We start from the raw sequence: 71,049 nt of genomic DNA on the forward strand, positions 1-71,049 counted from the left end.
TTGATGTGTTATCTTGATTCATTAACTTTGCACTACACAATAATAACAGAATATAATTAATTTAGTTGATAACAATGTTAACACATCATGATACAGCATATCAATGGTGTATAGAAACATAAGACAACATTTTTATACATAAACTAAGTCTATTATGTTGAAATACAGCATATCAATGATGTATAGAAACATAATACAACACTTTTATATATAAGCTAAGTCTATTATGTTGAAATACAGCATACCAATGGTGTATAGAAATATAATACAGCATGAACCATGGGAAAGTAGACCGATTTCAGTCTTTATTTCATCACCTGCCTTTGAACCAAAAAGATTGCAAAGCTGTCTCACTAAAATCTACAAGTGATGTTGAAATTTGATGGTCCGACAGTGTCGAGAAAGCCCCTGACTGAGTCAATGACAGCTCTGCTGCTCTGGGACAGTAGGGAAGAGAATTTAAGGCCAAATATGTGAACCTAGAGCACAAACATCAAGACATCAGGAAAAAAAAACAGGACAGTTTTAACTTTGCCATCACAATGACGTCAGCCAAATTAAAATCATCCAACTGTATTATAAGTAGACATCAACTTGTCAACCCCTGTTTTTCAAAGGGAAAAAAATAAATAAATACATTACATCCACTTTTGGTTTGACCCTAATGTGAGCTCAACACTTTTGTCATAAGTGTTTCAGCACTCATTTACAACATTCAGCCTGGTAAACACTTTTTATGCAAGTGATGATAAATAGGCATCGCAGAAAATGCAAGTGAGAATAATGTGACTTTCATAATATAGGCTATCAACTTGAATTTTGCCCAAAACATAGTTATTAGTTTGCCATTTGTCCTATCACACTATTTGAGTTCCTAGATTTCTTTAACATATGCTCCAAAGAGGAATGAAATATCCTCATCTTTAAGGGCTAAACAAACAAGAAACTAGCTTTGACTTCTAAAGCCAATTGATATTTCTTCATTTTCACTAACAGTTAACGAAAATGAGCAATCAGTTTTCAAAAAGGAGATTCTTCCTCGGCAACCCAACCTGCAAAGAGAAAAAGAAATCTATCAATTCAGATGTCCGTCTAATTCTAATTAAGTTGTTTCTCTGATGTCCTACAAGGACTATAATAGGCTTAACCAATCTACTCTCCAACTTCTATGACACCAACCCCCCCTCCCCAAAAAAATCACCTAAGACAGAGATTGGCTCGGCAAATTACCCAACCCATGCAAAATAGTCCACGATATATAAATTTTCCAATAAACCATGAGTCAATGAGATATATCATTTCAAATTAACTACATAAGCATGAAAAGACAGTCACTTTGGCATGTGCTCCACTATGCAAACGTGAAATTGGTAAAGTAACGAGTGCATAATGTTGCTAGACGGGCAAATCTCCACTTACTCAAAAATCAAGCGACGGTGTCCCGAGCGACGGTGGTGTTGAGGGCGATCGGCGAGCCGAGGTCGGCGGTGGCGTCGAGGGCGAGAGGAGGTGGCCTCGAGCAAGGGTCGGCGAGCGCTGTGTGGTGGCGTCAGGCGAGCGACGGTGGCGTCGAGGGTGTTCGGCGAGCCAGAGGTCAGCGGCGGTGGCGTCGAGGGCGAGGAGGTGGCCTTGAGCAGGGGTTAGCGAGCAGTGGCGTCGAGGGCAAACGGTGAGCCAGGGCCCAGGGGTCAGCCGCGGTGCTGTCGAGGGCGAGCGAAGGTGGCCTCGACCCTCGAGTAGAGATCAACGGCGGTGGCGTCGAGGGCGACCGGCGGTGGCGTCAAGGGCAAGCAGCGGTGGCGTCGACTCGAGCAGAGGTGGAGAACGGACGAGCGAAGAGAGAGAACTGTGAGTCTGTGAGTGAAACGAAGTGAAAGTGTCATGTGGAAGAGAGATAACGACTTTTAGGGTTTCTGTAGACCTAACTCGACTGATTTGGGGCTTTTTAGTTTTTAGCCCTAACCGGACCGGTTCCGGTACTAGCCTCTTCAGAACCAGGAACCGAACCGGACCCTCTGCCGGTGCGGTTCCGGTTCCCGGTTCTACCCGGAACCAGGCTCACCCCTAGCTGATAGGGTGTGGGGAGATTCTAATACTGGTAATGTCTTATTGATATGGTTGTTTAATCAATAACATTGTGAGCAAATGTTTGCTCGATTCATCATAGTCAATGAACAACCTTTTTTCTTGGTTGAGTGTGTTGGATTCCGTGAATTTGTCAGTGAATTACAAACTCCCTTCAAATAGTTATCACTTTTTACAGTGACTAGAGATTGTATGAAATTGTATTTCTGTGAAAGAACTTGTTTAAAAACTCACTTTGGAAAAATTAATTCTAGGATTACATTCACAACTAATACATGGCGTTTCATTCAAAACCTTAATTATTTATGTCTCATTGCATATTTATCTATAAAAATTAGATGTTGCATAAAAGATAATCAATTTTATGGTGATACATACATAGAGGTAAGGAGATTGAGAAAATGGTGGAGAAATGCATCTATGAGTGAGGAATGGAAAAAGAAGAAAAAAGGTGTCACAATCACCATGAACAATGCTAATTCGAATGGTGTTGCAATTGGTTATTTGAAGGAAACACTTTAGGAGAAATATTATAATATTAGATGGTGGTGTTTTACACATGATGTGCACTGCTCACATATTAAAATTGATTATGAGAGATGGCTTGACTACAGTACGTGGCTTTATTGCACATATCCAAAATGCAGTTAGGTATGTAAGGAGTTTTTCCATGAGATCCAAAACATTTCAATCTTACATTAAGAGTTAAAGGATCGCTTATAAGGGTTTGGTTATTCTTGACATCGCCACTTGATGAAACTCCACTTACCTCATATTAGACATCACCGTAAAGTTCATAAAAGCTTTTAAAAGGATGGAAGAAGACAATCTATCTTTTACAAGCGAGCTTAACTAGATCTTCTTAAAGATAATGATTGGGAAAATGCCATTATTATTTCAGAATTTCTAAAAATTTTCTATGATGCCGCCAATTGGATGTCGGAGAGTTCATATGTCACTTCAAACGATTGTTTTGAGGGCATAACTCTTTTGTATAAATATTTGAAAGATGTGGTGAATGCTTAGGATCATAAATTTCAAGCTATTGTTATGAAAATGAAAGAGCAATTTGACAAATTTTATGAGAGTTTGGATAAAGTGAATATGATGGTGTTGATTGTGGTTGTGCCGGATACTAGAACTAAATTGAATTATGTGAATTTCTTGTGTGGAAAAATTTATGATGATGAATCAAAAACTAATGAGATGCATTATAAGATGAAGGACACATTGGAATGTTTGTATGAATTTTAAGAGTAATCTTCTATTGCTTCAAGTGATCAAAATCTTAGTGTCCAAAGTTTGAGTGCAAGTGTAGTAGTGGTTCCAATACCGATGTCAATGGTGATGAAGGTAACAAGAAGTATGACATCCAAGATTGGTGGAGAACCTTTATGCACTTGAATAAACAGTGTGTGGAGATAACAAATTTGAGCTTGATCGATATCTTGAAAAGAAAATGAAAAAATATTCTTGATCTTGACATTTTGATGTGGTGGAAGAGTAGTGGCTCAAAATATAAAATCATATGTTTGATGGTTGGGGATGTTTTGTTTATTCCCAGAACTATTGTTGCTTCAAAGTCAACTTTTAGTACATCAGGTTGTGTCCTTGAAAGTTTTCAAAGTTCTTTGATTCCTAAAGTAATGGAAGCTTTGATTTACACTTAAGATTAGTTGAAAGCTGTACATGTGCCAAAAATGCTAAAAAAGTTCGATTTATGTAAGTGATGTTTATATCTTTATATATTGTGATTCCTTTTATATATCTAATAAGTGAATGTTTTATTTATTCTCTTCTTCTTCTTCTTCTTCTTTTAGATATTGATTTGCTTAATGAGGAGATTATCGTCTCCTCATCGGTAAATAAAGTTTACTAGTTGAAGTGGAATGATATGTGGTGGGGCTTTCTAATAATTATTTAGTTTGGTTAATAGTAATTTTATTTTTTAAACTATTATTGAGTGATTAACTATGATTGTTGTTTCTTTTGATTTAAGGTGGTCAGAATTTGGAACAAATTCTCATGGATGATTGAGGATTGAAGTTCTAATATGGTTTTTGCTAGCAAGATTTATTCCCTAGCATCCAAAGTATTTTTGTTGTTCATGGCATCCGAACTATTGGCATTGGATTAGGATATCACTCCACTTAATGGGTGCTTGTTGGAAGGTGCCCCAAAAGCTATTTAGTTCTCTTCCAGGCTTACTTCTTGATGTCGTCTTTCTTTCCTTTTTCCTACTACCCATTTTGTTTGTGGTCTTGGATATTGACTTGATCAACATGCTAGTTGCTCATGAATTTTGTTTTGTAAGTTTAATCTATAACATCAGAACACTTGGTTGATGATACTAAGGCTGCGTTTGTTTGTATTCTTTTTTTTTTTTTGTTTTTAAACACTTTTTCTGTTTTTGTTCAGGAACAAAAAAGGAGCAAACGCGTTTGGAGTGCGTTTTTGTTCCTTTTTTGTTCTTTGTTCCAAAGGAACAAAAAAACGAAACAAGAAACACAAATTTTGTGTTTCTTGTTTTTCAAACACTTTTGAGAAACACTTTTTTTTCTTTTCTTTTTTCTCTTATTTTCTTGTTCTTTTTCTTTTGGCCGGTCGCCGGCCTCGGCCATGGCCGGCGACGGCCGACGAGGGCCGGCGGCCTCGCCCAGCCACGGCGAGGCCGAGGCTCGCCGTAGCTGGGCGAGGGTCGGCCTCGCCATGGCTGGGCGAGCTCGAGCTCGCCCAGATCCGATCCGGCGAGGCCGAGCTCGCCCGGCGGCCGGCGAGCCTCGGCCTCGGCGGTGGCCCGGCGAGGCCGCGCCTGCCCGCCGCTGGCGAGCTCGGCCTCGCCGGATCAAGGCGAGGCCGACCTCGCGGCCCGGGCGAGCTCAATCTCACCCAGATCCGGCGAGGCCGAGCTCGCCGGCGGCCGACGAGCCTCGGCCTCGCCAGCGGTGGCCCGGCGAGGCCGCGCCGCCCGCCGCTGGGCAAGCTCGTCCTCGCCGGATCAAGGCGAGGCCGACCCTCGCCGGTCGGTCGCCGGCCAAGGCCTTGGCCGGCGACCGGCCAAAAGAAGAAAAAAAAATGAAAAAGAAAAAAGAAAAAAGGAAAAAAATAGAAAAAAAAATAGAAAAAATAAAAGAAATAAAAAAATTATCCAAATTTACCAAACATGTTTCTGTTTATTTTTTATTCCCGGAACAAGTTTACCAAACGCGTCTTTTTGTTCAAAAATTGTTCCTCGGAATGTAAATACTTTTTCTATTTCGTTCCTCGGAACAATTTTTAAACGAAACACAAACAAACGCGCCCTAAGTTTCTATGACACAGGACTTACCATGGCTTTGGCAATGTTTTGTTTGTTATACTTTATCTTGTTATCTTATCCTCATCAACCGGTACTTTCGTTTTTATAATCTTATAGGCAAAAATTAACAACTTTTTTCAAGAATGTCATGACTTCTAATTTTAATTGTATTTATTTGAATCATAATGCAAAGAAAGTTAGTCTTTTGTATTCTTTATGATGAATGACAAGCTTGCTCAGTACTCAATAGACTAAGAAAGGTCTGGAGGTTCCTTATTTGGTTGACTGAATCAATGAGAAGCTTTCATTTTTATTGTTGCGTTCATTTTCTTTTTGCTTAACTAAAAAAGAAAAAAAAAGAACTTGTTAGACTTTGGAACCGACCCTAAAACCTGTAATAGGGTAGGTTCTAGATTCTAGGTGAAACCTATAAGGAACCTAGAATTGTTTATCTCTACCAATTTCTTTACACTGATAACCAAGCTGCCCTCCACATTGTTGCCAACCTAGTTTTTCACGAGCGAATGAAACACATTGAAATTGATTGCCATCTCATTCGTGAAAAAATACAAGCTGACCTTATTCCTCTATTAAAGATTGGTACAAAGTCAAAACTAGCCGAAGTGTTTACCAAACCACAAGGCCGAGATCAGCACATGCGACTACTTTCCAAGTTGGGCGTTCGTAACCTACACGCACTAACTTGAGGGGGAGTCTCAACGTGATCATGTGAAATCTTAGCATGATCATATACCTTATCCCATGAGTTGTTTTATTCAATCTTTTGATTGTACTTGCCATATCTAAAGGAGTAGATTTAGGAAATATAGTTGTGAATGGTGTATAAATATGTACATTTAGAATACAAGAAAAATTGAATTGATTCACATTGGGATCTTCCATTTGTGTCCTATCTTAATACCCATGGATCAAGAGGAGAGAGTGGGTGAATGCTTAGTACTTGTAAATGAAGAAAGATAGAAAGATAAAAAAGCAAAACCCTAAGGCTACATTTAATAGTTATGATAAAATTCAGGATATGATAAAATTTGTTATATCATGTATTTGGTGTCTATTTAAGATAGGATAAAGTTGAATATAATAGAGATATAGGTCGGATAAAATTTTCCCGCTAGATGTGGGATAAAGATGGATATGAATTTTAATATTCATAATAGGAAATTTATTTTTCTTGAATAAGGAACTTATTAAATTAACAAAATTGAAATTATATTTCAATATAAATTATATTTGAATTCTATAATAAGAAATTCAAAATTCAAAATCAACATTTTATTTTTAATTAAATCTTTTTATTTATAAATTCAATTTTGATTCTATCTTACAATTTAAATTCAATATGTATTTTTGTAAATTGTAAATTTTTGTATTTTATTAAATATTATATATTTTTTTTTGTATTTTAGGTATATTAGTACAGTTTACTATTTACAAAAATTTTACCATAAAATGATGGAAGAGGAAAAAGATAATATAAAAAGAAAGGAAAAATAAAATAATAAAAGTATATAAAAAATTAGTGAATAGTATTGTGAGAGATTTTTACCATCTTCATTTGTAAACTTTTAGGTTTATTTACACCGATATGCTATTTATACCGAAAAATGTACATGATATGATGTAATTATATTCGATTTTAGGCAATTCACCAAACAATAAATATGATATAACAAAATCACTGAATTTCATATTCATCCTATCAAGTTCTATCATAATTAGAAATCCAAACGACCAAATGTAGCGGATGAAACTGGTATATTCTATAAGAATGGGATTGCAAACGAAAGAAGAAGAAAGAATATAAGAAAAAGTATAACGAGAAGAAATCTTTCAATAGGCAAAGAGGAGAAAAATATCGAAATTAAGCTTGTGAAGATTGCCCAAATGAAAAAAAGGTATTGCCCCAAAGGAAAGAAAGCTTGCAGATATTGGACATGTGGAGAAATAAGTATAAGTATACTAGGTGAGGTTGACCTCGTCAAGGGTGGGCAGGACTTGCCCTTGTTAGACCTCCTAGTGGTTGGGTGACACTCAACCTCATGAGACCTAGTGAATTAAAGCCTCGCCTGCTGTGGCAAGGCTAACCTTGTCACTGTTGCTAAGTGAGGGAGAGCCTCGCCCACCCCTAGCGAGGCTCGACCTCGTCGGCCCTTGCCTTTGGCTGGGCACCAAGATCTAGCGACCGGCTAGAGGAAGACGGGAAAAATGAAAGAAAGAAAAGAAAGAGAAAAGAAAAACAAAGGAAAAATATTTTAAAAAATATTAACATATTATTGAAAATTATCCATGTTAGCGTTGATTGTGTCACATTGGACGGCTGGTGTTTATATCAATGATTTTTTTTTATCAAATTTGGCTAGATGGATGAGTGGCACAAATGTAAAAAGTTTAGGACTTAATTAGTAAAAAAAGTTTGGGACTAAATTAACACAATTATAATAGATACATGACTTTTTAGTAATTCTTCCAATTCTAATTCTGTTAATGATTGTATATAGATTTGTCTTAGGAGTATCAGTATATGAGAAGTAGATGTGAAGATGAGGATAAATTTGTTCCGACTGCCAATAGTATCACAATCCAGGTCGGCTGAGGTATCACAATCTATCCCGATCCATTGGATCAGTCGATTCACACCCAGATCCAAAAAGGAGCCTCTCGCCTCGCCTTTTCGGCCGTCATTTGCAACTTGCGAGGCTCTCCATCCACACTGCCCCAGTCAACTGCCAAACGCGTCATGCGCAGCTCTCGAGCACCATCTGTCTGTGGTCTTGTTTTCGCAGTGCAAATGGTTGACTGTCCTTTTGTGCCCCCCGCTCTGTCCACCCAACTTGCCTATTCGAAAAGAATCTTTCATCACCGTCGCAATGAGAACTGTCCCACGTAAATTCCATTAAGCTTCGCCGTGCCATGTCAATGGTCCAATATATACAACGGATTTGGTCGACAAGCATCGAAAAATTTAATAGTTTTCGAGGTGGTTTTTTTTTTTTGTGCATTAGGTGCGATCATATAGCTTTTCTAGAATAAAAAGGGAAGACATTCTCTTGGGATGTTTATCTTCGCACCTAGATAGTCCTAGGTAGAGCAAAAGCATGCAACATTTTTCTTAGGAAAATATGGAAAATGAGAAGTTCCTATTGCAGTTAGGTGGGTAGGCCAGGTTCTATATTTTATTCTTTTTTTAAGATTGGAGAAATCTGATTGATGGGCATGCTTATCTTCATCTCCAGCTAGTGGCCAATGGAGTTTTATCACAACGTTCGAGAGATCTGGTCAAACTCTGGTACTCATCTCAGTGTCCTAGAACATCCATTTTTGTCTTCTTAGCATTGATCTAGGTTTGACCATATGTAGAGAGAAGATGACTTCAGTCCCGTGATTTCAAGGCCTCTTTGATTCTCGCGTTTTCTAATATAAAAGGTCTTCACTGAGTGTTTCAGCTCACTCACTTTCAAAGGAGTTCAGGGAAAAATGAAAATCGTTGGTCTTGATTTTGTGATATTCATAGCGTTTTTCCTTCTAGTTCTTCCTTCTCTTTCCCAAGAAACAAACACACAGATTGAGGTTCAAGCACTTCAAGCCTTCAAGAACTCTATCACCAGTGACCCATTGGGAACTCTTGATGATTGGGATGAAGTGAGTCATTCTCACTGCAACTGGTCGGGGATCACCTGTGACCTGGTGTCGAAACAGGTCGTGTCCATTTCTTTGGTGGATAAGCAGCTCACAGGAGGCATATCTCCATTCCTAGGAAACCTCTCGGCCCTGCAGGTTCTTGATCTTACTTTGAATAATTTCACAGGGAAAATTCCGCCAGATCTTGGGAGATGCTCACAACTCCTGGAATTGATTCTATATGCAAACTCTCTATCTGGTCCGATTCCCCGAGAGTTAGGGAATCTCAGAAGTTTGCAGTCGATTGATTTCGGCGACAATTTCCTGAGTGGAAGTATCCCCGAAAGTATCTGCAACTGCACATCGCTTTTGGCCCTTGGTCTCATTGGCAACAATCTCACCGGCACAATTCCTGCTGAAATAGGAAGATTGACCAATCTTCAGCTCTTTGCAGCTTTCGCAAACAATTTGGTTGGTCCTATACCTAGTTCTGTCGGTTTACTGGAATCTCTCCAAGAGTTAGACTTGAGTCAAAACCAATTATCAGGAGTCATTCCTAGAGAAATTGGCAACTTGTCCAATTTAGGATACCTCCACTTATTTGAGAATGCCCTTGCTGGAGAAATCCCGAAGGAACTAGGCCATTGTACTAACCTTGTCGCTCTTGAATTGTACATCAACTCCTTCACGGGCTCCATCCCTCCGGAGCTTGGGAATTTGATTCAAATGAAAAGCTTGCATTTGTATAAGAATAGGTTCAATTCCACCATTCCACCTTCTCTATTCCAACTCGAGTCGCTGACCAGACTAGGACTCTCAGAGAATGATTTGACTGGTAGTATACCTCCTGAGATAGGTTCATTGAGATCTTTACAGGTTCTGACCCTTCATTCCAACAGGTTCGCTGGAGCAATTCCTTCATCCTTAACAAAATTGACAAATTTAACGTATTTGTCTATGAGCTCCAATCTTCTCACAGGTCAGATTCCGAAAGATATCGGATTGCTTTACAACTTGAAGAACTTGACCCTTTATGACAACCTTCTCGAGGGATCGATACCAGCTAGCATTACCAACTGCACCGGTATTTTAGTCATAAGTCTCAGCATGAACTATCTGAGTGGAGAAATTCCGCTAGGCTTAGGGAATTTGTCAAATCTGACATTTTTATCTATCTCTGCCAATAATATATCTGGTCAAATCCCTGATGATCTCTTCAACTGTTCCAGACTTGTTACTGTTGATTTAAGCAACAACAAGTTAAGCGGATTCGTAAAACCCAGCATTGGCAATCTGTTCAATCTCCGCATTCTTAAAATCGTTAACAATTCTTTTGGGGGTGAAATTCCACCAGAGATAGGCAATTTGACCCAGTTACTCACTCTGTCGATGGCTGAAAACAACTTTTCCGGGCTGATTCCTCCAGAAATTTCGAGACTCTCTCTCCTCCAAGGCCTCTCTCTCCATGACAATGCCCTGAATGGCACGTTACCTGATGGAATATTTGAACTGAAACAGTTGACAAACTTGCAGTTGCAGCGAAACAGGCTGATGGGTCCGATTCCAGCTTCATTCTCAAGACTCCAGTCACTTTCTCTGTTAAGCCTCAGTGGAAACATGCTTAGCGGGTCGATTCCAAGAGAGATGAAGATGCTGGTACGGCTTATGGCATTAGATCTCTCTGACAACAGTCTTACTGGCTCAATTCCTAGATCTGTGATTGGAAGCATGAAAAGAATGCAGATATACCTGAATCTTTCATGCAACTCATTGACGGGTGTTGTGCCAGATGAGCTTGGTGAAATGGAAATGATACAGGCTATTGATATCTCGAACAATAAACTCTCAGGAATCATCCCTAGAACACTCGGAGGCTGCAAAAACTTGCTTTCTCTTGATATTTCGGGAAATAGACTTTCTGGCCCACTCGCGGTTGAAGCTTTTACAGGAATGGATTTCTTAACAAGCCTGAATCTTTCAAAAAATGAGATAAATGGGTCACTCCCCAGTGATTTGGCAAAGATGAAGCGTTTGAGTTTGCTTGATCTTTCTAATAACCATTTGACGGGCAAGATCCCTGGAAGCTTCGGTAACTTTTCTAGCTTGAAGCACCTCAACCTTTCCTTCAATCATCTTGAAGGCCACGTGCCAGAGAAAGGCATATTTGTGAACATCGATTCATCGAGCTTAATGGGTAATGAAGCTCTTTGTGGAATTGCATTTCTCGGCTCTTGTGACAAGAAGGGTTCAAAGAAATTGTCGAAGAGAACCAAACAAATTTTATTGGCACTGGGCTCTGTCGGTGTACTTTTTGCACTAGTTTTGATACTTTTGATCATCAAGTACAAACCAGGCAGAAAAAAGTCAGAAGGGCTCGAGAATACAGAACCACCCTATGCATCTGCAATGAACCTCAAGAGGTTTGAGCAGAAAGACCTCGAGACTGCAACTGAATTTTTCAGCGAGGACAATATCATCGGTGCTAGCAGTTTGAGCACTGTGTACAAAGGCCTCTTGGAAGAAGGGAAGGTTATCGCTGTGAAGAAATTGAATTTACATCAATTTTCCGCGGAATCCGACAAATGCTTCAACAGAGAAGTGAAGATCCTTAGCCGGCTGAGGCACCGAAATCTGGTTAAGGTGATCGGCTATGCTTGGGAGAGCAGGAAATTGAAAGCTTTGGTCCTTGAGTACATGGAGAATGGAAACTTGGACAGCATAATACATGACGCTCAGATGGATGGGTCACGGTGGATGCTGTCTAAAAGAATTGAGATCTGTATTTCCATTGCAAGCGGGTTGAGTTACTTGCACTCTGGATATGGTTTCCCCATAATCCACTGCGACCTGAAACCTTCCAACATCCTTTTGGATGGAGATTGGGAGGCTCATGTGAGCGACTTTGGAACTGCCCGGATGCTTGGGGTTCATCAGAATGGGACTGGCATGACTGCTTCATCAGATTTCCAGGGCACGATCGGCTACATGGCACCAGGTAATCTCTTGCCCATACAAGCCAATGACCATGTGATTTAGCCGAAACATCGCAAGTAAACATTTCATTTCGGTTGAGTTCTGAACATTTCTTGAGCATAATAAGCCCAAAGACTTCACTCTCCTTTTGACATTTCACAAGGTAAAAGTATCAAAGCCAACAATCTGCTTCTGCAAGCATATAAGCTGAAATCATGACTGTAGTGTAGCACACAAAACAATATCAGCTGGTATTTAGCTCATTTATTTTAACTCCGACTATGAAAAATTTATACATGAAATGAAAGGTATACTTTCCCGAGTGATAACTATTAAATTCTCAGGTTATTTCTCACTCAATCGGCACTGGAGATTCACAAGGTAAAAGAGATTATATAAATAAGCAAACCAGACGGGAATATATTTATGGATGAATATATACTGGAGTATCAAGGGTGGCATCAACATGTTCATTCCAATTAGCATGATAATGAATTGCATAAGAACTAAACAATGTCCTATGATTCCTCCTCTGTCTGAACTCTTCTTCCTGATCTGTTCTGATGCAATATCTGAGCCATAAATAACAACTCTGGCTATCTCTTGCTTAATCAGTATCTTATTTTCTCCCCTTTGGCCAGAGTTTGCCTACATGAGAAAAGTCACAACTAAGGTGGATATTTTTAGCTTTGGAACGATAATGCTGGAGCTGCTAACAAGAAGGAGACCAACTGCGCTCGCTCAGGAGAACGAATACCCAATCAGTTTGCATCAACTGGCAGAGACAGCTCTTGCAAACGGGACCAATGGGATTTTCCAAATCTTGGATCCTCTTCTAGCTGCGAACATTTCCAAGGAGCAGCAGGAAACCATAGAAAAGCTCTTCCAACTGGCTCATCAGTGTACTTCTCCAGATCCAGCAAACCGACCGGATATAGATGAGGTCCTGGCTGCCCTTTTAAAACTTAAGGGCAAGGCAAGCTAGAACTGAAAACTTTCAATGCTATGAGATACAGAGCATTGTAAAGAGTGCGTTAGTTGACTCCTGCTAGTTCTTGCACTAGCAGAACCAATTTTAAAGCAGGATCGCGCTCACTCGCTCTTTTTGTACCCTTTCTTTGCAAATTTTGTCATGTTCCGCACAACGAAATAAAAGATCTCAATCCAGTCTTGAAGAACTTCAACGATCTAGTTACTTGCATTGGATATCCTAATCACATTAAAGAATCCTGCTGCTTGTCCCAAGCTTCCTTCATCACAATTTAAGATCGAACTGAAGATAAGATAGCAATGACAAGAAGAACAAAGCTTGATCAGAGAGGGGAAAAAAAGGCCCAGAAACAAGAACCGCACAAACATATCTTCTCGTTGCATTAAACTCGAGCTCACTCTACAGAGTAATATCACATTCCGATAAACAAGAACTCGACATAAACCATAAAAGAAACCGAGGTTTCCTCGCAAAAAACTAAAATATGATCACGAGGATCAACCTCAGACAATTACAAAATCCGGTAAAGATGGCTCAAATGTCTGGCTCAAATGTCATATTTTTTATACATTTTTGGGCTTAATCCTCGGGACCAGGAGGATCGTTACGAAGAAACTCATCCACAGTGGAAGGAAACACCAACCCGCCAGAACCGCAACCGCTACCGCCCACGCAAGCGGACGCAGCTCTACCCAGAAGCAAATGCACCAGCCTCAACGGCTCAGCCCTCTCATCCTCATCGCCACCGCCGCTGCCGCCGTTCGAGAAGTACTCAATCCATCCATCCAACCTCTCCGCCTCCTTCCGGCACTTCGGGCCCTCCACGCCGGCGACGCGCTCGTAGAACCCGCCCGCGCACTCGCAAGCCCCGGCGCCACCTGCTCCGCAGCCCGCTCCTTCTCCGCGGGGTTTCGGCTCGCCGTTGCCCAGACCCAGCATCCGCATCAACCGGTCGATGTCGTCGGCCGAGTCGGCGTCGGTCCCCGTCGCCGGCGGCGGCGGCGGCGGCGGCGGAGGACGGAACTGGGGAGAGCAAGAGAGGAACGCTTCCGGTGCTTCGCTGCTATCTTGAAGAGGTGGAGGGGGAGGAGGAGGAACGAGGGCTTGGCGGTGGCGGTGGTGGTGGGGTTGGGAGGAGAGGAGGTAAAGAGGGGAGATCGGAGAATCGTCGAGCGACGATGAGGCGGCGGTGGCGGCGGTTTGAGGTGGTGGTCGGCGGCAGCCGCCGTCGTGGCGGTCGATTTTGAGCCGTTTCTCGACCCGCTCGAGGGAAGAGAAGAAGCTGGAGTGCATCGTTCGGGCGCCGAATGCTGGCTCGGCAATTTGACAGCAGAGATGGAGGGAAAATGGTTGCGCGGTCGGGATTCAGAATTTTGGGGCTAGAACGATGAAAATCTGGAACATATACCACAAATTTATGCAAAATTAGTTTTTTTTTATCACAATAAATCTCAAATTTGTATAAATATGATAAATTTATTTTTAATTTATTTTTAATCACTAAAAACCCCAAATTGATACACTTGCGATAAGTTTACTCTCTGTCAACTTCTGTTAAATTTAATTAATACCACAAAAAATCACAAACTGGTATACTTAGTAAATTTGTTGGGACTTTATTGGTTAAAAAATTTGTTTGGAGCAAATTTATCATAGACATATCGGTTTAGGGTTTTTAACAATGTTATTCGCATAACATCTTATTTCAATTGACTTTGTATTTTATTATTGAATATACCAATTTGTTGCCTTAACTTATGCTGATTTTTGAAATTTTGATTTTGCGCAATCCCATCTTTCGACTTAGCGGGTGATTTTTGCAGTTAAAATTCGTTTTTTTAAGCACGTTTATTTATGCTGAGAAAGTGGTTGACGTGCCAATTTTTATGTCAAAAACTAGAAAAAGTATTTTGAAGTTCTAAAAGTATCTTGAAGAAGGAGTAAAAGATTTCAGAATAAGGCAAAAGTAATGGGAGAGAGATAGAGTCATAGGCGTGTGTCACGGCTAAGAGGTTTTTGTAACTAAAGAGTCGTGCCTTTCTGAGGAGGACTTCTTGCGATCGCTAGGATTCCCAACAAGAGCGCTTCTGGAATGTTCCAAGGGCGGGCGATACGGTAATTAAGCCAAAGTTTAGAACTCTTTTGTTATAAGTGTCGATAGTTGGTAGGTTGGGTAATGTGATCTCGTCTGTCGGATGAATTCTTGATCAATGAATGTAATATAAGGGTCTCAAGTATAAGAAATGGTATCCTCCCCATCATCTGTAATAATCCAATCATTCAATAATACAAAGGCTCATTTCTCTAGAAAATTACTCTCTCTATGATCCGGGTGAGTGAGCGAGTGAGCGATCGATCCGAGCAAGGCTTAGCTTAGGCGTCCCGACGATCCGAGTCGATCCAAAAGAGCCTGAGTCGCCACACGGTCACAATCTCAATCAATTGGCCCGTGACACGTGTTTGAATCGGCATATAATGCAAATATTGAAAATCAAAACTATTTGGGGAAATGCAACTTGTGTTTGATAAAAACTCTTTGCAAATGGATTTTGAGTTCTAGTTGTATTTGGCAAAAAAAAAACATTTATATGGTTTTGAATTTTTTTTATTTTATATTTTTTTTTTATTAAAAAGGACCCAAATCCTTCACCAAAATCAAGAAATGGCTACAATTGTCAGCAAGCCAGATTTGGGACCGGCGGCTATCGATTGAAGTTGCCACTGCTCAAGCAACCTCAAGCAAGGGTTGTGTAAACCTCGCAAGACCCAGGCAACGATCGCTTAGGTCAAGTGACCCTTGTCAAAGGTCACCTAGGTTGTGTCACCCTTGTCAGAGATCGCGTAAGGTTGGGCCACCTCAACCAATGCCTGCCCGAACTAGATTTGGCTTGCCGACAACTATAGCCCTTCATCGGTCCGACCAAGGGATAACATTGAAAATTTGAAGAATTGGTGAGGGTAGTTTTGAAAGAAAAAAAATTGTTCAGCGTTTAGCCAAAAATCCAAAGCTCAATGCTGGTAGGGATTAGTATTGGGCTTTTAGCTTTTTCAATTAGCTTTTTCAAGGCCAGCATTTGGCCAAAAGCTCATTGGGAAAACTTGCCGAACACCCCAACAATTTTCTAAGAGGCTTTACAAGCCAAAAGCTCTTCAGGAAAACTGTACCAAATGCACTAGTGATGCAACCATAACCATCAATGTCTATACTCCAATGTGAAGGACAAAAGATTTAGGGACAATTAGTTGGTATATTGATAGTGAAAGACAAATAAAGTGAAAGGTTTTTCATATTTCACTAAAATACCATATGCAAGCGATGATGATCCTTCGCATAGACCCCAAACTAATATTGAAAGATATATACAAGATGCGCACAATAACACAAATGGCAACATCTCCTTATCGAAGCAAACATGCTTCATCTAGCATGCCCCCAAACTTATGACGGTTGTAGAGGAACCAACTGAAATTTGGAAGCTACATTATTTGTGGAAGAAATATGGAGTAAAGAAAGAGTGTCACGTCTAGGCTATCAAAATGGGTCACAAACCCACATGTCAACCTACATTTAGTTAAATGGGCATATATAAGTTACCTTAAATAATGGATCATAATGGGTATTGAAAATAAGGCCCAAAAAAGGTTGGTGTTAGTGGGTCAATTAAAAGCCTATTCCAATCCAAGTTAAGACTAGACCTATCAAAATTGGTTACAAACCTATTTCTTAACCCATATTTAATAGACCCAGTTATTATATGAGTTACGTGTAAATGAGTTATAAATGGGTTTATAATGATAAAACCAAATAATATATGGGCGTTAGATGGGTTTATAGTATGGCGTGACTCCATCTTCATCCTTTATGAGAAAATAGTGGAATCCTTGTATTGTTCTAAGTTCAGAATAGTTTGGTAGGCTTCAAGATGGTCCAGCTTCACCCTTATTAAAAATATCAAGACAACTTCTTTTTTCCCCATTATTTATTTTGTTTTGTTTTTATTAATCTTACAAGTTTCGTCCGTCAGTTATTGGAGTACATATTTCTTTGATTGCATTTGGCATTGTTATTTTTATGTAATATTCTTTTTTTTTTTTTTATCATTGCAATCCATGGTTAGCATAAATCATCTTTTCAATATATTATATTTCATTTAGTTGAAATTTCAATTTCTCCATGTTTTCTCTTATTCTTCATTGTTAAAAGTCAATTCTTCAGCGTCTTATATCCAAGCAGCAGTTTTATCCAAATAACATATACGCACAAAGAACTTAGAGTGGGTTAACTAGGTGTATTCGGATTTTCATAAATTAGATTAAATATGAAAGCATTTTAGTAAATGAGTCCGAGTTGAGTGTTGATTGGGTATAGGTCGGGTTGGGTATGAGTTACAAAATTTGTATTGCATATAAATCGGCAAATTTGGATCGAACCATTTTTGACCCGACTTATCCATTCGACGGCCCTAGTCACATCTAACGTGTTAGTCAATACAATGGCACTGATTTTTAACTTGCTTTCTTTGCTCATGGAAGACGCCAACGTGAACAATCTCAATAGCGCTCTTACTGTTGCAAAAACTAAGGATCGTTTAGTTTCGACAGCGTACCTCGGCCAGCAAATCCTTCCTCCTTGCAACCAGGATATAATTTGGAGAGAAGCAGACATAGCTCCGTCTGGTTGAGGTCACGACTCGCAACTCAAAAAGTGATTCGAAACTGGGCAAGATCAAGATCGCTTGGACCATAGAAAGCTTTGGAGGACAAGGTTTGCAGATAAATCTATGAAGGTTAAGTGGCAAATAATGAAGGAAAACTAGGGAACAAACGTGGGAGTCGAGTCGAAAAAGGAAGGAAGATGATTGAAGATGTCACTCAAGAGTCAAGCCAGCGGCAATACATGTAATTTACACTTCTGAAAGTATCGTTTCCAACCGAACTGTATATCACCCTCACGCTCACTTTCCAGGGACGAAGTTGGTGGCATAGGCCCAAGCATTGTTGTTAACTGGATCAGCAAGGTGGTCAGCCAAGTTCTCCAATGGACCCTTTCCTGTCACAATGGCCTGCACGAAGAACCCAAACATGGAGAACATGGCAAGCCTGCCGTTCTTGATCTCCTTCACCTTGAGCTCGGCAAAGGCCTCAGGGTCATCGGCCAGGCCCAAGGGGTCGAAGCTCCCCCCGGGGTAGAGCGGGTCGGTGACCTCACCGAGCGGGCCACCAGCAATACGGTAACCCTCGACGGCTCCCATCAGGATGACTTGGCAGGCCCAGATGGCCAAGATGCTTTGGGCGTGGATCAGGTTGGGGTTGCCCAGGTAGTCGAGCCCTCCTCGCTAAAGATCTGGGCGCCAGCCTTGAACCACACGGCCTCACCGAACTTGATGCCGTTGCGGGCCAGGAGCTCGGGGAAGACGCACCCCAGGGCACCGAGCATGGCCCACCTGCAGTGGATGACTTCAAGCTCGCGGTTCTTGGCGAAGGTCTCGGGGTCGGCCGAGAGTCCGGCGGTGTCCCAGCCGTAGTCACCGGGGAACTCGCCAGTGAGGTAGCTTGGGGCTCGCCGGAGAATGGGCCTAGGTACTTGGCGCGGTCCGGGCCGTACCATGGGCTCCCGGATGAGACAGGCTTGCCGACGGTCTTCCTCATGGAGACTCTCCCATTGCCGAGGAGCTCGGGAGTGGAGGAGAGCTTCACCGCCTGTCCGGCGAGGGATGGGGAGGAGAGAGCCATGGTGGAAGCTGCCATTGTTGAGTGGATTTGAGAGCTTGACTTCTGTCTAGTGTTGAAAGAGAGAGTTGAGATGGATTGGTGATAGTTGTTGGGCCTTGGTTGGGCTATAAATACACGATTCAATAAGAGAAAGTCCTTATCTGAGATCTCCATCTGAATTCCTATTGGTTTGTTTGTCTTTGGAATTTCGATTTTGTCTATCTACTTGGCGCTCTCTACTCCACATACCATATTTCCTGATCCTTTCATTTTATTTCGATTTTGTCTATCCACTTGGCGCTCTCTACTCTACGGAGTAGTATCACATTCCGACAAACAAGAACTCAACATAAACCATAAAACAAACCGTGAAATCCGCGCAAATAACTAAAATGATCGCGACGATTAACCTCAGACCATTACTTAGTCTTGTAACATGGCTCAAATGTCATCTCTTCTTTTATACCTTCTTTGGGCTTAATCATCAAGACCAGGAGGATCATTACGAAGAAACTCATCCACAGTGGAAGGAAACACCAACCCACCAGAACCACAACCGCTACCACCCATGAAAGCGGACGCAGCTCTACTCAGAAGTTGTTGGAGGTTTGTTTGTAAAAATAAACTAAGTGTGTTTTCCTTGTCCCACATAGGAAAAGTAGGAGAAAGTAGGCCAATTAATAAGTGTGAAATTTCCTTTGTGTAGATAAAAGAATGATTGGGTGGGGTCTAACCATACGGTGTGCGATGTTGACGCTCGCGGTTTAATTAGCACTAACTCATTATTATTATTATTATTATTTTCAATTCAAAGGTTGCCTTTTGTTTTTGAGAATTTTCGGAATAAAATATTAAAATGAAAATTCGAAGTTTTATTTATTAAAAAAATTATTATTATTCCGAATTTTGTTTGTATTTTTTCATGACAACCTTTGGAAAAAGATGCTTATTCAGTTTGCAACCTTTCCCGAAGGGTTGCAATTGTTCAGTTTTTTCAACTTCTTCCAAACGGATGTATTTGTTCACCGGACAATTTTCGAAATGACACATTTATTCAATTTTGCAATTTCACGAAGAGTTGCCTGTGTTTTAAGAGTGTTTATGTGTGTGTGTGTGTGTGTTTTCGGAAAAACGAAAGTGATTATTGTTTATCTTTTTTTAGTGTTCTTTCTGAAAACTACAGCCATCCTTTTAATTGTTTCCTAGAGAGTCCTTGGAAAAATACTAGAATTGTTATCTAGTTTGGTTATGTTGTTGTTATTATTATTATTATTATTATTATTATCAATTCAAAGGTTGCCTTTTGTTTTTGAGAATTTTCGAATAAAATGTTAAAATGAAAATTCGAAATTTTATTTATTAAAAAAATTATTATTATTCTGAATTTTGTTTGTATCTTTTCATGACAACCTTTGGAAAAAGATACTTATTCAGTTTGCAACCTTTTTCGAAGGGTTGCAATTGTTTGGTTTTTTCAACTTCTTCCGAATGGATGTATTTGTTCACTGGACAATTTTCGAAAGGGCACATTTATTCAATTTTGCAATTTCACGAAGAGTTGCCTATGTTTTAAGAGTGTTTATGTGTGTGTGTGTGTGTGTTTTCGAAAAAACGAAAGTGATTATTGTTTATCTTTTTCGAGCGTTCTTTCTGAAAACTACAGCCATCCTTTCAATTGTTTCCAAGAGAGACCCTGGAAAAATACTAGAATTGCTATCTAGTATTCTCATGTGAGAGTTTGTTGTATTATGGAGAATTTTTTCTAGTGATCATTAGCAACGTTATGGGGCAAATAAATTTTAAAAAAAAATGATATCATGCTTCAAAGTCCGACTTGAGTATTCTAAAGATCCGTCTTTATTGTTTTATCCAATTTGAAGTCGTATTTTCCCAACAGAAGCAAATGCACCAGCCTCAACGGCTCAGCCCTCTCATTCTCACCACCGCTGCCGCCACCGTTTGAGAAGTACCCAATCCATGCATCCAACCTCTCCGCCTCCTTTTGGCACTTCGGGCCCTTCACGCCGGCAACGCGCACGTAGAACCCACCTGCACACTCACAAGCCCCGAAACCCGCTTGCTCTGCAACTCGCTCCTTCTCCACGGTGTTTCAGCTCGCCGTTGCCCAAATCCAGCATCTGCATCAACCGGTCAGTGTCGTTGGCCAAGTCGGCGTCGGTCCCCATCACTGGCAGCAGCGGCGGCGGTGGAGGAGATTCGGGTGGAGGACGGAACTGGGGAGAGAAAGAGAGGAACGCTTCCAGTGCTTCGTTGCTATCTTGAAGAGGTGGAGGGGGAGGAGGAGGAGGATCGAGGGCTTGGCAGTGGTGGTGGCGGCGGTGGTGGGGTTGGGAGGAGAGGAGGTAAAGAGGGGAGATTGGCGAATGGTAGAGCGACGGTGAGGTGGCAGCGGCGGTGGCGGCGGCGGCGGCGGTTTGAGGTGGTGGTCGCCGTTGTGGCGGTCGAGTTTGAGCTGTTTCTCGACCCGCTCGAGGGAAGAGAAGAAGCAGGAGCGCATCCTTCGGGCGCCGAATGCTGTCTCAGCAATTTGACAGCAGAGATGGAGGGAAAATGGTTGCGTGGTCGGGATTAATAATTTTTGGCGTTAGAACGACGAAAATCTAGAACATATATGATAAATTTATGGAAAATTAGTTTTTTTTTTCACAACAAATCTCAAATTTATATAATTATGATAAATTTACTTTAAATTAAATTTTTAATAACTAAAAACCATAAAGTGATACACTTGGGATAAATTAACTTTCTGTTAGATTCCGTTAAATTGGATTAATACCACAAAAAATCACAAATTGATATACATAGTAAAATTGTTGGGATTTTATGGTTAAAAAATTCGTTTGAGGTAAATTTATCATAAGTGAACCGGTTTAAGGTTTTTAGCAATGAAATTTGCATAATACCTTATTTCAATTGACTTTGTATTTTAATATCGAATATAAATTTGTCGCCTTAATTTATGCTGATTTTTGAAATTTTGATTTTGTCCAATCCCATCTTTCGACTTAGCAGGTGATTTCTGCAGTTAAAATTCGTTCTGTTTAAGCATGTTTGCTTATACCGAGAAAGTGGCTGACATGTCAATTTTTATGTCAAAAACTAGAAAAAGTATTTTTGAAGTTCTAAAAGTATCTTAAAGGAGGAGTAAAAGATTTCAGAAAAAATGCAAAAGTAATTTGCATATTCTCAAGGAGAGAGAGATAGAGTCACAGGCGTGTTTGATTCAACATATAATGCAAATGCTGAAAATCAAAACTATATGGGAAAATGCAATTCGTGTTTGGTAAAAATTCTTGGCAAATGGATTTTGAGTTCGTTTGGCAAAAAAAAAAAACACACACACACACACATTTATAATGGGTTTTGTATTTTTTTTTTAAAATTTAAAAGGACTCAGACCCTTTACTAGAATCAAGAAAGGGTTATGATTCTTGGCAAGCCAAATTTGGCGTCGACAACCGTCGGTTGAGGTTGCCAGATCTCAGGCAACCTCCGACGAGGGTTGCGCAACCCTCGCAAGACCCAAACAACGTTCACTTGCATCAAGCAGCCCTCGTCGAAGGTCACTTGGGTCATGCAACCCTCGTCAGAAGTTGCGTAAGGTCAGGCCACCTCAATCGACGCTTGCCGGCGCCAAATTTGGCTTGTCAGTGGCTATAGCCCTGCGTTAGTCCAACCAAGGATTTGGTCCTTTTTAATTAAAAAAAAAAATGTAACAAGGGATAAAATAGAAAATTTGAAGAATTGGTGAGGGCAGTTTATAACAAAAAAATTTATTTCAGCATTTGACCAAATGCTGAAATCTCAATGCCGATAGGGACTAGTATTGGATTTTCAGCTTTTTCAAAGCCAACATTTAGTCGAAAGTCCATTGAGAAAACTTGTCAAATATCCTAACATTTTCTCAAGAGACTTTGAAGGCCAAAAGCTCTTTAGGAAAATTGTACCAAATACACCAGTGATGCAACCATAACTGACATAGTATCAATGTCTATACTCCAATGTGGAGGATGAACGATACAGGGATGATTAGTTGGTATTGATAGAGAAAGACAAATAAAGTAAAAGGTTTTTCATATTTCACTCAAATATAAAATGCAAGCGATGATGATCCTTCACATAGACCCCAAACTAATATGGAAAGATATATACAAGATACACACAATAATACAAATGGCAACATGTCCTTATTGAAGCAAACATACTTCATCTAGCATGCCCTCAAACTTATGACGGTTGTAGAGGAACCAACTGAAATTTGGAAGTTACATTATTTGCGGAAGAAATATGGAGTAAAGAAAGAGTGTCGCATCAAGGGCTATCAAAATGGGTCACTAACCCACATGTCAACCTACATTTAGTTAAATCGGTCATATATAAGTTACCTCAAACTTAAATAATAGATCATAATGGGTTTTGAAAGTAAGGCCCAAAAAAGGTTGGTGTTAGTGGGTCAATCAAAAGCCTATTTCAATCCAGGTTTGGACTAGATCTGTCAAAATTGATTACAAACCTATTTCTTAACCCATATTTAATAGACTTGGTTATTATAAAAATTAGTTATGTGTAAATGAGTTATAAATGGGTTTATAATAATAAAACCAAATAATATATGGGCGTTAGATTGGTTTATAGTTTACCCAAACTCAATCAATGCCGTGACTCCATCTTCATCCTTTATGAGAAAATAGTGGAATCCTTGTATTGTTCTAAGTTCAGAATAGTTTGGTAGGCTTCAAGATGGTCCAGCTCCACCCTTATTAAAAATATCAAGACAACTTCTTTTTTCCCCATTATTTATTTTGTTTTGTTTTTATTAATCTTACCAGTTTCGTCCGTCAGTTATTGGAGTAAATATTTCTTTGATTGCATTTGGCATTGTTATTTTTATGTAATATTCTTTTTTTTTTTATCATTGCAATCCATGGTTAGCATAAATCATCTTTTCAATATATTATATTTCATTTAGTTGAAATTTCAATTTCTCCATGTTTTATCTTATTCTTCATTGTTAAAAGTCAATTCTTCAGCGTCTTATATCCAAGCAGCAGTTTTATCCAAATAACATATACGCACGAAGAACTTAGAGTGGGTTAACTAGGTGTATTCGGATTTTCATAAATTAGATTAAATATGAAAGCATTTTAGTAAATGAGTCCGAGTTGAGTGTTGATTGGGTATGGGTCGGGTTGGGTATGAGTTACAAAATTTGTATTGCATATAAATTGGCAAATTTGGATCGGACCATTTTCGACCCGACTTATCCATTCGACGGCCCTAGTCACATCTAACGTGTTAGTCAATACAATGGCACTGATTTTTAACATGCTTTGTTTGCTCATGGAAGACGCCAACGTGAAAAATCTCAATAGTGCTCTTACTGTTGCAAAAACTAAGGATCGTTTAGTTTCGACAGCGTACCTCGGCCAGCAAATCCTTCCTCCTTGCAACCAGGATATAATTTGGAGAGAAGCAGACATAGCTCCGTCTGGTTGAGGTCACGACTCGCAACTCAAAAAGTGATTCGAAATTGGGCAAGATCAAGATCGCTTGGACCATAGAAAGCTTTGGAGGACAAGGTTTGCAGATAAATCTATGAAGGTTAAGTGGCAAATAATGAAGGAAAACTAGGGAACAAACGTGGGAGTCGAGTCGAAAAAGGAAGGAAGATGATTGAAGATGTCACTCAAGAGTCAAGCCAGCGGCAATACATGTAATTTACACTTCTGAAAGTATCGTTTCCAACCGAACTGTATATCACCCCTCACGCTCACTTTCCAGGGACGAAGTTGGTGGCATAGGCCCAAGCATTGTTGTTAACTGGATCAGCAAGGTGGTCAGCCAAGTTCTCCAATGGACCCTTTCCTGTCACAATGGCCTGCACGAAGAACCCAAACATGGAGAACATGGCAAGCCTGCCGTTCTTGATCTCCTTCACCTTGAGCTCGGCAAAGGCCTCAGGGTCATCGGCCAGGCCCAAGGGTCGAAGCTCCCCGGGGTAGAGCGGGTCGGTGACCTCACCGAGCGGGCCACCAGCAATACGGTAACCCTCGACGGCTCCCATCAGGATGACTTGGCAGGCCCAGATGGCCAAGATGCTTTGGGCGTGGATCAGGTTGGGGTTGCCCAGGTAGTCGAGCCCTCCCTCGCTAAAGATCTGGGCGCCAGCCTTGAACCACACGGCCTCACCGAACTTGATGCCGTTGCAGGCCAGGAGCTCGGGGAAGACGCACCCCAGGGCACCGAGCATGGCCCACCTGCAGTGGATGACTTCAAGCTCGCGGTTCTTGGCGAAGGTCTCGGGGTCGGCCGAGAGTCCGGCGGTGTCCCAGCCGTAGTCACCGGGGAACTTGCCAGTGAGGTAGCTTGGGGGCTCGCCGGAGAATGGGCCTAGGTACTTGGCGCGGTCCGGGCCGTACCATGGGCTCCCGGATGAGACGGGCTTGCCGACGGTCTTCCTCATGGAGACTCTCCCATTGCCGAGGAGCTCGGGAGTGGAGGGGGAGAGCTTCACCGCCTGTCCGGCGAGGGATGGGGAGGAGAGAGCCATGGTGGAAGCTGCCATTGTTGAGTGGATTTGAGAGCTTGACTTCTGTCTAGTGTTGAAAGAGAGAGTTGAGATGGGTTGGTGATAGTTGTTGGGCCTGGTTGGGCTATAAATACACGATTCAATAAGAAAAGTCATTATCTTGAGATCTCCATCTGAATTCCTATTGGCTTGTTTGTCTTTGGAATTTCGATTTTGTCTGTCTACTTGGCGCTCTCTACTCCACATACCATATTTCCGATCCTTTCATTTTATTTCGATTTTGTCTATCTATTTGGCGCTCTCTACTATACCGAGTAGTATCACATTCCGACAAACAAGAACTCAACATAAATCATAAGGCTACGTTTGGTCGTCCGGATTTATAATCGGGATATGATTGGATAGGATAGGATATAAAATCCTGAGATTTTTTTATATCTCGTCCAGTATTTGGTGAATCGTAGTATTAAAGTCGGATATGTTCACATCATGTATATTTTTTTTTTATATATATAAATGACATATCATTATAAATGAACCTAAATCTTCATAAATGAAGACGGTGAAAATATCTCGTAACATTATTCTTTAATTTATTTATTATTTATTATTTATTATATTTTTCCTCTTTTTTATATTATTTTCATTATTATTTCTTTTTTTCCCTTTCATCATTTTTTAATAAAAAAATTATCAAATAGTAAACTGTACTAACATATTTAAAATACAAAAATACCTAAAATATATAATAAATATAAATATTTAATTTATAGATTGAATGTTTATTATAAAATAGAATTAAAATTGAATATAGAAATTAAAATAAGATTAATTAAAATAAATTTTTATTTTTTATTTTTATTTTCTTAAATTAGAATTCAAATATTATTTATATTGAAATATAATTTCAATTTTGTTAATTTAATAAGTTTTTATTCAAGAAAAATAACTTTCCTATTATGGACATTAGAAATCCTATTCACCTTTATCCCACCTCCCTCATGGGATAATTTTATCCTATCTATATCCCCATTATATCCGACTTTATCCTATCCTAAGTGAACACCAAACATAGGATAGGATAAATTATTTCCTATCCCGAATTTTATCCCGACTGCCAAACGCAGCCTAAAGGAAACCGTGGAATCTGTGCAAATAACTAAATTGATCACGAGGATCAACCTCAGACCATTACTTAGTCTTGTAACGATGGCTCAATTGTCATCTTTTTTTTTTTTTTATACCTTCTTTAGGCTTAATCGTCAGGACCAGGAGGATCATTACGAAGAAACTCATCCACAGTGGAAGGAAACACCAACCCGCCAGAACCGCAACCGCCACTACCCACGCAAGCAGATGCAGCTCGACCCAGAAGCAAATGCACCAGCGTCAACGGCTCAGCCCTCTCATCCTCATTGCCGCTGCTGCCGCCATTTGAGAAGGAGGATGGAAGGCTCGGTGGCGGCGGCGGTGGAGTCGGGAGGAGAGGAGGTAAAGAGGGGAGATAAGAGAACGGTCGAGCAATGATGAGGTGATGGTGGTTTGAGGTGGTGGTCGGTGGTGGCGGAGGTTGTGGCGGTCGAGCTCGAGCCATCTCTCGACCCGCTTGAGGGAAGAGAAGAAGCTGGAGTGCATCCTTCAGGCATTGAATGCCGGCTCAGCGATTTGACGGCAGAGATGGAGGAAAAATGGTTTTGCGGTTGGGATTAATAATTTTTTTTAACGAGAGTGATCGATCAATCACATTATTCGTATGATATTTAATTTTATCAATTTTGTATTTTCAATTCGAACATACCGATTTATCACTTTAATTTATGCAATTTTTTGAAATCTTGATTTTGTGCAATCAAGTCTTTCGAGTAAGTTGGTTTTTGCAATTAAAACCCATTATGTTTACGTGTATTTAATTATATAGAGAAGGTGACTGACGTGCATATTTTTTTTTGTCAAAAAACTAGAAAAATATATAGTTTTAAATTTCTAAAAGTATATTACTTTAAAAATATATTAAAGAAAGAGTAAAAGATTTTAGAAAAAATCAATTGTAGCCATATTGATGCAACCATAACCAACCTGATATCCATGTCTATACTCCAATACGGAGGACGAAAGATTTAGGGACGATTAGTTGGTATATTGATAGTGAAAGAGAAGAAAGGCGAAAGGCTTTTCATTTTTCACTCAAATACCAAATGGAGGCAATGGTGATCCTTCATATAAACCCCAAACTAATATGAAAGGACATACAAGATAAACACAACAATACAAATGGCAAGATGTCATTATTGAAGCAAATATTCATCATCTAGCATCTCCTCAAACTCAAGAAGGTTGTAGAGAAACCAACTAAAGTTTCGAAGTTAGATCTCGATTTGATTTGTGGAAGAAATATGGAGCAAACAAGAGTGTCCCATAAATTTTGGGATTTGCTAGTCTAAATCCATTTATAATTCATTTACTAAATATGGCTAACTCTTATATAGGACTATCAAAATATGTTGTAAACTCATATATTAACCCACATGTAATTGAACGGGTTATATATGAGTAACTTTAATTTAAAGCATGGATTGTGATAGGTTTGAGAGTAAAGCCCCAAAAAGATTGTTGTTAGTGGGTCAATTAGAATCATTTTCTACCCAAGGTACGATTGGACCTGTCAAAATAAGTTATAAACTCATTTCTTAAACCATATTTAATGGGTTGAATCATTATATCAATATGGGTGTTAAACGGGTTTATAGTTTATTCAAATTCAGTCCATCTTTATGACTCTTTTCATCGTTTACAAGAAAATAATCAACTCTTTAGATTGTTTTAAGTTTAGAGAAGTCTCAGTGGGCTTGCAAGATGGCCCCACTTCACCTTTATTAAAAATATCAAGACAGCTTCTCTTTTTCCCAATTATTTATTTTATTTTTATTAATATTGTAAATTACTTATGTTAGTTATTGGAGTTACTTATGTTAGTTATTGGAGTATATCTTTCATTGGTTGCATTTGACATTTTTATTTTTATGTTATATTCTAATCTCAGTTCTTATCATTCCAATCCATGGTCAATATAAATCATATTCTTCAATTTCTTACCTTTCATTTGATCAAAATTTCAATTTCTCCACGTTATTTGTTGCCGCAATCATGTAAATTCACTTCTAAGTACTATGTCTTTTTGTATTTATTTATTGGCAATTTTATCCCAATAACATTTACACATAAAGACTTAAAGTGAGTTAACTAGGAGGATACGGATTTTCATAGATTAGATTAAATATGAAAGTATTTTTACAAATCAGTCGGGCGGGTCGAGTTGGGTGTTGATTAAGTATGGGTTGCTAAATTTGTTTTGCATATAAATTAGTCAATTTAAGTCAAGCCATTCTCGACTCGACTTACCTATTTGATGGCCCTAGTCACATCTAACATGTTAGTCAATAGAACAATAGTCATTTTTAACATGTTTTGTTTGGTCATGGAGGATGCATCGTGAGCAATCTCAATAGCACTCTTATAGTTGGAAAAAATAAGGGATTGTTTTGTTTCGACAGCAGGCCTCGTGCCAGCAAATCCTTCCTCCTAGCTTCGTTTGGTTGAGGTCACAACTTGCACTCAAAAAGTCATTTGAAACTGGGCAAGCCGAAGATCACTTGTACAATAGGAAGCTTTGGAGGACATCGTTTACTGATAAATTTATGAATCTTAAGCGGTAGATAATGAAAGAAAACTAAGAAGAAACGTGAGACTCGAGTCAAAAAGGGAAGGAAGATGATTGAAGATGTCATTCAAGGTAGCACCAATACATGTAATTTACACTTCTGAAAGTATCGTTTCCAACCAATTCAAAATCACATCAGTGAAATGCCAATCCCACTCAGGACTCTCAACTGAAACCAAACTGTATATCACCCGCACACTCACTTTCCAGGGACGAAGTTGGTGGCGTAGGCCCAAGCATTGTTGCTGACTGGATCAGCAAGGTGGTCAGCCAAGTTCTCCAATGGGCCCTTTCCTGTCACAATAGCCTGCACGAAGAACCCGAACATGGAGAACATGGCAAGCCTGCCGTTCTTGATCTCCTTCACCTTGAGCTCGGCAAAGGCCTCGGGGTCATCGGCTAGGCCCAACGGGTCGAAGCTCCCGCCGGGGTAGAGTGGGTCGGTGACCTCACCGAGCGGGCCACCAGCAATACGGTAGCCCTCAACGGCTCCCATCAGGATGACCTGGCAGGCCCATATGGCCAAGATGCTTTGGGCGTGGATCAGGTTGGGGTTGCCCAGGTAGTCGAGCCCTCCCTCGCTGAAGATCTGGGCGCCAGCCTTGAACCACACGGCCTCACCGAACTTGATGCCGTTGCGGGCCAGGAGCTCGGGGAAGACGCACCCCAGGGCACCGAGCATGGCCCACCTGCAGTGGATGACTTCAAGCTCGCGGTTCTTGGCAAAGGTCTCGGGGTCGGCCGAGAGTCCGGCGGTGTCCCAGCCATAGTCACCGGGGAACTCGCCAGTGAGGTAGCTCGGGGGCTCGCCGGAGAATGGGCCTAGGTACTTGGCGCGGTCCGGGCCGTACCATGGGCTCCCGGATGAGACGGGCTTGCCGACGGTCTTCCTCATGGAGACTCTCCCATTGCCGAGGAGCTCGGGAGTGGAGGGGGAGAGCTTCACCGCCTGTCCGGCGAGGGATGGGGAGGAGAGAGCCATGGTGGAAGCTGCCATTGTTGAGTGGATTTGAGAGCTTGACTTCTGTCTAGTGTTGAAAGAGAGAGTTGAGATGGGTTGGTGATAGTTGTTGGGCCTGGTTGGGCTATAAATACACGATTCAATAAGAAAAAGTCATTATCTTAGAGATCTCTTATCTGAATTCCTATTGGCTTGTTTGTCTTTGGAATTTCGATTTTGTCTATCTGCTTGGCGCTCTCTACTCCACATACCATATTTCCTGATCCTTTCATTTTATTTCGATTTTGTCTATCTACTTGGCTCTCTCTACTCTACGGAGTAATATCACATTCCGACAAACAAGAACTGAACATAAACCATAAAAGAAACCATGGAATCCATGCAAATAACTAAAATGATCACGAGGATCAACCTCAGACCATTACTTAGTCTTGTAAAGATGGCTCAATTGTCATCTTTTCTTTTATACCTTCTTTGGGCTTAATCGTCAGGACCAGGAGGATCGTTACGAAGAAACTCATCCATAGTGGAAGGAAACACCAACCCACCAAAACCGCAACCGCCACCACCCATGCAAGTAGACGCAGCTCCACCCAAAAGCAAATGCACCAGCGTCAACGGCTCAGCCCTCTCATCCTCATCGCCGCCGCTGCCACTGTTTGAGAAGGAGGATGGAAGGCTCGGCGGTGGTGGTGGTGAAGTCGGGAGGAGAGGGAGGTAAAGAGGGGAGATCAAAGAATGGTCGACCGACAATGAGGCGATGGTGGTTTAAGGTGGTGGTCGGTGGTGGCAGTGGTTGTGGCGGTCAAGCTCGAGCCGTCTCTTGACCCGCTCGAGGGAAGAGAAGAAGCAGGAGTGCATCCTTCAAGCGCTGAATGCTGGCTCAGTGATTTGACGGCGGAGATGGAGGAATATGGTTTTGCGGTTGGGATTAATAATTTTTTTTTTAACGAGGATGACCGATCAATCACATTATTCATATGATATTTAATTTTATTAATTTTGTATTTTCAATTCGAACATACCAATTTATCACTTTAATTTATGCGATTTTTTGAAATCTTGATTTTGTGCAATCTAGTCTTTTGAGTAGGTTTTTGCAATTAAAGCTTATTATGTTTAAGCGTATTTAATTATATAGAGAAGGTGTCTGACGTGCCAATTCTTATATTAAAAAACTAGGAAAAAAATATTTTTAAAGTTCTAAAATTATATTACTTTAAAAATATATTAAAGGAAGAGTAAAAGATTTCAGAAAAATTCAACGGTAGCCATAGTGATGCAACCATAACCAACCAATATCAATGTCTATACTCCAATATGGAGGATGAAAGATTTAGGGACGATTAATTGGTATATTGATAGTGAAAGACAAGTAAGGTGAAAGGCTTTTCATTTTTTCACTCAAATACCAAATGCAGGCGATGGCGATCCTTCGTATAGACCCCAAACTAATATGAAAAGACATATACAAAATACACACAACAATACAAATGGCAACATGTCATTAATGAAGCAAATATTCATCATCTAGCATCTCATCAAACTCAAGACGGTTGTAGAGAAACCAACTAAAGTTTGGAAGTTAGATTGCAATTTGATTTGTGGAAGAAATATGGAGCAAAACAAAGAGTGTCTCATAAATTTTGGGATTTGCCAGTCTAAATCCATTCATAATGCATTTACTAAATAAAGCTAACTCTTATATAGGACTATCAAAATATGTTGTAAACTCATACCTTAACCCACATGTAATTGAACCAGTTATATATGAGTAACTTTAATTTAAAGCATGGATCATAATAGCTTTGAAAGTGAAGCCCAAAAAAGATTGTTGTTAGTGGGTCAATTAGAATCATTTTCTACCTAGGTACGATTGGACCTATCAAAATAGATTGTAAACTCATTTCTTAACCCATATTTAATTGATTGAATCATTATATGAGTATAGGTGTTGAATGAGTTTATAGTTTATCCAAATTCAATCCATCTTTATGATTCTCTTTTCATCGTTTACGAAAAAATAATCAACTCTTTAGATTGTTTTAAGTTTAGAGAAGTCTCAGTGGGCTCGCAAGATGGCCCCACTTCACCTTTATTAAAAATATCAAGATAGCTTCTCTTTTTCCAAATTATTTATTGTATTTTTATTAATATTGCAAGTTACTTATGTTAGTTATTGGAGTATATCTTTCATTGGTTGCATTTGACATTTTTATTTTTATTTTTATTTTATATTCTAATCTTAGTTCTTATCATTACAATCCATGGTCAGTATAAATCATCTTCTTCAATTTCTTACATTTAATTTGATCAAAATTTCAATTTCTCCACATTATTTGTTGCCGCAATAATGTAAATTCACTTCTAAGTACTAACTTTGTCTTTATTTATTATTTATTTATTGGCAATTTTATACCAATAACATCTTCACATGAAGACGCTAGAATGATACGGATTTTCATAGATTGGATTAAATATGAAAGTAATTTTACAAATGAGTCAGGTCGGGTCGAGTTGGGTGTTGATTGAGTATGGGTCGCTAAATTTGTTTGCATATAAATTAGTCAATTTAAGTCGAGCCATTCTCAACTTGACTTACCTATTTGATGGCTCTAGTCACATCTAACATGTTAGTCAATAGAACAATTGTCATTTTTAACATGTTTTTTTTGGTCATGGAGGACGCATTGTGAGCAATCTCGATAGTGCTCTTATCATTGGAAAAAAAATAAAGGATCGTTTTATTTTGACAGCAGGTCCTGTGCCAGCAAATCCTTCCTCCTTGCAACCAGAAATATAATTTGGATAGAAGCTGATAAGCTCCGTTTGGTTAGGTCACGACTTGCAACTCAAAAAGTCATTTGAAACGGGGTAAGCCGAAGATCGCTTGTACGATAGGAAGCTTTGGAGGACATTATTTGCTGATAAATCTATGAATCTTAAGTGGTAGACAATGAAGGAAAACTAAGAAGAAATGTGAGACTCGAGTCGAAAAAGGAAGGAAGATGATTGAAGATGTCATTCAAGATAGCAGCAATACATGTAATTCACACTTCTGAAAGTATCGTTTCCAACCAATTCAAAATCACATCAGTGAAATGCCAATCCCACTCAGGACTCTCAACTGAAACCAAACTGTATATCACCCGCACACTCACTTTCCAGGGACGAAGTTGGTGGCGTAGGCCCAAGCATTGTTGCTGACTGGATCAGCAAGGTGGTCAGCCAAGTTCTCCAATGGGCCCTTTCCTGTCACAATGGCCTGCACGAAGAACCCGAACATGGAGAACATGGCAAGCCTGCCGTTCTTGATCTCCTTCACCTTGAGCTCAGCAAAGGCCTCGGGGTCATCGGCCAGGCCCAAGGGGTCGAAGCTCCCGCCGGGGTAGAGCGGGTCGGTGACCTCACCGAGCGGGCCACCAGCAATACGGTAGCCCTCGACGGCTCCCATCAGGATGACCTGGCAGGCCCAGATGGCCAAGATGCTTTGGGCGTGGATCAGGTTGGGGTTGCCCAGGTAGTCGAGTCCCCCCTCGCTGAAGATCTGGGCGCCGGCCTTGAACCACACAGCCTCACCGAACTTGACGCCGTTGCGGGCCAGGAGCTCAGGGAAGACGCACCCTAGGGCGCCGAGCATGGCCCACCTGCAGTGGATGACCTCGAGCTCGCGGTTCTTGGCGAAGGTCTCAGGGTCGGCCGAGAGCCCAGCAGTGTCCCAACCGTAGTCACCGGGGAACTCACCAGTGAGGTAGCTCGGGGGCTCACCGGAGAATGGGCCTAGGTACTTGGCGCGGTCTGGACCATACCATGGGCTCCCAGAGGAGACTGGCTTGCGGACGGCCTTCCTCATGGAGATTCTCCCATTGCCGAGAAGCTCGGGAGTGGAGGGGGAGAGCTTCACCGCCTGTCCAGCCAGGGATGGAGAGGAGAGAGCCATGGTGGAAGCCGCCATTGTTGAGTGGATTTGAGAGCTTGACCTCTGTCTAGTGTTGAAATAGAGAGTTGAGATGGATTGGCGATGGTTGTTGGGACTTGTTGGGCTATTAATACATAATTCAATAAGAGAAAGTCCTTATCTTAGAGATTTCTATCTGAATTCCTATTGGCTTGCCAGTCTTGGAATTTCGATTTTGCCTATCTTGGCGCACTGTACCCCACTTACCATATCTTCAGATCCTTTTCATTTAATTTCAATTTTTTTATTTTTTATTTTGGGGGTGTTCCAAGTAGAGGAGAAATTTCAGAGACAATCTTTTTTGTAGATTTTTCCTACCAATGGGAGGATGCCACTTGGGCAACTTGGATAACCCTATCTCTGCATGAAATCCGATGTTCATCAATTGGGACCGCCCAGCTTCTTGGTTATAGAATTCTCGTACCTTCACGAATATCCCCCACCAAAACGATCAAGGAAGGACGTCGATATCCTTAGAAACATTGATGGGCGAATTTGACGCTATAGATTGAATTGATATAATTGATTGCTTCTATATGTCATTGATTCTATGTACTTAATCTGGTTTAACTCGGTCTAAATTTACGGTATTATTCAATGCCATGCATACATATGTTCATGAAAGATATGGACATCCAGATAAGGTTACAATGAACTAAGTCATTACTAGTCTTATTCAAGCGCTAAATCCTATAAGAAACGATTTAGAAGAAAACGGAGAAGTAGATTGCGGGCTGTACATGGAACACGAACTTCCTTACTACTGAGTTCTGAAAAAGGTGAACAACTTCCGCTATATATGCATGAATTTTTTTTTTTTTTTTTTTTTTTTTTTTTTTTTTTTTTTTTATCGATTTTCGACTAAAGCAAAGGGGTTTATTGGAACTCTACCAAAAGTTATGCTTCACTCGTTCCCAAGAAAAATGGGTTAGACTAAAAAAAATGAATGATTATGAAAATATTTACTTAAAATTGATCACTTGTAATCAATGAGAATTATTTTAATTATTGATAACGATATATATCCAAACATTTTGTGAAAATATTTACATTCATTTTGGTAAGTGAGGTAAACAATTATTTTTAAGAAAATATTTTTCAAATCATTTATGTTTCATGAAATAAATGAAGTTTAAGAATTATGAAGAAATATGAAACACTAAAATTGCAAAAAAGAATTTGTTAAAAAACTAAATTTTTTTAAAACAAAAATTTTCAACTGTAGAGATGAGATTTAAAGTATCTCTAGAATGATAGATATTGGGGAAATCGGCCGGTCATGATATATTCTGATTTTGGTCGCTTAAACGAGCACATTTCTCTTAGCGATCCTTCTCTACTTTCTCTTTCTTCTTGTTCATGTAATCCTTTTATTTTTATTTATTTATTTTGTCTCCTTTTTATTCCGTTGGCTAGGAGGAGGCACAGGGGCAAGGCTTAGTTCAATCGGTAATCTTGACTCACCATGTAAAATTTGCAACAATAAAAAAAAAAAAATTCTTTTATAATTCAGGTGCACGAGTGGAAAACACAAGTTCCCTGAAAATTTATTGAATACCATCCCATAAATCGGTTAAGTCTAGATTTTTTGGCCATCACAAATGGTGTTGACCTAAGACAGAACATTGTGGAATTGGAACGGAATAATCTCTTATTACTGAGGTGTGATGGGTTTGATATCTTTTCAGCATATCTAATATCTTAAGAAACCCTCAACTTTATATTAAGTCCCAATTTTACCGTAATTTTTTTTTTCGTTTCATAAAAAATTCTCAACTTTTAGTCTAGTCTCATATCTATCATAATTTTTTTTTTTGTCTCATAAAAAACCACAAACTTTAGGTGCGGTCCTAGTTTTATCATGAACTTTTTTTGACTCATAAAAACATCATTTTTACTTAAGTCTCATATCTACCCCGTTAATATTCCATCCAAAACCCTTAATTAAGTGGCATTGTCATGTCATTACTCTAGTTTTTGTCCAAATTTCAGATCCAAAACACTGAAATTTGGACAAAAACTAGAGCAATTATAGTTAGTCTTCTTCGATTGCTTTTACTTTTAAGAAAGTCTTCATTTCATCTCGCTTTGGGAAAGATTTTTTTATTTTTGCTAAGTATTCAATCTCTCATGCTAGAGAGTCTTTCATTTCTCATGATCGAAGAGCTCGTGCTTGGGATGCTCGAATAGCTTATAATCGGGAGTTTTTCATCCTCAATTGTTAAGAGAAATTTTGGTAGAGGATTAACGAAGGTAGATTTGAACTCAAGTAAAAGTTGGCGATTTCTTTCTAAAAAAAAATCAGGGTAGATTAATATCGGACTGAAAGTTGAAGATTTTATATGGGACAAAGAAAAAGTAAGATTGAATTGAGACCGAACTTAAAATTGCAGACTTCTTAAGGGACAAAAAAATTTATAGCAAAATTGAGATTGAATTTAAAATTTGAGATTTTTAGGGCGTTAAGTCTTTTTTCGCAGGTCATATTTCATTGATAAGACTCGCTGAAATTTCAAACTGCCACTTTGCTTGATTTAGTAATTGATGTGATGCAAGAAACCATTTCAGCCAACCACGTCACACTCTTATTTTCGCTCTTTCTTGCAATATATAATTGTAAATCATGGAGCAAGGTGTAGCCGTTGAGAAGTCTGCGTGTCCAAAGAGCCATTGGGATTTATTTATTTATTTATATTTCCTGATTTTGATGAATCATACATAAGACGATGACTAATATATAGTGATGAATATTTATGTGTCAGATGGAAATCCAAAAACAATATTTTATAGTTAATATAGTGTCCCTGGTCTTCTCATTACAAATTTCTATTCTCGTTCAAATTTACACTGAAATATGTTATTCATCATATACAAGTGGAAGCCCTCACCTCTTTTTTTCTTCCCCCCAATTTTTAAAGCCCAAAAATTCTTGGGTGGATCAGGGACTACCAAAAGGACACAAGAAACCAAAGCTAGAATCTTCAACTCCCAATGGAAAGATAGATATAGATATCCTGAGATAAGAGACTTGGATCAAGCCCTGCATATAAATACCCCTCTAAACTCACCACCCTCTCACAACATTTCAACATCTAAGAGTTCTAAGCACTTAGGCAAAAACAGCCCACTTGGAACCATGGCTGCTTCCACAATGGCTCTCTCCTCCCCCTCCTTCGCCGGCAAGGCGGTGAAACTCTCTCCTGCCACCCCCGATCTCCTCGGCAACGGAAGAGTCACCATGAGGAAAGCCGTCAAGCCGGCCTCATCCGGAAGCCCGTGGTACGGCCCGGACCGTGCCAAGTACTTGGGCCCATTCTCTGGTGAGCCCCCATCCTACCTCACTGGCGAGTTCCCCGGCGACTACGGGTGGGACACCGCTGGGCTCTCAGCTGACCCCGAGACCTTCGCCAAGAACCGCGAGCTCGAGGTCATCCACTGCAGGTGGGCCATGCTCGGCGCCCTGGGGTGCGTCTTCCCCGAGCTCTTGGCCCGTAACGGCGTCAAGTTTGGCGAGGCCGTTTGGTTCAAGGCCGGTGCCCAGATCTTCAGCGAGGGTGGGCTCGACTACCTGGGCAACCCCAGCTTGATCCACGCCCAGAGCATCCTGGCCATCTGGGCCTGCCAAGTGATCTTGATGGGAGCTGTCGAGGGCTACCGTGTTGCCGGCGGGCCACTCGGTGAGGTCACCGACCCGCTCTACCCCGGTGGGAGCTTCGACCCGTTGGGCCTGGCCGATGACCCGGAAGCCTTCGCTGAGCTCAAGGTGAAGGAGATCAAGAACGGCAGGCTCGCCATGTTCTCCATGTTTGGGTTCTTTGTGCAGGCCATCGTGACAGGAAAGGGTCCATTGGAGAACTTGGCTGACCACCTTGCTGACCCCGTCAACAACAACGCTTGGGCTTACGCCACCAACTTCGTCCCCGGCAAATGAGCTTTAGCAAGCGACATGTTTTTGCTTCAAGTGTGCTCTTGATGGTGTGACGTAAATTTGTGCAAATTATATTGAAAGATTAATGTGAGCTTTGTTGTTAAGTCAAGTGATCATTGTGATTTTATCATGATTTCTTGCCGACTGGTGCTTGCTTCGACACAGCGAAAGTTCGGAAATAATTATTCATAATATAATTGATGTAGCGAAAAAGCAACACGAGAAAGTTCAATTGCAACTGCATCAGAAGGAAAAAGGGAAGATGCATCATTGTCGTAAGAATAAATTAGCATAATTAAGCGAGATTTTGTCAAATCCTGGATTTAGAGTCGATGACACGACAAGCATCAAAGCATTTTCAATGCCGATTATGATCTTATCAATGAAAGGAGCGAAAGCTCAAAACACCAAATGGACTCGCCTAGTTCACCGCACAAGTAACAATTCCAGAAATGATAGATGCAGTATAAAGCTTATAACCAGGACTGTTTGAAAAACAATTTTTCTGCTGAACCGCGACTGGTCATCTTGCTTTACAACTCAAATCTTTTCCAGGATCTTTGAGTACTTCGTCGAAACTTGATGTGCATGAAATGTTGCGTGTTCTAAAAATCACACCGAATATCCAGAATACAGCCACGACAGAAGTAGAACCAATGAAAATAACATGGTCATGCTCATATCTGAAATGTCACGACACTTTATACAGTTAAATATGTATACAACTGTTGATTACTATACAATCATCTCTTCTGGGCCAGTCTCAAAGCTTAAAAGAAGTGGCACAGGCATCGGTTGCACTGCTGTATAGTGAGTGAAAGAATAATTTAATGCATATGAACCTTATTCGAATAGGCTACAATGTGCTGCAAGTATATACCAACGAATGCCGCTATTTTATCAAAAATGATGAGAGAACATTATAGGCACAAAGAAGAGCTCCCCAAATGACAACATCGAGGATGAACTATCCATTGGGCTCTGTGCAAGACTGCTATCTAGGTCTCTCTGAATGCCCACCTATTAACTGAAATTCATCCTGCACTTGACGTGTAGAGCACCATGCATCAAGGAATCCCATGGTTGACAGAACAAGCAATTGTTCCATCACAAACCATCGTCGAGCAATCTTAATTTAGCCGTGCTGCCCTTGCTCTTGCCACAGATTTTGAGTAGAGTTCCTCGTACTGTGACGCTGAAGGATCCCAACCAAACTCAATGTTCATGACCTTGTGAACTAGCTGCTGCCAGCTTTGCGGGTCATTGTTGTAGTGGCTAAATGCCCGTTCCAAAGCATTGTTCAATCCCTGAAAATTGTATATCTTTGTATCACCACAAAGACGAGATAATACAAAAGGTTTTCATGGAAAGAGAGAGATTATGGCTATCTGATGATTCCAGTGCCATAAGTCCCCCTGCTTGTAGCTTATATGCTGTTACCCAAACGAGGACTCTACATGGAATCAGGGTTAAGACTTAGTTCTATGTTTCTTTGATTGCTTGTAAGACTAAATTTTAGTCGATGGCGACTAAATATACTTCAGTCAATAGAGATCTGATTTAGGTAAAGGCTTAAACTAGTTTAGACAAAAGCTAACAGTGTCTATTTGCTTCTTAAAAATTATGCAACTGCTTGAGAGGGGTTATTCTGAGAAACTTTTGCATCTTAATTTTTGCTTTTGGCTTCACTTTTGTTATTTGGCATCAAAAGCCAATCAAAAGCCCCACCCAGAAGAAGATGTCCCAAGTAAAAACTGTCCCTGACCCCATAATTTTTACTGGTGCTTTTGATCAGAAATCCATATGTTGATTTACTTTTGTCAAGAGTACTTAGGAATTGTTCAACTCACATTTCAAGAGTTTAACCTAAGAGTCTCACATATGCCAAGAGAATATCATCCTACAACTACTCTTTTATTTTCTCGAGCAGAAGTAATAAAATAAGTTCCATAAAGTTTGTTATCAGTGCAGAAATGATAATTCTGTGAGCAACAGGTTCTTAACTGTATGTTCAATACCACAGCTAAGGCCATAAAAGTTCATAGCTGAAGTAAAAAGGTTAGTCCAGGCCTTTGTTTGTCCCAAGCCTCTAAAATAAAATAAGTTTAAGCCCTAAAGATCATCAATTCCCTCGTATGGCTTGTTTCCAGCTTCTTGAATATCATATTTACCCAGATTCATCAGTTTGGTGCCAACAACATGCTTCTTAAGCTGAAAAAAGGTTTCTTGTGTGAATCCTTCAATTGTTAGCAAACTGCCTTCCAAAATTTGCACCAATGCAAGAACTCCACAGCACTCTTTACCCTCTCTTTGCCCTCCTTTTCTTTTTGGGTAGTGAGTTTAAGAAATTGCACAATGAAGCACTTTTGCAGCTCTAAGAAGCATGTCGTTCGCGATGCAGTAACGCATTTGACAGTTATGCTCATTGTTGAATCAGAAAATGTGCTGGGAGGACATAATTATCTCTTGTGAAAGAGTTAGCATAAGAAATTCAGAGAAAAGAGAAGCAATTCGAATATTCATGAGGTGAGATGACAGAATTTAATTTTCAAGGGGTAAATAAAATTCACCTGGAACTTCGGTAAGTAAACTACTTAAAATTTTTGGCCAAAATAAAATGCATTTAACTTCGCCAATTATTCAAATCCTAGCAACCCCCTCCTCCAATTTCTCCGCCTTATGTTACTTCTATCATAATGACATTCGAATAAGAGAAAGATACTGGTAAGGCAAATTACCTGTTCATCGGCATTCAAGAATGTATATCCATTTCGAAACTGGAAAGGAATTGTTTCATCGTCTACATCAAAAACACTACAAAAGGGAAACCAAAAGATCCTCCATCAGTTATCTCCCATCAATAGAACTGAAAAACATGAAGCCCGACTACAAAACTTACAGTTGGCCCACCTGTCATTTAGTCCACCTGTCTTTCTTGCAATGGGTATTGATCCATATCTCATTGCTATCATCTGCAGAAGGAAAAATTATTAGATACAAGAAGAACACAGCGCTAGTTTGTGCATGTAAAGGATGCTTGCATCCATAGACATGAAACATCTGAAGTCCATAACCTGGCCCCATAGATCTAAAAGTCATTAAAAAATTATTCACATGAAAACTCCACGAGTGATATAGTAAGTCACAGCAACTGGTTTTCTTCAACTATTAAACAATGTGTATCCACAACGTGAAATGTACCTGGGTGAGACCACAAGGCTCAAAGATTGATGGAATGATTAACATATCAGATGCTGCGAAAATGTGATGGGAAAGAGACTCGTCGTACTTCAATATCAGCCGGATGTCATCATGATTTCGAAATTGATTTGCAATACCGTCAAACTCCCTCTGATTTCACAGTAAACAAGAGAAACAATAAAAAACAAACGTCAGTCCATACAAGAGAATGAAATTGGCTAATCATATCAGTGGAACCATTTCTATGCAGATGGCAACTTCAACACGTTTCAACACTTGTTCATACATAAACTCACTGTAATCATGACTTCAATTAAGTTCAAAGCATGGAAACTAAAGCAAGTTGAGAATGTTATGTGCACATCCGATTAAGAACTCCAGTGTAATATAAATATCTATACAAATTGCAACTTCCAGACTAAATATGGTCATCTTAAAGAAATAGATGTGGTGAAGTTACTTCACAGCTTACGAAGATTGATGTGCATGCATTTACATCACCAAAATCTTCAAGTTCCTAAAACCTGTATGATGTACATGGAACCACAGAGGTGCTCCTTATTAGACTATATGCAGGTCCACCTAGTGATGGTGAATATGAAAGGGTTTTATCAAATGAGCTATAAGTAAGAAGGAATCTTCTGTATGGCATGGAGTAACTGATCTGCTTAAAGATAAAGGAGTATACACTGTAAAGTTGGAAGCTCAATTATATCAGCCGTTGATTAGACATTAAAAGTATGAGCCACAACGTCCGGATACTAGTGTACAATCAATTGGTTGAGAGCATGGCAGCAAATCTGGCGCTCAGAACAACACATGTAATTGAAGATTTAATGCAAAAGAAAGGGTGTCCCATTGCGCAAGGCTCCCCAGAAAAAAAAAGGGGACAGAAAAATGCCCCAACCAGGGAAAATTCACAATATATGTATGTAACATAAGAATGGGAAAGGAGAGAGAACTGGAATATTTGATTGGCGGAGGGAGATTGGTCCCACATTAAGAAAAGACAAGGAGTATCATCAGCGTGATGAGAGCCAAATTTCACACCTAATGAGGGTTAAGGTATCCAATATCCTTACTCAAACATAACTGAATTGCATGAACTGCGAGGAACAAATGATATGATTGGCATCAGGAATTTTGCCGTACACAACATTCTAAGTAACTCTTTTGAAATACCCAAGTTACATTCACCAAAATTACAAGATCCTTGTCACTTTCTTAAAGTTTAAGCTGCAAAAATGAGTCACTCATAAGTAGGGATTTGGCATAAAAATAAAGCATGAGAATTAAATACAGTTGGGGAGGCAAATGCCAGGTCTTGGAGAGATATTTGAAAACAGGGTTTTTTGCTACCATTACCTACTTATCTAAAACAAAAGCAATCAAATGAAAGTATGGTTTTAGTGACTCTCCAAGAAAAAAAAGAAAACAACAGAAAAAGCACCATACACTAAACCATGATCAATAAGAGTAATACATTCCCATATCAGGCAAGGATTATCTTGTTAGAATGCATGCAGCATAACTTTAATGACTAATTTGGCAAGAAATATTACGCAGAAAATTCTATAGGATTGGTCCACTTGTAGATAACAAGACCAGTTGCCAAAAGATGACTTCATATGATAGATTCACATTAAGAGAAATTTCAATTTAGTTTGCAAATTTCCATAGACAGTCATTTGAAGTGTCACAATAGTAACTGCACGAAATATTGTGAAATGCTCAATCAACATGCAGCTTCAGGCAGATCAGCCAAAAGCTCTCTTTGACCTTTACAAGATAAATAGACAACTATTTGTTTTAACATTTCAACTAAACAAGATGGTTGATAATTAGCTACCATATCAAATTTCTAGTTATTTACCTGCCATGTCATTCCAAAACTCTATGTCAACAAAACCCAGTAAGTGATGTCTTCATTTGACTATAACTACAGTCTATCCAACACCACCAGAGTTTCATTGGTGTTCTTTTATTTTGAATTACTATAAAACTGAACTGCAATTATAACTTAAATCTCGATTAGCAAATAGTAGTCGTTAGAACACGATCCCCTATGCCAAAAGACTTCTCTAAGAGGATAAGTCGCATAGAATGCCACAGAAGTTCCACAATAGCCCCTAATTCCCTGTAAACTTACAAATTGAAGGTATAGCTCTAAGTAAATTATTACCTGAATATGTGGCACGGGGCTTGAACCAAGTAGTACAAACTGCCCTCCAAGCTCCAGTGTTCGGTACAAAGCATGCCTAATAAGATGTACACCCTTCTGGGGTACCAGTCTTGTTACGCAGCCCACCTGATAGATTCAGATTTGGGTGACTGAGCACGACAAAAACCAAAAGAATTGGAATTTCAAAAAAAATTTGCTAAATTTAAAATCAACCTAAGTGATAACATACAAAAGGGGTACTAGAGAGGGAAAAGAGAAAATGAAGGCCAAGCATAATTTAGAAAAGGACATCAAACCAAACCAAACCAAACCAAAGCAGTTGTATACATAAAATAATCAACACATCCATTTATATATATTTTTTTAAAAGGGACTTGAAGAAAAGGAAATAGAAAAGCCAAAAGTAACCACAACAAAACCAGGTGAAATTTTTTCTTCTTAAGAAGGTAACTGACAGGACAAATCATTTTAACTTTAGGCTACTTTCCATCCCGTCACACTTCCAAAACTTCCTCTTAAGCCACATTTCTTTCTATATGGTTTCATATGGATATCTTCATCAACTGTTTTACTAAAAAAAAGATCAAGAACATATGCTTAATTCAATTGGAGAACAACTTGAAACATTCTCTAGAACCACGTGGCATGCCATGTTCCATTAACAACCAATTACAAATCTTCTTTTCGGATTATACCCGTTATCTCAACTTTTGGATCAAATGAATCCATTAACACAAATAGTTCATGGGAGAATTCAGTTATTTGAACTTAACATGATTCAAAAAAGCAGGAACTTAAAGTACAGCAACCTGATTAAAGAAAGAAACAGTTGAACCACCAAAGAAGCAATCTTACCTAATCCATAAATTCAGTTTGAAACCATTGAAAAAATTTATTTACTTGTCTGTGCATGAGATGGAGGAAGGGAATTTCAGTAACAAGGAAATCTATCATTCTCGAATACATTACTACAGCACTGTCATTGAAATTGTGTTTCATCCATTTATTTTCACAAACATACCATTCCATAAGTATACAATAGCAAGTAAGGAAGTCAGATCCAACACAGTACATACCAATGCAGACCATGAATAAGCCACTATGTGAATTTATACCCCGGCTTAATTGTAGGGGCAAGCTATTGTAATAAAAAAGATTATGCTGCAGACAAATTGAGTATATTTTTCAGCAAACCTAACCCCCTTGAGCTGTCAAATATAAGAAATTTGAATCAACCATGATAGATTAGAGCTTCTTACACCAAACAATAATAATTTGATTGGAAAGTGAGCTCGTGACTGATTACCATTGGTTTCAAGGCATTCGCAGAAGAGAGCCCTAGTTGCCTTCTTATTGCTCGTTTATTTTCTGCTTTTCCTTGAAGATCATTAGAACTGTACTGAACTTCAAGGAAAGCATCAGTTGCAGGATTCCATTCATCTGTGTCAATGCCATTGAGAATTCCAACAAACTTTTTACTATGGAGATTCAGTGTTGAATGCAGACCTTTTCCACCCTGAGAAAGACAGAATACATTTACGTTTACCCTTCTGAAGCACAGAACATTTCTGCCCAACAAAGAAGGCAAGGAAATAATGGCTAGAATAGTTCTGTCAGACTTGTTCAGCCTTAGCAATTTAAGATATTTACTATTTAGAACCTAGGCTTATTTTAGCACTAATCCAAAATAACACCAATATGCATTGTTTCCCAAATAACGCATATGCAGAAGTTCTTAAAAAATGAAACTTTCATTTCATTAAACTAACGTACCTTTAAGAGTTACACAAACAATAAAATGGGGCAACATATGTAAAAGAAAATGAAGAGGACAGAAGCATAGTGATATGCAATCTTCACTGGGAGAAAAAACTAATAGAGTTGGAATTTTGTGGTATAGTTGCTTCAGTAGCTCGCTGAAAAACAACACAACAGAAACAATACAAAACATTGAAAGATTTACAGAATGAGTTTTATCTAAGGACCACAATTGTCCATATTTTGGCATGAGGCAGAAATCTCTACAATTTTAATAATAAAATAATAGATTGACTCATTTAGATGCGCCTGATCGCTACATAATTTACCTCTCATTTCTTTGCATTATGGAATCATGTTTTCTTTCTAATTTTTTAAGTGATTTATTCTGCAGTAATAATCACATCCTATTGCCACTGTAAGGTATACCCTTTGAGAATGGAAGAGGTCACTGGAATCAAGGCTACACAGATACATCTATCCTATGGCAGATATCAAATGTTGAAAAGAAAGGTTATTAAGCCACGAGCAATTGAAAACAAAGTATTAACACCAAAGGATGCGGTAGAGTCTTCAATTTGATCACCATCTTTATTTTCTCAAGAACCCTACCGCCTTTTTCACTCCTTTCACTACCTGACATTACTAAAATTTTGTTACTGACTGTTTATCCACCTATGACGGAATTCCTCATCATCCAGGGGGGAAAAACTAACAGATTTATTGCAGAAACCTTCAATTAGCATTTTAACGGCAACCAAAACTTCCCCTTCTCATTCTCTGATCCGTAGCTCATATGAACCCTCAGTATAAAAAATTATGGTACCATAACAATATAGTATAGAAAGCATTAGGGACAAACACCAGTAGATGTAGACTACTGTCTCTAAGAATTTAACATGCTACTCAAAGTGGAGAGTTAAGGAGGTTTATATGTCTATTGCTGATGCAATAAGCACAGTTTCCAACACATAATTAAGATTGATTGATTATGCCTATTTGCATTACAACTAACAAGGTAGTGATGGTTATAGAGGCAGCCTTCCATTCATCTGCGGAACAAATTATGATTCGATTACTCAGCCTAGTAAAATACAAATAAACAGTTCCTGAAAAAGGGAGCAAGCAAAAGTTAAGGCCAATGACCATACCTCAGCTGTTCTGACCTCCTGTGCATAAGTTGGAGACACTGTCGTGACAATATTGGAAAAGACAACTGCACCCTAGATAACATGATTTGAAAAGAAGACATTAATCTACAGATATGAAGGTGATGGAGCTTTCACAGAAATATACTCAGAAAAAGGAGGATATAATTTGGACATGTCTCCCAAGATTCTACACTAAAAGTCAGAAAAAAGAGAATGCTGCGTGTTGCTTTGAGCATGCATGTATAAAGCTCTGAGTTTTGCTAAAAGGAGACACCACACCTGTTCAGTCTGTACTTTTTAATTCCAGTTCAGATAACTTCCTACCAAAGGTTTCATCGTGACTCAAACTCTCTATTCTTTTTTACAAAGGCAAGCAATTTTGATACCTTCACAGGATTGATCCTATCATGTGCAGAGTTGTCCTGCATTCTATCTGGCCTGTTTAGTTCTTGAACATCAAGACCACATGATGCCAATTCTGAAGCAGGTGCAGTCCCTTGATACTCAAAGTTGTGGCATGTAAAGCAAATTCTTGCAGAATTCAAGCCTTTTGGGGCATACAAATCCCAATACAGCGGTGCCTATGATTGGAGATGATTGCTGGTATGAGAATCAATGGTAAGTCCCTAAAAAACAGCACACTTAAACCGGCAGCATTTGGAATTGAACATACAACAAAAGCTGTTTGCCAATCGTGGCAATGGATAATGTCAGGTTTCTTGCCGGACTGAAGAAGCAGCTCCAATGCTGCACGACTGAAAAATGAAAACCGCTTGAAATCATCAGGCTCTCCATAGAGTTGTCCTCTCCAGAAGAACTTATCAGGATGAAGAGGCTCAATAAAATAAACGGGAAGGCCTGGAAGTAGAAGTCAAATTAGCACATAACACGAAGATCAAATGAGAAGCAAGAGATAATAAGAGATTTCTAACCATCGACCGTGCCAACCCAGACTTTGTTTTTATACAGTCTGCCATCAAAATAAGATTCTACAACAGCATCTAAGGCCTGTATAAAATGAGTTGAACATAATCTGTTAAGCAAACCACAAATCTTAATTTGTCAGCTCAAACCATCATAGAGTCAATTACCCTCAAGTCAAGAATACGGTCATATTGCATGCAGTCATATTTGGGAACAATAATCTCCACAAGGTGTCCTCTCTTCTGGAGTGCCTTGCTAAGACCAGTCACGACGTCCCCCAAACCACCAACCTGACATATTTGCAAAAGGAACAGTCATATTCATCTGAATATAGCGAAAACATTACAACCAAAACATTTGAAAAATCCTAAAGAAAATACAGTATTTCACTGCTAAATTTATCCATGTTCATAGAGACCGAAAGACAACTCCTTCCCTTTTCAGAATGAGAGATACCTAGTTTAGCTGCTAAATGGTCAAGGTGGCATTATAGAAAGGCTATTCAAATTTGCATCACATTGTGATTTGTTTGCATGTTCACAGCACAAGATGTTGGATCGTTGTTTGTAGAAGTGCTCATGCTTAGATAGAGTTAGAGTACTCTTAATGTTATCTAAAATATTAGTGAAACTCAACATCAGTAAGCAAATGAGCCAGATCAGACCTCAAATGTTCCAGTAGTCTGCCAAACATTTTTATGTCATAATCTCATTAAAGAGCCATGTATGAAGATGCTAAGTGGCAAAGAATTTATGAAGATGCTTTTCAGGAGAATAATGATTGTAATGACCTAGTTTTAGGAACAACTCCAATTCTAAAAATTTCATTTCAAGCTGGCTACTTGGTTGATGAGGGCAAGTATTGGTGTGACGTAATGGTTGGCCCAGAAGAACATCACGTAAAGAGCCTATCCAGCATGTATGGGTAAGGCTGCATATTAACCATCTACACAATTGACCTGACAATGCAAGCAGCCATGTGAATGGGGCATCTTTCTTTGTTAATCTAATGCTATTAGTAACAAGTGACGACAACTGATGACTAAAACTAGAAGTCACAAAATGAACAAAGTGTTAACCAGGCCAGTAGTCATACAATTTGCCATTTTTCATTTGGTAATGGCCAGCTTGTGTTAAGTATCTGTCCATTAACATGTCCATTAACATCTGATTTCTTTCTTGCAGATTTCCCAACTTTCATTCAATGAGACTGCAATGATAATTCAACCTAGAAAATCATTAATCAGATTGTGTGGACACGTACTCAAAAAACCATATATCCAAAATGCATACATGGAAGCTTCAGTAGGAAGACTAGAAACGAGAAACTTTCTAACCAGAAACTATAGAGGTGCTATTCATGAACTTCCTCTGGAGGTACAATGAACAAAAAGAAATGACTTGCATCTTTTCGCAGTCATATAAATGCCACATATAGTCTTTATGAAGATGTTTAACATAAGTGTTACTCAAAAAACAAAGGAACGTCATGAATATGAAAGCTAACGCTACAACAAATATCCTATTGGGCTGCGACAACCACCACAAAATTAGTGGTGCTATGCGACAACTACCACAAACCATTCAACATAAGGTTCAAGACCATAACAGCAGAAATCAACGTAGTTAGAACCAATGTTTCACCAACACATCAAAAGATCAAGTAATCAATTTTGTAGCTGTCTCAAGCTTACCTTAGCAACAGGTGCCATCTCTGCAGCTATATGAACGACATACAATCCTGGGCTAAATATCAACAGAAGGAGCAAATTAAACAACAGAAACTGATTTAGAAATTTTTTTCAGTACAAGCTAATACCTCGAAGGGGCTGATATGAGTCTTAAAAAGGTGGCCAAGGCCTCGAGTTCACTTTTGTCTTTGCAAGCCATGTATGCATCACAAATCCCTCTATCCCTTTTCCAGACCATTTCTCTCAAGAGCTTAGCATCATCAGCAGATAATTTCTTCTCAAGCAACCAACCATCAATCTTCAACAATAAATGGCTCCAAAATTCACGTGGCATATTATCCACTGGTTCATCGAGCATCCTTTTCCTGCTTTCCTCTTTCAAGCTATTGAGAGTATCTTGAAATTCATTCACGGATTCCTGATATAACTGAACATAAGAATGAATCTCTTCATCCGACCTTTGAAGACGCTCCTCTAACAGCTTAATCTTCTGCTGCATCAGTTCATTATATTGCTGCAATTTTTCTGATGACACCTTGTAGACATTGGCTTCTTCAAGAGTCTCTTCCAACTTATCAACCTTCTTCCGCAGTTCCTGGTTTTGCTGTAACTCTACAATAGCTTGATCAGCCTGTTTGGTGGCCTTGTCAAGCAACAGTTGCAAATTTTCCACCTTTTCCCATAGGTCCTTGTACTCAAACTTTAAAGATGAAAGTTTGGAAACATCTTCCTGAGAAACTGAAAGTTTAGATTCTAGATCCTCCAGAGCTGACTCAAGATGGAACCTTTGTTTTTCCAGCACCATCACACGCTCATCTGTATCCTTAAGACTATTAAGCTCTGTCTTAAGGGCTTCGATGTCATTTTTTAGAGAGACATTCTCTGCCCTCAGGGAACTAAGCTCCTCATTAAGGAAATGAGTGCTATTTTGGTACGATAAAGGTTTTTCTGCACTCAAATGAATGTTCTCATTCTCAAAGATACTCTGCTCACTTTGTTCAGTTCCACTTCTTTGTATCAATTCACTCCTCAGCTTCCCTAACTGATCTTCCAAAATTTCTGCATGCATCTTTTCCTGGGCAGCAACTCTTATTCGTGCATCAGTTTCTGCTAACTTCATCTCCAAAATGTTAATTTCTCCTTGCAATGCTTTCTTCTCAGATAGTGTGTCATTGAGATCCTCAAGTGCACTCACCCTGGCTTGGTTGAGGAGTAGAATATCTAGCAAGTAGACAGATACATGAGCACACCCATTTCTTTAAAACTCAACTCCAATCAAGGCAAAAATATTAGCAACTTGCAATTTCTTACTCTTTTCTGCATTCTTTATCATGCCCATCAGATCCTCAACTTGAATACCAGACAACTGCTGTCCCGTATCACTGATGATGGCCTTCATTGACCGAAATTGGAGGGACGGCACACAGGAAAACGAAAATTTAGAGCTCATTACATTTCATCAAAGTCTTGTCTGAATTATTTTGCAATCTATCTATCTCTCAATGTCAACAAATGAACCAAAGCATAGGCACCATATGATGAAATCAAAGTACGTCGAATGCCAGAAACTTACACCATAAAAACGTTCCCATGAAAAACACAGTCAAAACATTCTCTCAAATTCTTAATTTGTGAGATAATCATGAACATTGCATACGCGTACCCAGACAGATTAAAAAAAATAAAAATTTCCCAAGAAAGCGCCAGAAATGCTACAAGAAGAATACCAAATTTGTCTCCATCGCCGTACTGTCGGAAGCTTCTGTTCTATCAGCATTCTGGTTCTCCACATCGATCACGACTCCATCGGAATCATCGTCCTCAGAATCATCAGCCACGATTTCCCGATCAGCGGTACGCACGCTCTCCGCCAAAGCAGCGTCCTCTTCGCCCTCTCCATTCACGACAATCGACGGCGGCCTATCCGGCGAAGCCTTCTTGACCTGCGGCCTCCTGCTCCCAGAACTACAAGTCATCCACACACGCAACACCAAAAAAGAAAAAAAAAGAAAAAGAGAATCCCGAACACGCGCCATTGAAATCGAGGAGATCAGCCACCTGGCGGAGCACCTGAGGCCGCGCTGCCGCATCTTGCAGGAGGCGGGGAGAAGCCGGCGGCGAGGCGCGGGGGAGGCGAAGGTCCGCGGGAAGCTCGAGTCCCTCCGGCACGGCCCGCTCAACCCCCGGCTCAGCAAGCACGTGGACATCGCCGCCGCGGCCATCGAACCCCGATCGAAGCGGCAGCCTGCCTGCCTGCCCGCCCGCTCTGCCGGAGACGACGGGCGAGAGAGCAGCGACGGCCGGCGGCGGAGGCGGCGGCGATCTTCTTCTTCTTCACCGAGCAACCGCCGCAACAGCCACTGCCAGCGCCGGGAAGGCCGGCGGTCGTCGGAGCTCGGAAGGCTTCGAATCTTTTCGTGTTTTTCTTCGTGGAGGAAGGGGGAGGCGGTTACGGTGCGCGCGGGAGTACGCGAGAGCGAACGACTGGCCGCGGTTGTGAGTGAGGGCGCTCCCGCGCCGACGTTATCCTGATCCGACGGTGGGGATTCGGTGGGGCCCGCGTGGGGAGGGGCTGGATGAGGGTGGATGCGGTTGGGGGCCAGGGGTGTTTGGGTGGGGGTAGCGTAGGGGAGAGCGGCTCCAGCGGCTGGGATGTGAAGCAAGGTTTCTTTAAGAGAATCGATGTGAGATCGAATCGTCGATCAGGGAAACTTTCGAGGTAAGAAGAGATCCGGTCCGAAAGGAATGGAACTATTGATAATAATTAATAAGTAACGAGGATCACCCGTGATAAAAGTGCAAATGATTTTTTAAACTTTTACAAAGTATAGTCAAATCGTAATTTAATCTTAAAACTTTCAAAACGCATAGGTAATTTTTCAAACTTATTAAAGTCGGTACAATCGAGTTCTTCAATTAATTCTGTCCAACTTGACAAATGTAAAATGTTAACAAATTCTAAGATTAATTATATAAATTTGACAAATTTTAGGAGTTAAAATTGTAGGACTTGATTATATTTTCATGATAATTTTTAAGTTTGATTTTACTTTTTGAAAATTGTATAACTTAATTGTACTTTTATGACAAGTTTTAGAACTTCGATAGATTTATGTAGTATAACATTATTTTTTTTATCATCTCTCAAGACACCAATTATTAGGAATGATCAGTTTCAAATGAGTTGGTTGTAAATCTAGTCTAGGCAGATTGGTTAAATTCCCAATTTTACAAGAGAATTGGTCCACATAATATTTTGGTCAAAAACTAGACACATATATTAACAAGTTGCACAATTTCACTACAAAAACATATGTTGGTCAATGAAGGTTGGATTCACATTGGGTCCAAAATTATTCCATATTTAACAAAGAAAAGACTTCAAAACCAATTTGGTAGCTATTGCTATTCCGATAGTCCAGGCCGGTTTGGTTTGGTTTCCAATTGAACCAGATTTGATGGTCACTCCTGTTAAGAGGACACAAATTGCACATTTAAAGATAAGTTGGTTTGTGTTAGTGCCTCTAATCATTGACCTTGTTTAACAAGTTTTAGTTATGTTATCACAGTTCTTTTCTTAATTTCAAATGAGGAAACTCTCTTCTCTCATATGTCTATAGGTGATTCCAGTGTAGAGCATAGATGCTCCTTTGTGTCTTATTTGATTTAATCAAGAGTTTCTTTCTGTATGATGTGATGATGAACTCTTGGGTAGTGAGAAAGAGAAGAGAATGATTAAGTGCACATTTTGTTTGGCTCATTTTCAATTAATAAGATAAAAATATGAAATTATATGGGTTTTGTATATCTCGTAATAAAGAGTACATGAGATATTTATTAACTTAATAAAGTGTTACAATATCAATTATATTGAAATATTTAAATAATAAACAACGCATTTATTTAATAGTTTAAACTTTTAGAACAGTTGGCAATAGTTTTACGAAATTTCACATAATATCAAAGCTAAAGATCCTAATTTTGATTTTTCCATGCTTAATAGTCTCCTCAATTAAATTTCCACGTTTAATTTTAGACAAAAAACTAGATTGCGTGTGAGGAGAGTATTAGAATATTTTAATAATAAATCACATTTTCATTTAACAGTTTAAATTTTTAAAACAATTGGTAGTGGTTTCACGAAATTTCATAAATTACAATTAGTAACGTTTAGTCAAGATTCAGGGAAATATATTATATGTAATCAAGAGAAATATGGAGAATCTCATCCCTAATACTCCATTATCTAATGTTGCTTATTTTAACGGGCTGATGCTGAATGCCTAACTCCCATTCCCTCTAATGTTTTTCTTCCTAGAGAGAGGGAATACAAGGGTGATACTACTAGGTCTCTCATCTTAGAGTGGATCTTCAGTCTGATTCTTCCTCCCGAACCTTTTAAGAATTTGCTCGGATTCAAAACTCAAGATAATATATATATATATATATATGTATGTATATATAAAGCCGTAAATTTGGATAAAAGGTACAAGAAAGAAACACTCGGTGGGAAGTGCTTTAGCGAACACATCAACAGTCTAATCAACCCATGTAGTGGAGACGAAGCAAAACTGAAAGCAACGATTAAAGCAAAAAACATGACCGAGAACTTCACTAAGCATAATTAAAGAGAAAGTAAAAAACTCTCAAAACCCTAGAGCCTCCTCAGATTAGTACATCAGCCCCTCCCGCTCTGAATTTAGCCGGACTCATTATTTCTGTCTTGAGCCTTGGAAGCAACGTCATCAAGATGTTGCTGGTACACGAAGGAGAGAAACCCCCATACTGCCAACACCATGGCAACAGCCTTCACTCCATCCATCTTGTCGTCGAAAAACACGACGGCCAGCACAGGGACGATGGGCAAGCCCACGATCGCGATCACGTTCGAGAACACCGACGACACCTGGAAGATCAGCCCTCCCATCCCGATCGCGAAGACCTGCCAAGTTATCGCCGTCCAAACCAAGGTCATGACATAAGATACCTTCCCTAGCGAGAACTCCTCCATTTCCTCCTTCAGCTCCTTCCACTCCCCGCTAGCAAACAGCCCCACCAAGATTATGAACGTCGCAACCACGGACTCGTATGTCAGCAGCTCGAAGATCGTGTAAATCGGGTCCGTCCTCTGGACTTTCCGGAAGTAAAGTTGCGTGAGATTGAGGATTAATCCGCAGCCGGCCGACGCGACTAATGTGCATGTGAACCCGACCGCATACTTTCCAGTGGACGCTGTAGTACCGTTCGCATCGGATTGAAACACTAAGAGGGTGGATGAGATGGTCAAGAGCACCAGAGAATTGATCGTCAAGGGAGTGAACTTCTGCGAGTTGATGAAGAAGGCGAGCAGGGCAGTGAAGCCCAGTTGCGACGCGCTGATTAGAGAGAAAGTCGACACGGGGAGGTACTGAAGTCCGACTGAGAACAGCATAGCGCTCCCTGCGAGGATTATGCCGAAAATGATGTAAACGAGCACAAGCAGTCTTGCGTCCATACGGCCATCGAGGGCGGTTTTCGTGGCGGAAGAGGACTTGCTTGGTGAGAAGAATAAGTAAGGAATGAGGATTGGGAATCCTACTATTTGAACCAGTGTCTCCATCCATTTGCTCTTCCCTCCCTTCTCATAGTAGAGTCTCCCCAAGATCGTGGCTACTGATTGGCCTGAGAGGACAAATAGCGAAAACACCGCGATTCTCAGCCACCACTTGTAGTTTCTTGCCGAGGACAGCGCGGCCTCGGGCTTGCTTGCATCGTTCCTGTGTCCAGGTGATTTTGTTTCTCTGGATTCTTCACCTGGGACCATGGAGATATTGAGAATTTGCGCTATCAATGAAATTGCTTCATTCAAGAGGCTAAGGATAAGGAGCAAAGATGAACACGTAATCTAGATTTTTTCAAGTCATTTAATAGGAACAACAGTCATCTTATTTTGGCTTATCCTCTTCAACCGAACCACTGAGTTTTGGCCCACCAATTTTTCGGATTAGCATGTCAAGCAAATAACTTTCAGATATGATAATATCTAAAAGCGAAGTCTGCAGCCATTTGTTCTAAAGTTTCAGGTACGAGAGGGCAATTCGAATTATACTTTCTGAATACTTGTAAATGAAGTCCGCAGCAATAAGTTGCACAAAAACAAGTCACTTGAGCACAAGAAAAGACTCTCAAAGCCAACAGGAATGCAAGCTGGCATCATCCAGCTAATGTATGGAAACAGGTTTTCACTAGCCTGAACAAAACAAAAATAGTCAGCTTCCTTTTTTCCATGAAGGGAAATGTTATTGAGTCAATAGTCAAGGGAATTAGAAAGAACATAAAACCTGCCAACACAGATCACAAGCATTTCACCCACCTTTTGCCTCATGCCATGGATATAGCTTCTCTAGAATTCAAGTAGAAGAGGCCAAAGGACTTTTACTCTGATCTGAAAATATACTGATCTTGGAGTTCTATTCCTACTTGTGAAAGTCTCTACTTACCCCTGATGGTGAGCTGAGTCTCTTGAACTTGTTCACCCATGAAACTTGTCAATTGATCAATCTGAGAGAGGCTTGTCCTGCAAAGTCCACAATAACTGAAGCTGCTAGATTTATAATCTCTTGTCTATCCACAATCCCTTAGTGGGTGGGTAATCAAGTGCCCTTTTGCATTATTCCTTGCTCTCATGCCCTTCCTTTATTTATTTAATTTCGAGTTTTTAACATCTCATCCGAAATGGGAAATCACCAGAATCAGACACTGATTTTTGGAGTAAATAATGATTTTTCCTTCTAGACGTGATATCACTTTCCAACCATTCTACTGGACGGCTGCGTTGAGCCCCCACTAAGTGGAGGACTGCCCTCCACAATTAGTGAATAAAAGCAGATCAAGAAAGTGCTTTTCGGTTTTATATATATATGAAGATACTAATGTCATTGATTTGTGCAATTAGTATATTAGGTGATGTTGCGGGCTACAGGGGGATATCCATAACGAAACGTACTAATAAAGTTCAAAGGAATAAGTACACTAATGGTGCCATAAGTTGTGTACGGCGCTCACTTTGGTGCCAAAAGTTTCTGTCGGATCACTTAAGTGCCAAATCGGAGGAAAAACGCTCACTTTGGTGCCACCGGCGAAAGATTCCGACCAAAATAATTACGTGACTTTTTTTTTTTTTTTTTTTTTAAAATCGACAAGGCCTTAAACGACGTCGTTTTGCCGTCTTACATGGATGGCCTCACAAAAATGACGCCGTTTAACTCATTGGGGATTGAAATTAGGGTTTCGACTTGGCCGCCGAGTGGCCGTCGTCGGGGTTGGGGTCGGGGTCGGGGTCGAAGCTGCGGCCGTCGAGTGGCCATCGTCGGGGTGGGGTCGGGGTCGTGCGGTCGAGTGGCCGTCGGGGGTCGGGGTCGGGGTCGAGTGGCCATCGTGGCCATCGTCGTAGTTAGGGTCGGGGTCGGGGTCGAAGCTGCGGCCGCCAAGTGGCCATCGTCGAGGTCGGGGTCGGGGTCGAGGTCGGAGTCGCTGCCGTTGAGTGGCCATCGTCGGGGTTGGGGTCGAGGTCGGGGTTGAAGCCGTGGCCACCGAGCGCAAGGACCGTCGAGGACGGCGATGGCCAGAGATTAGGGTTTTGAATTAGGGGAGACACCAAACGGCGTCGTTTTGGTGTTAGGATGCTGACTGTGTTCTCCGGTGAGCCACATCAGCTTAAAAAATTAATAAAAAAGTGCCACGTCGGATTTCCGACCAACCGGATCGGAGTTGGCACCAAAGTGAGCGTTTTTCAAAATTTTTGGCACTTGAGTGATATGATGGAAACTTTTGGTACCAAAGTGAGCGCCGTACACAACTTATGGCACCATTAGTGTACTTATCCCGTATTAACCTATCATATTAGTATCAAGGGAAAATTTCAAATGAGGACCCGAAATACCCTCATTTTTTTCAAATAAGGGTTTGAAGTAGATATTATTTTAGATAATAGCCTAAAGTGCTATTATTGTTTCAAATAAGGACATGAAATAAACATTGTTTTAAATAATAGCTTGAAATGGTTATATTAGTTTCAAAGAAAGGCCTAAACTCACTTTGTCTAGTGAAGGGTAATTTCGTCTTTTAAATTTTTATAAATGTTTTACTTTTTCTTTCTTTTTTCTTTTTTTCCAAAAAAATAATAAAAAATTATTAAAAATTATTAAAAAAAAAGAGGAACACGCATGGGAGGGAGGCTCCCTCTCGTCTATGGCCACTACCCTATCGCTAGTGAGGTGGTGGGGTCGCTAACGCTTGGGCGAAGGGTTGCTCTCGCCGACTAGAGGTGAGGGCTTGTTGGCCCTCTCCTTAGATAGGAGAGGGCTAGCAGGCCCTAGCTTAGTTTCCCTTGACCAATTTGGGGGTGCTGGTCGCCAAGTCGGGGTTGAGGTCTAAGGGCGTTGGACGAGGGCTAGTGACCCTCTCAATGGGAGAGGGATGTCGCCCTTTCCCATCTCTAGCAAGGGTTGCTGGAGTTGGCAACTCCATCGGCCATCACTACCACCCCATCGGCAAAGGGGTGGCAGCCATAAGTGGGGGGGCTCATTTCGCCTCTATTTTGCCTTTTTTTGGGTGTTTTTTTAATAATCTTTTAATCTAATTTAATTTAAATTTAAGTTGTATTTGGATGAAAATATTCCTGATCGACCATAATTTTCGTCAGCCGGCAAGCCAGCAAGGCTAGGCCCCTATTTGAAGTAATCATAATTACTTTTGACATTTCCTTGAGACCAATATAGCTATTTCGAGCCTTTATTTGAAATAAGATCCATCTCAGGCTTTTATTTGAAAAAACAAGGGCATTTTAAGCTTTTATTTGGAGTTTTTCTTGATATTAATTCAATCATAAATTTTTTAATTGGACCAATTTAATCATAAACCTTTTTTACATGAGTACACATTGAGTCAATCTACTCAATTTAGACCAGAAATTATTGACATAAAATATCAACCATCCTACATGGCACGGTCAGTGCTAAGTGAACAATTTTTTGAATTTTTAAATTATTTTTTTCATTTTTTCATCTTCTCTTTTCCTTCTCTTCTCTTTCTTCCATTGTGGTTGGTGAGGCTTGCCAACCACTAGATGAGGCCAACAAAGCCCTCTTCATCCATCAGCAAGCGGTTGCGGCAACTGGCCTCACTTGTAGCCACTTGCACCTCACCTACATCTGGGCGAGGTTGAGTAAGGGCCACGACTCTTGCTCGGTGGTGGGTGAGTGGTGGAAAAGAAAAAAAGATTAGAAGGAAAAGAGAAGGAAAATAAACTTATCCCCAACTCCCTTAGCTAAACATTATACTTTGCTCATAATGAAGAAAATCTTACCTTGCAAATTAGGAGGAAGCTAACCACCGGGGAGTAGCCACTCTTCCAACTTGGAAGGGAAAGGTAGAGGGTTCGAATCTCCACATTCTCAAGGGGGTTAGGATGAGGACAATTTAGTTTCAAGAGTGGGTTTCGACTCCCACAACATGCAAGGAGGCAGATCAAAAGTCTAAGAGTAAGTATTAAAATAGGAATAGAGTAGGACCGACAAAAAAAAAAAATTGGGAGGAAGCTCAATTCACGGAACAACTAGGTAGAGTAGTGTCTAGAAGTGGGAGGAAAATAGAAGACGGATTAGGGAAGCTCCAATAAAGGGAGATACGATTGCCTTACAAGGTGAAAAGACGATTGAAAGAGGGGCGTGGCCTGACCATAAATGTTTTGCCCCACATGCTCCTACGTAGCTAACCTTTGAATGGTACATTCCAATTCAAATTGCTCCTAAGAAGCGTCAATGCAAAAAAGGCAACTGTCTACTACCTTTAATGGGCAAAGGAAAAATAGAAGAAGAAAAAATTAATAAAAAATTCAAAAAGTATCTAAAAAAAAAAATCGTTCATATCAACGCCTATCATGTTATATAGCATGACCAATGTTCACATCAGTAATTTCCGACCTGAATTAGCTAGATGGACTAAATTGGTATTAATGTGAAAAAATTTAAAGGTAAATTGATCCTATTAAAATGTCTAAAATTGAATTAACACAATGTAATAGATTTATAATTTTTTTGCCACTTCATCGTTAATTCAATGGATCAAATTTGTGAATTAGCCGTACTATTTCTTGAGTTTTCCATAGGAGAAAGATTTCTTGAGAGAGCATTTCCATAGAGATGTAGCACCTTTGAAGGTCTTACTCTGGTGCATGTTCAAGAACCATCTTTTAGAAAATCTTTTAGAATAGTTTAACATTATAATCACACAAAGTTACAGAAGTGAGTGGCAATGGCAACGGACGCGCCCCAATTATGTTATTCATTCTTAATCGGATGGTGGTTTCGACCACTATGTCTAGTGGGGTTTGGACGGTGCTGGCGGCGGAGGTGATGGTGGTTGATCGACGGTAATAACCAAAAAAGGCCTTGAAAACATTTTTTTCTGAAAAGCATGTCATCACTCGTTTCGTGTGTATTTTGTGGGCCCGAAATGATTTTCTTTTTAAATCAACTATATGTTTTCCATTAACAGAATTCTATTGCCCCGTATCAAAAACTACAAATTATCTTTTTCTTGTATAGGTAAATTTCAATAAGTCGTGATAATTATTAAAAAAACATTGTAAAATTAATGAATGGTGAGTATTTTTCCATATAACTTGTTGGTTTCGTTCCTATAATTATATGAAAGTACAAACTTTTCTTATTGCTTGTAAATCAGCAATTTTGTACTATTACAAACTTCTATTTGCATAACTTACCAACGATTCAAATTTACTAAATTTTATATAAAATTGCTAAGTTAAAATTAGAGTCATCTACTAACTCTTTTGTCATGTTAAATTACAAACTAAATTTAGATTATCAATTCTTATCTAAGTTACTTACTTATGCTCATCTTTATAAATTACAGTCGCGACCTTACCTCAAAACAAGTGGAATCATCTAGGGTTTGGCTAATAAGCCTAGACTTAACTCGGGTTCTTCCAAGCTCGTATCAATTCACAACTTAAGTTTATGTTATTTAACATGCTAGATTGATTCATTTTGGAGTTGCCACAAATCAATTTATGGTAGGTTTGATTAGATATTCAAGTAAAGCATAGGGAAAATTACTTTACTTCTACGAACTAGAGAATTCAATATATTCAGAGATTCAATTACACCAGATTACTCTAACACCCTTTCAGCACTTTTTTTTTTTATTTAAAAAAAAAATGTTTTAGCACGCAGCTTGGATTCACTTTAACCCCATCCATTAATGTGTGAGGTAATTATACGGGTGCGCAACCATTAATGAAACACCCAATATTCAAAGCGATGAACAAATTGTAAGGGTAAAAAAGGAATTTACTTACCTTGGAGCAATGTAAGCATGTGCAACAAATATTAATTAGAAACCATATTCAATTCTAAATATGATTTTTAATTACCACATAATTCCACTCAAATCTTTTTTTTTTTTTTTAATTTTGAGTTTTCTCTTATTTAAGTAAAAACTAAGTTATATGTCATGCAATTTTACTAATTAGCCTAATTCTAGTGACGGACAATAATTAATATGCAACTACTTTACTTGACATGCAACTTATAACATGATAAATAATCCAATCATGCAAACAACGTGCAAGTATCAAATTACATGACCTAATTCTATATGACATACACATGAATTTTTTTGAATATTTTTCATAAAAATTCGTAATTAAAAATTACTAAAAATGAAAATCTACCTAAAGCAATATATTATCTACAATGTGGTATCGTTGCAATCTAGCTGCCACCGGAGTCACTAGACTCACTGGGAACTTGCGGAAAAATCGTTAGGAATCGCTGAGCAGACGACGATTTTACAGGTAAGCCAGCAATGGAGGTTGCAATTTGCTCTGAGCAGTGCTGCGTCGAGCGTGAAGGGAAGCAACGGCTGGATGTTTGCATGCAAGCTCCTCACGACAAGGCAGGTGTAAGAATTGCACGGTGAAGGGAGAAAGAGAAAAATACCACTTTTATTGACCTGTTTTTGTCTATGGCTTCTCTTGTGTTTGTGTCAGAAAATCCCCAAGAAAGAAGCAACTCTGTCTTATTTTGAATGTACGGTCGTTCGTTTTGCGGAGAAACCAAGGCAAATCTCTCATTTGAACTCGATTGGTTCTACTAGACCGCCTTGGAGCTAGACCGAGAACCGATCATCCTTAGAAGTAATTTTTTTTTTCAGAAGATAATGCAATTTTCACTTTCTTTTTATAATTAACACAATATTCAATGCCTTTTGCTTCTTTCACTTTTTTTTTTTGTCAAAAAAATTTCCATTTTTTACCAAAATGATACATGATGGAAAATCTCAAAAGTCACAATAACAAGATAAGCCCATAAACCTCCAAAACAAACCAAAAACTAGAAATAAATGCACATTAATAGAGCATGGTTGATAGAGATAATCATGGGCTCGTTTATTAAGAACAAATCTATGACTGCAACCAAGCGAAAGGATTGGCGGTTGATTACCGGATCACATAGCATTATCAGTGATAGGCACACACCAAGATTTTCATTTGTAGTTACACCTTTAGCTTTTTGTGGTGTACGTCTAGGTTTGGCATTCCCAATACCATCATCATACGGAGACAACATAAACATATTTCTAACACATGTTAGAGTGAGCCATGTAGTCAATGTCAAGTGCCAAAACTTTGAACTTAAACACATTAAATGAACACAAATTTTAAACATTGAAATTGTTGGGAATACAATTGAAATTGAAGGTAAAGTATTTATTCATTAAAATTCTAAATTCCATAATTAGATTGAATAGAAAAGCTCTTAAATATAAAATTAGGAGAGGAAAGCTCTCAAATCTAAAATTAAATTGGGAAAGGAAGGAAAGAATAGAAGGAAACAAAAGGAAAAGCAACTAGGAGGGGAGGGAGAGATATAGGTCAAATCTCTGCCCTCCAGAAGTGGATGACACCAAGAAAGGTTCAGAAAGGGGAGTGGATGAGACGTAGAAGGTCCCACCTCGGACCGAGCATGTACAAAGCTCCAATTACTCTGCTCGAGGCCAAATCTCTTTCTTCTTTTTCTTCAATATATCTTTCCCACAACTAAAAGATTCGGCCTCCCTCATGCCCATTACATTTCTGTGAAAAAAATCTTTATGGTTTCAAATTTTGATGAAATTTTTGTGCACATAATTTCAGCCATTAAAGAAATAATGAGCTTGGACAAATTTTATTTCATGTGAGCTTAATTCAATTAATTCGATTAAGCTCATAACTATTCACTCAAATGCATCCGCCGCCAGTCCAATTTTAATGTAATTTATGAACCTATTAACTACTAATGCAAGTACTCCTAATATTTATGTGCAATTAACTAATATTTTTGTTTAGGGTTGGGGTCAATCCCTACTCTTATATGGAATAAACTCCTAAATAATTAGTGAATATTTGGGTGTTAACATTTACCAACTTTTATTCTTGAGTTATCAAATTTTATTTGCCTTGGGTTAAAAACCTTTACTACTAACTCAGTTAAGAGATTACCAACCTAAATTAGCACGACTCACCAATTTTTCTCCTTTTTGAATTATCACCTTAGGTTACCAACTTTTATTAAAGTTACTTACCAACATTTATTTTCTTTTTTATTTAATTTCCATCCTTTGTCTTGTCACTTACACAATTTTATTTGAATTTCTTAACAACGCTTTATATTTTCAAACTCTTTTATAAAACAATTTTACCAACCTCATTAACTTGTCAAGTTTTTTCCTTATCAAGATACTAACTAGTTTTGGGTTGCTAACTCTCATTTGTCTTATTATCAAGGTTATTTTTCTTTAAATTACGAGCTTTTCTTATCTTTCCCTTACTTTTATCTACCTTTTCTACTAACATCTTATATGTACCGACTTTTACATGAACTTACTAACTTCAATTTAAGTGATTTATCCTCTTTTCTCCTATTAAGGAATCAATTAATTTTGGGTTATCTCAACTCTCATTTGAGCTAGTTAACATCATTTATTTGGATTTTTGGAATTTACTAGGTGTTCTATTGGGTTGGTTAATTAAGAATAAAGTTAATAAGTCAAAAGATAAAGTCTAGATTTCATATAGTAGTGAAAAAAGCTAAGGTGTTTGTAAAAGTTAATAAATAATTACATTGGCTTTGTTCTTAGAGATAAAAGAAGTTGGTCTTTACCGAATAGATGTTGGCAAATAAATTGATTAAGAATTAGTACTGCAAATTAGTTGACAATTCAATTGTAAAAAGTGATTGTAAATATAACAAATGAAGTGGAAACTCGACATGAAAATCGATAAATCAAAATAAAATTCGAATAGATGGTGGTAAGAAACTCAAATGAGAGTTGGAAACCAAAATCTAGTTGGTAACTTAATTGGAGAAAAGTCGGTAAGTTAGACAAAAAAAGGGTTGGTTGGTAATTACATGTAGAAGTTGGTAAATTTACAGTGTTGCCCATAAAGGTAAAAAAAAAAAAAAAGCTGATAAAAAATCAGATAATTTATTTTTTTAATGGTACAAGAAGTTAGTAATTTAAAAAAAAAACCAAGTTGGTAACTAACTCAAATAAGAGTTAATATTGCAAAACTAGTTGGTAACTTGATCGGAAAAAAAAGTTGGTCATCACTAAAATTAAGGTTAATAACTTCTTAAAAGAGTTTTAGAAATTAAAAATAAAGGCAAATAAAAGTTGGTAAGCAATAAGACTAGCTTTTTGTTTTCATAAAGATAAGAAAAGTTAGGATTTTAAAAAATAATTAGTGCCACCAAAACTCCAAATTGGTACACTCATGCTACATTTGCTCCAAACTGATTTCATTTCATAAAAATCCCAAGCTAGGTACATTTATGCTACATTTATACTAAAATTGGTGACCCATGCCACATTGAATCCAAATTGTAGTAAATCTGAGGTGTTTGGGGGGGTGAATGTGGCACAAGTACACCATTTTCGAGATAAATATAGCACGAGTGTATTAGTTTGAAATTTTCAGTAACTTACAAATTAGTTTGGGGAAATATGACATATGTGCTAATTCAAAAGTTTTTATCACACAAAAATTAATGTGAAGTAAGTGTATTATGCGTATACCAATTTGTGACTTTTTATGGTATTGTTTTTATGACAAAAAAATTAATGTGAAGTAAGTGTATTGTGGATATACCAGTTTGTGATTTTGTTATGATATTAACTCTTAAAAAATCATTAAAACTAACTCAAATAAAAGTTTGGTATTGCAAAACTAGCTAATAACTTAATTGGAGAAAATTTGGTAATTGTTTTAATTGAGTTTAGTAATCTCTACAAAGAATTAGTAAATTAAAAAGTTGAAAATTAAGGAAAATAAAAGTGGTAAGTCAATAAAATGTTGGTAAACTTAAAAAACTAAAAATAAATGTTGGTAATAATCAATTCAAATGAAATTTGGTGATTCAAAACTTGTTGGTAACTTAATTAAAAAAAAAGTGATAAGTCACTTGAATAAAGGTTAATATATTCATATTACGGTTGGTACATTTAAGGTGCTCGTAAGAAAGGTAATAAAAGTTTGTATATGATAGGGAAAAGGACATTAATGGTCCGCGAATTTTGACCCAATGTGCAATATGGTTCATGAACTTTTAATTTGTTCAATATGATCCATGAACTTTGGCTCATGGGTAATATCATCCCCGAACTTTTAATTTATTTAATGTGATCGCTAATTTTTTTGTACATAATCAATTTGATGCATAAACTATATAAAAATGTTCAATATTGTCATTTTTATAGAGTTTATAGACTATATTGTATAGACAATATTGAATATGTACTAAAAGTTCATGGACCATATTAAACAAATAAAAAGTTTAGTGATTAGATTGTACATTGGGCTAAAATTAGGTACCGCATTGAACAGATTAAAAGTTTAGGGACCAAATTGCACATTAAAACAAAGTTTATGGATCACTTGTGTCTTATCCCTAAAAAAGAAAAAGAAAATGAAGAGAAGTTGGTAAGTTATAAAGCCAAATAAACATTGGTAATTGACTCAAATTATAATTGGTAATGCAAAGCTTATTGGTAACTTAATTGGATAAATGTTGGTAATCACTCCAATTAAGATTGATAATTTCTAAAATGAATTGGTAAATTTAACAGTTTATTAAGCAATGCAAATAAAAATTGGTAACTCAAAGAAGAATTTGGTGATGAGAGAAAAACTAGTAAATTACAAAAATAATGATCAGTGAAAAAGCTAGTAAATTACAAAAATAAAGATCGGTGAAATTAGATAAGGGAAAAAAGATACCAAAAATCTTAAACTATACCCTAATTTTTTTTATGATACTAAAAACCCCAAACTATACTAACTGTGATACATTTATACTAAACTTTTTTATTATGACATAAAAACCCCAAACCTATACCTATGTGATACATCTATCCTTGGTCAAGTTTCAGTTAAATGATTTTTCAACCAAAATAATGTTGTTATTTTACTTAAGCTACGTTAACGTCATGTGAACAGTGTTTGCTTTCTACTGTCTACGTAGGTATATTTTTAACCATGTTCATTAAAGAAACCTTGATGGGGGTAGATGTGTTGCACAAGTACAAGTTTGAAATTTTTCGTGCCATAGAAAAAAGTTTAAGGTAAATATGTTACAATTGACATAATTTGAGATTTTTAGTGTTTTTTTTTTTCCTTTGATAAGAGTTGATTAACTTGAAACTTTGTAAGAAAGATCAGTAAATGGTAACATAAGATGATAATTTAAAAACCCAATAGACATCATTGAGTAACTCAAATTAGAGTTAGTAAATTAAAAAACTCCAAATGTTATAGTTTGGGTTTTTGGTGGATTTTTTCCTTAAATAAGAGTTGATTAACTTGAGACTTCTATAAGAAAGATTGGTAAATGATAACCTAAGATAAATTTAAAAACCTAATAAAAGTAACTAAAATTAGTAACCCAAAACTAATTGGTAAACCTGAAAAAAAATCCGATAAGTCAGTCAAATGAAGATTAGTTAATTCACTTAAGCATTGGTATATTTGAGACGTTGATAAGAGAGAAAAGATAGAAGTAATATATGAGTAAACTTGAACTACCAACAAAATTCGAAAACTCCATAAAAGTATTTGAAGTTACCAACGAGATATCGAAAAATCATGCAACTGATAACTTCTTTTTTTATCACCAGTTTTGTCTTTTGCTCTAATAAACTATTTCGGAAATATATCATTCGGAAAAGGAACCGTTCTTTTTTGTTTCTTCTTCTTTAAACGGAACAGTAGAATCGTCCCATCCATTATCGCAAGAACATCAGTATCTTTGCTGATACAGCCTTGTGGAGACACGCGTTAGAAAACTCAAGTCACTTTGTCTGCATACAGGGGGGGAAATCTTGTAATGATGGATTGTGCCGTTGTCCTCCACATCTTGGATTTGCTCAAAAACAGATTTTGCTGAATCTGGATCTCTGCGAAAGAGACGCGCACTTCGTTTAACCCTTTTCCGGAATCGGCGGGACAAGATATTCCTAATTCCACGGTCGACAGGTTTGTGATTTTCTTACGTTCGCAAATTGTTGATTTTCCCTCTCTCTCTTTCCTTCCCCTTTTCACTTTCCGGATTGATGTCGATTGGAGACTTTCCTAACAAAATTTCATCTCTTTTTTCCCGAGAGCGGAGACGTTTCCTTTCTTCATATCCTAGGTGTTGTTACCAAAGAAAACCCGAGTACTAAGTAAAAGAAGTATGTAATTTGGAAATCACTTTTTTCCAAAGTAATAATTGTGAATATCATAAGGGACGGCCATTGGGTTGAAATAGACATGCTTTCTTGTTTAGTAACCTAACAAGTATCTTGGGATGCCTTTCAACGAATCGCCGAGAAAATCAAAATGCCTCCAAACTTAAAGAAAATTTACCCGTAGAGCTCACGTTTGAACCCTAACATCCCTCGCTTCCCACTCCATCTGTCTCCACCATGACCGTGTCGCACGATTGACTAGCCAACATTGACTAGCCAACATTGTCTCACTCGAAAGACCAAATAAATTCATATAGTTATATTCAAATATTCAAGATATTGGACATTTCGTTTCGTAAATGAAAAGGGTACTTAAAGAAATAATTGGTTAACCGAAAATAGTGAGTATAAATGACGTTTTGTCGGAAAAACTGTGTATATTTGAGGTGATTGCTATGTTTCAGATGTTCAGCGTTTGTCTAGTCTGAAGCTTAACCACGAGAAAGTTTATTCTGAAGCTCAACGATTGCTATATTCTATGGATCACATGGATTAAGCTAGTTCTTGGTCCGTTGAACTCGAAGCAGATCTCGCTTCTGCTTGGAGAAAGATGTTGAAACTGAGGCCCTCTCTATAGCCTTAACAGTATTGGTCTCAGGTGAGCTCGAGAGAGTGATTCTTTCATAGTAAAGAAGATGTAACTGAGTAGATGTGAGGTTGCAAGGGCAGGAGCTCTCCCTTGTCATTCTGATCTTGCTTAATGAAGAGTAATTTACATACCCAAAATATATAAATAGACCATCTTATTCATTGTGAAAAAATAAGTAAAATGACTGAAGAAGAATTATACAGATGCCAACTTATACATTAGTCACGTTATTTGATTGGTGATATAATCAACACGAAGAAGTGTTTTGTCAATTGTCATTCAATTTCAATTGAATTTGAGTTTATACAATTACAATACTATTCATGCATAAAAGTCCGCGTGAAGCGTGGGTCAAACAATTAGTTATGATGAACGCACTTGCACTCCCTTGATGGATACTTTCCATAAAAAGTGGCCAAGTGGCTTCTCAATTCAATGAAAATAGTGAATCAATCATGTCCTCGACTCGTTCCATCTCACCGTCGCTCCCTCCCTCATGTCCTCCACCGGCAAGTCCACCGGCACCTTCAAATCATCGCCACCTTTCAGCTCAGCCCTTTCCAGCTGGAGTTTTCTCTTTGTTTCTTTTTCTACATAAACAACAGAAGCCAACAAAAGAATCAAGAGCGAACCAACAAAAGAAGGGTGTTTAATTGTCATAGTACATTTAGTCGAGTATTCCTTATTGCATACATACGACCGAGATGGGTCACATATAATTATATAACAGTATAAGCAATTCTAAATTAAGTAAAAAGAAAAAAAAAAAAAACAACTTGGGATTCAGTTCATATGGTAGAATTGACACACAAATCATATTCAAATAATTATCAGAAATCTATAACCCAGCCATAATATTCCACTTAAAATTCTAGGCGAATCTGAACTAAACATTCAAGGCGGGAATGTGATTTGAACATTTTTTGTTTACATCTTATAGCTGCTTGGGTCGATATGTTATTAACAAAATTAGTGGGGTCAAAGCATAAAAGTTAGCGAAATCACATATGCTAAAGTGCTTATATATACTAAAAGGAAATTTTGAAAAGTCAGTGGAGGCACATGCACTGCTCATAAAAAGGTGGCTCCGCCATAAGATAATCTCAAGTGTAAAATGCTCCACCAATCTCGGAACCAAGTAAGTCGCAAATCAATGTCTAGATGGATGACCTAAATAAGGAATTATTTGTATTAAATGGCGAAGAATTTTAAAATAGTAAGTGCCAATTCCACACGCACAAGTCCCGGAGTCCGTGTCTTACCCACTAGACGAACCTTTTGGAAGGACAATGTGGGGATTGATTCAGTAGGGCCAGTTAACCTAACCGGAAGTTCCGTTTTGCTCATTTATCTCATATTTTATACTTAAGTAGCATAAAAAGTTGTATGGGGTTGGCAAACTGTGTGTCACCCACAAGATCATGTTCATTTTGAGGCCATCGATATGCCCTTGAAACATTGCTTATTGAGCGAGCCTGTTATCTATACCTCACCACAATGCAAATCGAGAGCCAAACGAGTGATACATCTAAGTGTAGACTTGTCTTTTGTAGAATAACAAAGCTTTCTCGTGTAGACTGCGAAATAACGATAAGTACTAACTTAACAACCAAAAGGAGGTGAATTTGTTGCTATATGTATTAATCTTTTCTATATATTTCCTCTTGTTTAAATGCATAACAAAGTGAGGGCTCTCTCTCTCTCTCTCTCTGATCTTCAAGCTTTCTTGAGCTCTGACGTTTGAAGCAAGAGTGTTTCGAAAGAGTCTACTCTTCTTTCTGATATGGTGCTTGCTCGCGCTCTGCAAATCTTCGATACTCCTCTATTACTGCCTTCAATAGTCAGCTTATCTAAAAGTGATTTTATAATCAATAGGTATCTCTTTTGCAGATCTTCTCTCCCAATCTAGATCTAGATCGAGATTTGGGTGATCTTCTACTCAAATCTAGATATATATTTAGAATTTACAAGACATTTTCTACGCTTTTTCAATCTATTAGTGTTGTTGTTGTCTATATAGAGTGATGGTGCTAGAGATATCGAATCTAGGCACGCACTACCTTTTGGCAAAGCTGAGAGGGAAATCTCGATGTATGCTCATTACTAATATTGATGCGAAATTCAGTGATTGGTCGTCGATTGTGCTTTAATGCTATGGCGGACTAGTCTTTGTGGAATGAGCGAGTCTTTGAAGGATTATCAAGATGATTTATCTATCAAATTTACTTGCATTGTGGGATTTGCATCTTCATCTTGAAGTTATGTACATGTCTTTCATGTGAATTGAAATTTTTTCTTTCAACTGGAAAAAAAAGGGTGCTTAACAAAGTGAATAAGGTGAAAAAAATATTTGTAGATGAAATATGCAATGCAGAGTAAATATCTTCTACTAACAGAAACGTAAAGAAAGTAAAAGATGAAAAAGATGGCAAAAAAACTTATAGTGGGTTGCCTCTTTCCACTTGATCAACTCCAATGGCCCTACTCTAATAACATCTATAGATGAAGTTGCTTCTCCGCAATAGACTATAGCTCGCTTCACAGTTACACATACATCACGCTATGCTTAAAGCACTCTTTACAGTAATTGAAACAACACTCTTAAAAATTACAATCAAAATCACAAAATATTTCCTAGAAAAAGAAACATGAGAAGTAAGAGCATGTTTTGAAGGAGTCTTGATCAATTTGGCCAACCTTTATCAATCATTTTGATGCATGTTTATAACCTTCCAAATTTGATCTATACATTCGCGTCTTCAAATAGATCAAAGTAGCCATTTTAAGGTTGTTCTTAACTTCGAACGTTCACGTGGAGTTGATTAATGTCCTTCATCTGAAATAGATGAAATTGCCTCTACTAACTTACCTAACACTTCTTCTACCTAGCCAAGCCAAAAATATTGAATCCCATATGACTTCTCGAGAACATTTCTTTGTGAAATCCAGAGCCTAAATTTTGGCTTGAATCAAATTGAAATAGAGCTGGGTCTTTATTTTTAGATGCGTGGAGTAAAAGTCCAATAAGTCTACATTGTGAACTTCCTATAGAAAAGTGGACTATCTAGACTTGATGACGTTACCAAATTCCATTCTGTTCACACGTTGCATTTGGATCCCTCCAAACGTATTGTTGTACTCACGTCGTCCAAGTTGTTCTGCTTCAATTTGATTCGTCCAGGCACCTTGACGTTCCCACATCCCATGTTTGTTTTCCAAAATTCAAAAACCTTTCCAACTCTTGACACTTTCCGCTCAGTATTTTGTTCTCCATTTACAAACTAAGGAAGCTCTCCACTGGTGCATCTGTCATGTTGTCAACATCCACTTGCAGGTGAAGTATCTTATGAACTTGTTCAGGTAGACAATATTTCATCTGCATACTCAAATATACATATTGGTTTAGAGAGAATGTTTGTCATCTTCAAAATATACGAGGAGTTTTCCCAACAAATAGAACCTATGACCTTTAATTTATAAGCCAAGTCCCAAATCACTTGACGATTAACTACTGCGGTAGTATATTTTGTTCATATTTACTTGGTTATTTGTGGGCTTTGATTCTCTGAAAGATTTGCTCTATAGTTTTTTAGCCATCTATTGAAAAGAGCCCAATTCCTGTAAAGAAATTAAAGCCCAACATTTACAAATCCATTGTCACGTTCCATTAAATTGAAAAAAAGAGCATGCAGAAAAGGAACAGTTGAGGCCATAAAAAAAAACTTCTTTATGGTCATCAGAATTCTTTACACTTCTTTTTACGAATGACATCATACTCGTCGAAACTAGCTATCCATTCTTTAATTCCAATTTTAACTCAAAACAGGATAATAATACGATCGCTTTTTAAACTATCGTCTGCTATTATTTTACCGAACCCACTGGTATACCGTAGGCACTGTCCGCAAA

At 38.8% G+C, this 71,049-nt stretch overlaps 7 protein-coding genes and 1 pseudogene across 9 annotated transcripts; 2 read left to right on the forward strand and 6 right to left on the reverse strand.

Annotated features, from left to right (window-relative positions):
- The first annotated feature begins 8,657 nt into the window (after window positions 1-8,657).
- Window positions 8,658-13,179, forward strand: LOC104440808 (LRR receptor-like serine/threonine-protein kinase FLS2). The gene is made up of 2 exons (XM_010053790.3): window positions 8,658-12,017; window positions 12,637-13,179. Exons 1-2 carry the CDS (start codon window positions 8,879-8,881, stop codon window positions 12,978-12,980), a joined length of 3,483 nt encoding a protein of 1,160 aa, XP_010052092.1. The 5' UTR covers window positions 8,658-8,878; the 3' UTR covers window positions 12,981-13,179.
- Window positions 13,180-13,565: 386 nt separating this feature from the next.
- LOC104442544 lies at window positions 13,566-14,279 on the reverse strand. The gene has a single exon (XM_039310661.1). The coding sequence runs from the start codon at window positions 14,277-14,279 to the stop codon at window positions 13,566-13,568; it is 714 nt and encodes a 237-aa protein (XP_039166595.1).
- Window positions 14,280-17,819: 3,540 nt separating this feature from the next.
- LOC120292712 lies at window positions 17,820-18,817 on the reverse strand (annotated as a pseudogene).
- Window positions 18,818-24,366: 5,549 nt separating this feature from the next.
- On the reverse strand, window positions 24,367-25,352 carry LOC104440809 (chlorophyll a-b binding protein 21, chloroplastic). Its single transcript, XM_010053791.3, has one exon. The coding sequence runs from the start codon at window positions 25,282-25,284 to the stop codon at window positions 24,490-24,492; it is 795 nt and encodes a 264-aa protein (XP_010052093.2). The 5' UTR covers window positions 25,285-25,352; the 3' UTR covers window positions 24,367-24,489.
- A 3,665-nt stretch (window positions 25,353-29,017) lies between these two features.
- Window positions 29,018-33,961, reverse strand: LOC104440810 (chlorophyll a-b binding protein of LHCII type 1). Its single transcript, XM_018872857.2, has 3 exons — window positions 33,089-33,961; window positions 30,437-30,443; window positions 29,018-29,567 (listed from the first exon to the last, which is right to left on the reverse strand). The coding sequence occupies exons 1-3, from the start codon at window positions 33,880-33,882 to the stop codon at window positions 29,166-29,168; spliced, it is 1,203 nt and encodes a 400-aa protein (XP_018728402.2). The 5' UTR covers window positions 33,883-33,961; the 3' UTR covers window positions 29,018-29,165.
- Window positions 33,962-36,946: 2,985 nt separating this feature from the next.
- LOC104440811 (chlorophyll a-b binding protein of LHCII type 1) lies at window positions 36,947-37,943 on the forward strand. Its single transcript, XM_010053793.3, has one exon. It carries the CDS (start codon window positions 37,022-37,024, stop codon window positions 37,814-37,816), a length of 795 nt encoding a protein of 264 aa, XP_010052095.1. The 5' UTR covers window positions 36,947-37,021; the 3' UTR covers window positions 37,817-37,943.
- Window positions 37,944-38,493: 550 nt separating this feature from the next.
- On the reverse strand, window positions 38,494-51,206 carry LOC104440812 (probable starch synthase 4, chloroplastic/amyloplastic). 3 transcript variants are annotated; one of them, XM_018872859.2, is made up of 16 exons: window positions 50,790-51,206; window positions 50,447-50,684; window positions 50,031-50,112; window positions 48,848-49,940; window positions 48,723-48,774; window positions 47,197-47,319; window positions 47,038-47,113; window positions 46,779-46,963; window positions 46,492-46,686; window positions 46,106-46,177; window positions 44,503-44,712; window positions 43,197-43,322; window positions 41,015-41,164; window positions 40,724-40,785; window positions 40,552-40,627; window positions 38,494-39,120 (listed from the first exon to the last, which is right to left on the reverse strand). In XM_018872859.2, the coding sequence occupies exons 1-16, from the start codon at window positions 50,939-50,941 to the stop codon at window positions 38,944-38,946; spliced, it is 3,069 nt and encodes a 1,022-aa protein (XP_018728404.1). In that variant the 5' UTR covers window positions 50,942-51,206; the 3' UTR covers window positions 38,494-38,943. The 3 variants fall into 3 exon arrangements, with proteins under 3 accessions (XP_018728404.1, XP_010052096.1, XP_018728405.1); XM_010053794.3 differs by having other exon boundaries at window positions 50,447-50,672; window positions 50,790-51,205; XM_018872860.2 differs by having other exon boundaries at window positions 50,447-50,672; window positions 50,778-51,205.
- Window positions 51,207-53,283: 2,077 nt separating this feature from the next.
- LOC104440813 (purine permease 21) lies at window positions 53,284-55,348 on the reverse strand. The gene is made up of 2 exons (XM_010053795.3): window positions 55,199-55,348; window positions 53,284-54,512 (listed from the first exon to the last, which is right to left on the reverse strand). The coding sequence occupies exons 1-2, from the start codon at window positions 55,236-55,238 to the stop codon at window positions 53,419-53,421; spliced, it is 1,134 nt and encodes a 377-aa protein (XP_010052097.2). The 5' UTR covers window positions 55,239-55,348; the 3' UTR covers window positions 53,284-53,418.
- Window positions 55,349-71,049: the final 15,701 nt, after the last annotated feature.

Source organism: Eucalyptus grandis, chromosome 4, assembly GCF_016545825.1.
Source record: "Eucalyptus grandis isolate ANBG69807.140 chromosome 4, ASM1654582v1, whole genome shotgun sequence".
Taxonomy (NCBI): Eukaryota; Viridiplantae; Streptophyta; class Magnoliopsida; order Myrtales; family Myrtaceae; genus Eucalyptus; species Eucalyptus grandis.

Bases quoted from the DNA above. Each gene is read 5' to 3' on its own strand.
- LOC104440808 (XM_010053790.3), top strand. From the start codon at position 8,879: ATGAAAATCGTTGGTCTTGATTTTGTGATATTCATAGCGTTTTTCCTT. The intron at 12,018-12,636 runs GTAATCTCTTGC...CCCTTTGGCCAG, and splicing joins GATCGGCTACATGGCACCAG to AGTTTGCCTACATGAGAAAA.
- LOC104440809 (XM_010053791.3), bottom strand. From the start codon at position 25,284: ATGGCAGCTTCCACCATGGCTCTCTCCTCCCCATCCCTCGCCGGACAG.
- LOC104442544 (XM_039310661.1), bottom strand. From the start codon at position 14,279: ATGCACTCCAGCTTCTTCTCTTCCCTCGAGCGGGTCGAGAAACGGCTC.
- LOC104440813 (XM_010053795.3), bottom strand. From the start codon at position 55,238: ATGGGTGAACAAGTTCAAGAGACTCAGCTCACCATCAGGG. The intron at 54,513-55,198 runs GTAAGTAGAGAC...CCATGGTCCCAG, and splicing joins GACTCAGCTCACCATCAGGG to GTGAAGAATCCAGAGAAACA.
- LOC104440812 (XM_018872859.2), bottom strand. From the start codon at position 50,941: ATGGCCGCGGCGGCGATGTCCACGTGCTTGCTGAGCCGGGGGTTGAGC. The intron at 43,323-44,502 runs GTAATCAGTCAC...TGAATCTATCAG, and splicing joins CGAATGCCTTGAAACCAATG to GTGGGCTGCGTAACAAGACT. The intron at 39,121-40,551 runs GTAATTTGCCTT...TACAATTTTCAG, and splicing joins TCTTGAATGCCGATGAACAG to GGATTGAACAATGCTTTGGA.
- LOC104440810 (XM_018872857.2), bottom strand. From the start codon at position 33,882: ATGGCGGCTTCCACCATGGCTCTCTCCTCTCCATCCCTGGCTGGACAG.
- LOC104440811 (XM_010053793.3), top strand. From the start codon at position 37,022: ATGGCTGCTTCCACAATGGCTCTCTCCTCCCCCTCCTTCGCCGGCAAG.